This window comes from Beta vulgaris, chromosome 5 (genome assembly GCF_026745355.1).
Source record: "Beta vulgaris subsp. vulgaris cultivar EL10 chromosome 5, EL10.2, whole genome shotgun sequence".
Taxonomy (NCBI): Eukaryota; Viridiplantae; Streptophyta; class Magnoliopsida; order Caryophyllales; family Amaranthaceae; genus Beta; species Beta vulgaris.
In genome coordinates, this window is record NC_079206.1 from 33,106,358 (window position 1) to 33,171,652 (window position 65,295).

Consider the following 65,295-nt stretch of genomic DNA (forward strand, 5'->3'; position numbering starts at 1 on the left):
AAAAGTTAGGTCTAAAACCCTCAATCTTGTGTCAAACTTTCATAACAATACCTTCAGGAGAAGTAGTTCCTTGTAGTTCTCTATACCAAGACATACCCATTACCATATTAGGATCTGATTTGCCTGCTGATCTTATTCAGTTTGACCTACCCGACTTTGATGTAATATTGGGAATGGATTGGCTTGCTAAGTATAGAGCTAGGATAGAGTGTCATACTCAAAAGGTGTCTCTTAGGGGGCCAAAGGGAAATAGAATATCCTATCAAGGAATTGTTTCTAAACCTGGAGTCAGTATTGTGTCAGCCATGTCATTCAAAACCTATATTAGGAAGGGCTACCCCATATATTTGTGCCATGTGAAGGATGTGAGTGTGGAGGATGGAGAGATATCTCAAATACCTGTGGTGAGTGAGTTCCAAGATGTTTTCCAGAAGAAATTCCAGGGATGCCGCCAGTGAGAGAAATGGATTTTAAGATTGACCTAGTGCCTGGAACTGGAGCTATTTCTAAGGCACCATATAGGATGGCACCTGCAGAGATGCAAGAGTTGAAAGTGCAATTGGAGGAATTATTGGAGAAAGGGTACATTAGGCCAAGTGTTTCACCTTGGGGAGCACCAGTGTTATTTGTTCGAAAGAAGGATGGAACCTTGAGGTTGTGTATTGATTACAGAGAGTTGAATAATGTCACAATAAAGAATAAGTACCCATTGCCTAGGATTGAGGATTTATTTGATCAACTTAAGGGTGCTGGAATTTTCTCTAAGATTGATTTGAGGTCTGGGTATCACCAATTGAGAATTTCGGAGGAAGATATACCAAAACAGCGTTTCGTACGAGGTATGGGCATTATGAGTTCACAGTGATGCCATTTGGACTTACTAATGCACCTGCAGCATTTATGGATCTTATGAATAGAACATTTCAGCCGTATTTAGATAGATTTGTGGTGGTGTTCATAGATGATATATTGGTGTATTCGAAGGACAAAGAAGAGCATGAAGGTCATTTAAGGAAAGTTTTGGAGATACTTCGAGAGAAAAGGTTGTATGCTAAGTTATCAAAATGTGAGTTTTGGCTTGAGAAAGTTGCATTTTTAGGTCATGTGATTTCGAAGGAAGGTGTTGCTGTAGATCCATCAAAGATACAAGCAGTAACAGAATGGGTGAGACCTAGTAATGTGACTGAGATTAGAAGTTTCTTAGGACTTGCTGGCTACTATAGGAGGTTTGTGCAAGATTTCTCAAAAGTAGCTCAACCTTTGACAAATTTGATGAAGAAAACAACTCGATTTCAGTGGGATGAGAAGTGTGAGAAAGCTTTTCAGGAATTGAAGCAAAGACTTACTTCAGCACCAGTTTTGACGTTACCATCTGGATTAGAAGGTTTTGAGGTGTATAGTGACGCTTCTAAGAATGGGTTAGGATGTGTATTGATGCAACATGGTAAGGTGGTAGCATATGCTTCGAGACAACTTAAGCCTTATGAACAGAATTACCCTACTCATGATTTAGAGTTAGCTGCTGTAGTATTCGCATTGAAGATTTGGAGGCATTATTTGTATGGTGTGTCATGTAAGATTTTCACTGATCATAAAAGTCTGAAGTATATATTTACTCAGAAGGAGTTGAACATGAGACAGAGGAGATGGCTTGAACTCATTTAAGGATTATGATTTGGAGATATTGTATCATGAGGGTAAAGCGAATAAAGTTGCTGATGCATTGAGTAGGAAGACTAGTCATTCGATGAACATGATGGTGTTATCTGAGAGTTGTGTGAAGATTTCAGGAGCATGAGTTTAGAAGTCATGGAGCAAGGGCAAGTGGAAGCTCAATTGAATGCACTATGTGTGCAACCCACCTTATTCGAGGAGATTCGAGAGAAGCAAAGTAGTGATGAGTGGATGGTGAAGATAAAGAAAATGAAAGAAGATGGAGTTGTCATCGAGTTTGACATTGATGAGAATGGTGTTGTGAAGTACAAGGGAAGATGGTGTGTGCCTAAGGATGAGGAGTTAAAAAGAAAGATTTTGGAAGAAGCTCATAATACGCCATATTCTGTGCATCCTGGAGGAGATAAACTCTATAAGGATTTGAAGCAGCATTTTTGGTGGAAAAACATGAAACGTGAAGTGGCAGAGTTTGTTGCAAAGTGTTTGACGTGTCAGAAAGTGAAGATTCAGCATATGAGACCTGGTGGAATGATGCAACCTTTAGAAGTGCCGAGTTGGAAATGGGAGTCTATTTCAATGGATTTTGTGATGGGATTACCACTTACTAAGTCAGCTAAGAATGCCATATGGGTTATAGTGGATCGTTTGACAAAGTCGGCCAGTTTATAGCAATGAAGGATACTGGAGTATGCAACATTGGCTAGTGCATATGTGCGAGAGGTTGTTAGACTGCATGGAGTACCAAAGGATATCGTTTCAGATAGAGACTCAGAGATTTTTGTCCAAGTTTTGGGAGAGGTTACAACAAGCCTTTGGGACATTGCTCAAATTTAGTACAGCTTTCCACCCTGCAACAGATGGACAGACAGAGAGAACAATTCAAACATTGGAGGATATGTTGAGAGCATGTGTGATAGACTTTGGAGGATCTTGGGATGATTATTTGCCAACTATAGAGTTTTCGTATAACAACAGTTATCACTCAAGCATAAAGATGGCACCGTATGAAGCATTGTATGGGCGAAAATGTAGGAGTCCTTTGTGTTGGAGTGACATAAGTGAGACGATGACTTTAGGGCCTGAGATGATTGAAGAAACAACGAAACAAGTTAGGCTTATTCAGGAGCACATGAGGGCAGCTCAAGATAGACAAAAGGCTTACGCAGATCAGAATAGAAGGGAGATGGAATTTGAGGTTGGGGAGAAGGCTTTGCTAAAAGTGTCACCAACAAAGGGGTCATGAGATTTGGTAGGAAAGGAAAGTTGAGTCCACGTTACATTGGACCATATGAGATCTTGGAACGAATTGGGGAAGTAGCCTATAGATTAGCCTTACCAATGGAGTTAGCTAATGTCCATAACGTCTTTCATGTGTCTCAACTTCGAAAATATGTCCATGATCCTACCCATATCATTCAACCTGAAACCATTGAACTAGATGAGACCTTATCCTTTGAGCAACGCCCAGTTAGATCCTTGATACCAAAACGAGAAGTACCCGGAACAAGGCGGTAAAATAGTCAAGGTGTTATGGTCAAGTCAAACTTCTGAAGAGGCTACTTGGGAAGCCGAAGATGTATGAAAAATCGATATCCCGAACTTTTTCAGCAGGTACGCTTGAGTTTCGGGGACGAAACTCTTTAAGGGGGTAGAATGTGATACTAACTTTTTGTTTGCATATTAGTAGCGACGATAACGTTAAAGTTCGAGGACGAACTTTCTTTTAAGGGAGAGTAGATGTAATATCCCAAATTTTTGTAACTATTTTATAAAATTTATTTTGTTATAATAAGATTTTTATTCTGAAAAATAAAGAAAAATCTTTAAAAAAAAAAATCAGATTTTTTTTTGAAACTGTTTATGTATTAAATCAGATTTTTTTTATAAAGAAAATTTCGAAATCAAATTTTTGAAATTTAAATCAGATTTTTATCTTTTGAGGAAAAAAAAAAAAAAAAAAAAAAAAATTCGGAATCTGATTTTCTTAGTAAATCAGATTTTTCGTCAAAAAAAAAAAATAGAGAGAAAAGAAAATTCTGAAATTATAATTTGAGTTGGTTTTGGTAAAGGATTAGATTATTGTAAATACTTATCTTTTAGTGAAACCCTAGATTTACATATATATATATACCCCCAAAACCCCAAAAAAATTCTCACGTAATTCACTTTCTTCATCTCTTTGGTAAGTTCTAATTTCAGATCTAGAATCACCATTGTTGTGTTTCGAAGGTTTCAACCAGAGAAAAAAAAAATATATTTTTAAACCCGAGACCGAGACTCCGACGACTTGACTGGAGACCGGCACCGGTCTTCTTCTTTTTCTTCTTTCTTCTTCTTTCTCTTTCTTCCTTTCTCCTTCCCTTTCTCTGGTTTTCTTTTGCGTGCTGCAACATAAATGTCTAAGCTTGAATTTAATTTTTTTTTAAAACAAAAAAGAAAAGGTGTGCAGCAAAAGTCACTGATGAATTGTGACTTTGCTTCACACGTGATCTTGCAAATGTTTTGGTCCTTACCATGTACCACAGTGACATATTGTCACGTTTTATACAATATTTTTTTTTTAAAAAAATTTTCTTTCTTTCTTTTTACTTTCTAACTTTGATTATTTAACCTTGTTAATTATTTATTTTGTAACTTTGGTTAATTATTCTTCCGGGATATTATATCAGATATCTAACTTTAGGTAATATTATGTGTTGTAGACGGAAACTTCGTAGAAAGCGACTTTTAGTTGATATTGCTATACTTGGGAAGCGTTCGAGGTAATTCACAATGTCCATCAACAACTAGAATCCCGTTAGGAATTGTATGTGCTATGTGTAATACATGTGATTATATGATTTTATGTTTATATTAGATGTATATATGTGGCATAAATAGTATTAGTATGTGTTATGACTAAAATTATTATTATTATATTTATAGTGCCTATTATTCCTACGTATAATACATATGTATCTACAAGTGTTTTGTTATTACTTTTGGAATGTAGTGTACATATGTAATCACCATGTTTAAGAAATTATATTAACGTTAGTAATGTAACTTAATGGGTAAAATTAGTGAGTTAATGATGTTTCGAACGGTATAAGTTGATATGGTGACTCTTTGAGGCTCTAATGATGGATGTATTGGTTACTACAAATTATGGACGTTATTATCATGATTATATTAAGTGGTTAAGTTGTGAAAATTATTTATTGAACTGAAGATGTTCCTGCTAATGTTAATGTGATGTTTGATGTGTCACAACTTTTAAAAAAATCTATTAATCACGTAAAGTGGAAATTGAGGGAATTATCCTGTGGATTTGGATCCTCCATAGGTGATGAACAGTACTTGATTTTATTCTGTTACAACTCTTTATTGTCTTCCTCCTAATACTATTGGTGCGCATTGCGGATACCCATTAGATTAGTGAGGGGTGTGCACACTAGGGACGTTCTGCAAAACGATATTGGCCATTACTCTTAATTATCTGGGTGACGACCATGTTGAAGTAGGTGGTTACTGGGATTAGTCCCGGCCTACTGACGTTCAATTCCCTTCTAATAAATAAAATTGTTGTGTATAACTCATATAAACTTGAATAATTGAAATGGTTAATCATATTATATACTTGTCTGTATTATGTTATACTTGTCTGTATTGTATTATATTTGTATGTATGTTATAAAAATTATTTTTAAAATATAACTATTATTATTATTATTTTACGGGATGGAGTTGTAATTACTTAGCTTTCGCTAATTTTTGTGTTTTTGTTTTTCTTTGCTCTTTTCCTATTTATATTGTGCAGGTTGGTGAAAGGGACTACGTTGCAGGAATGAGTGAATTTATAGTTTTTAAGTTCACCTAGTTTAATAACCACTACAGTACTGCCATTTGAGATTGTTTAGTTTTGTTTTGGTATAAAGTAGACAACTTAGTTTGGTTTATTTTGATACTTTGGTTTGTGAGTAAAATTTTTATTTCTAATAATTAGCCTTGCATTTATTTTGAGCAATAGATGCGGCGGTAACACCCTAAAGGTTTGGTCAGATATTTTAATGAAAAGTGAATATTTTATAAAGTTTTAGAACCAAAGTTTTGGGGTGTTACAATCCAGACGTGGGCATAACGATTAGTCACAACCCAAATAAGGGCTCTTTGACAAGCAAGAGCCGTTGAAGATTCGAGGGAAGTCCATATCCAAAACAAACCTTCTCAAGTTCCAGACAACTCTTCGCCCCTTCTGACAACAAAAGCAAATACAGTCCTGTAGTCGTGGTTCGCCCAAACTCCAGCAATGTGAAGTATTATGTGGTTTATACATCCAGAACCCTGACCTATATTGGCCATCTGGAAACCAGGGGGGTACTCAGGGTTAGTAGCCCAAAAATGGTTCACCTGTCCTTGATCTTGTTGTTCAAAAATCGCATGTTGACGCAAGCTATCTTGAACCTGAAACAAGATCAATTGAGATGTCGGACTTTGCTGACGAAATACTCGTGCATTCCGCACGTTCCAGATGGCCCAAAGTGTCCCGACAAATAATGGCATGCGAGACTTCTGGGTTCTTGCTTCTAACAGAAAGTGATTTAACTCATTGCCAAGCCAGTCACGAAAGGAACCGAAAGCCGGGAATAAGGAGAAGATGTTGAGGGTACTGTGATTCCAAGCTTCGAGTGCTGCAGAGCAATCAAGGAATAAATGCTAAAGGTCTTCCTACTCATATAAACAGGTAGGGCAGTCGCTGATGTTTATGAGGCCCCTGCGGTACAGATTCTTAGAAGTGGCCAAACCATTATGCCATAGCTTCTAGAGAAATAGTTTCGATTTAGGCATGATGCGCGATCTCCAGATAATGCGAAAGAATTTTGCATTTATGGGAGATGTCATGTTGTAGATATCGTTTTGCTGGAGGATTAGAAACTCATAACCCAATTTGATAGTGTACTCGCCATTCCTAGTGATTGGCTAGTACTGTGAATCTTGGGCATGAGGGGAGGAGGGAAGTTCAATACTCTGAATGAGACGGGCTATTGGAGGATCAAACAAGGTGTTGATTTTGCGGGAATTCCATCCTTGGCCATTCGTGAGAATTAAATCAGCCACTTTCAAATGCAACGTAACGGCCAAGGGTGTGGTATATCCCAGAACATAGGTGGAACATCATTATATTCAACCATTTATGTGAGGAGACCCGAATAGTGGCACCATTCACAACCTTCCAAAGGCAGTGTTCGTTAAGAATACTATTAGCATGAGAAAGGCTCCGATATCCCCACGAAGGTTGCCCAATGTTGTTGACCGTGAATGAACACAGTGCTGCAAACGATGATAGACCTTGGAAAAAAGAAGGTGCGGATTGCCTTTAATACGCCAAGCCTTTTTCATAAGTAGAGCTACATTTATACAACCCATGTTGAGAATGCCCAGGCCTCCCAAACATCGTGGGGTTTGTATGATGTTGCACTTCTTCCAATTGTTACCCTTTCCCTGCGAGTCTTTCCAAAAGAACATTGCTATCAAACTGTCAATCTTATTGACAATCGATGTAGGTATCTGAAAAATCGAGAGACGGTGCATTATGGTACCAAGGATAATGGAATTAATAACAATCAACTTAGCCGATTGCGAAATATTGATGTTGTTCCAGCAGCCAATTGTCATGGAAACTTTATCAAATAAAGGTGTGAAATGGCTCGTTTTGGTCCCCTAAATATCAATAGGATTCCAGAGGTAAGTAACCATCGACGTCTTAACATCCATTTGTAACAATTCTTTAAACTATTGTTGTTTATCCTCTGGAATATTCGGGCTAAACTTGACAAAGGATTTGTTAAGGTTCAATAGCTGGCCGGATATAGCGCAAAGTTTGTGAATGACCTCGGAGATAGCGTAGCAAGAGCGATGGGATGCTTTGAAGAAAAATATAGAGTCATCTGCAAAAAACAAATAAGAGATCATCGGGGCCTTATTATTTCGCCAAATACCTTGAAAGAGCTGAATATCTGTTACCAAGGTTGTCATTCGAGACAGGATATCCATAGAAAAGAGGAACAAATATGGAGATAGAGGGTCGCCTTGGCGAAGTCCGCAAGCAGGATAAAATAAGGATGTAGCTTCACCATTTATTAGTATTTTATAGGAGATTGTCGAAATACATTCACGAATCAACTGAATCTAATGCGTCGGGAACCCAAAAGCAGTGAGTACTTTGAGAAGAAACAACCAATTTATCGTATCATATGCTTTGTTCATATCCAATTTCAGGGCCGCTAAAAATTTCCTGCCCCGCCGTTGTTTGTTGATACAATGGGTAAGCTCATGAGAGATTAAGATATTATCCTCCATTTGTCGTCCCGGAACGAAAGCATTTTGATAATCGGTGATTAATAAAGGTAACAACTGCTTTATTCTGTTAAACATGCATTTTGCAATACATTTATATAACACATTACATAAACTTATATGGCGCAAATGATTTACCTCTTCCAGTGGTCGAAATTTTGGAAGGAGGATAATGAGAGTACAATTCCATTCCTTCAAAAGGTGCCCAGTGGTGAAAAAACTTTGAACGGCCGCAATAATATTTTTCCCGTCAACACCTTCAGCTGAGGATATAGACCTTGCTCTTCGAGAATTAGACCTGCCAGTTATTTCGCAACAGGGGTGTCATTCTTTATTGCGGCCCATGTCTGCTGAAGAAATCCAGGACCCTCTCTTCTCGATCTAAAAGGATAAATCACCGGGACTGGATGGTTATAATGTTGAGTTCTTCATTAACTTAGTTTATGTGTTAAATAAATCATTGTTACATTGAGAATTGATTGATTATTTCATTTTGATGTAACACTTGATTGTATTTTGTGAATTGATTCATAAGATATTTGATTGAAGTAATATTCATTTTTACATTTCTGAGCATAAATGTACTAAATCTTATAGTCAATTTTTATTTTTTTTGATGGCTCAATTATAACTTGATTGCCTTCAACACGTAAGTTAATTATTTAATCCTATATATTTAATTTTGACTTTATTTTTCCCGTTTTTTTGTGGTAGTTGATTTATTAATGGGCAGTTAAGTAAATTTATAATGGGGGACATGGCTCCCCTCTTCCTTTATATAATCGAGATATGTGTATTAAAAATATAACAAATTAAAATACTCAATTTAATCCTTAATAGATTTATCATTTCTCTAATGTACGTCCGTAAATATCTTTAATTACAAATTAGTAAAAATTATAACAATTTTTTTCCAAATGTAAACAATGAGACAACGAATCAAACACGACCCCACGTGAATAATGTCCAGATTAGAAATGAGAAATCTATTAAGGAACGTAGGGAGTATATTGAAGATATATATATATGTGAAAAATATATGTGATATATTTTCTTTTATCTGTAACATTGTATGTATTGATGTCCATAGATATAAAATGAATTTGGGCACAGTAAACATCAAAGATAACAACCTTTGAACTAGGATGGAAATATGGAATCTAATTGTAGATCAATTACTATATCATCATTCAAACAAGAAGCAATTTCAAGCAGAACAAATTGATGTTAGAAACTCAAAGTGTGTCATGTATAGCATAATAAAAAAAATGAAAAATTAACTATGGTATTTGGCAAGACAACAAGCCTAACTCTTGCCTTTCGTATAATGCTTTTGTTGACTAAGTAGTATCAAGCGATCCATGGGTGTAGGATAACCTTAGCCATCATCTCTGAATTCCCAGATTACCGAAAAATCAACAATTTAAGATAAGCCTCACTAAACAGATTTGCCCAACTCAAACTAATATGTACACAAGTTATAACCAAATTTGGAACCGAATTAGAAGTGACCTTGTTTTTACCTAGAAACTAGTCAAAAGTAAATGTAGTGTTGAAAGTCTTGAAATCCCGAGAAGGTCTGAAAAGCCGAGGAGGAGGTCTCCGATACACCTGCAAAATACAATGAAAAACTGGCCCGGGGTGTTTCCAGGAAGGCCCCTCCGACGCTCAAGTCAGTGTTGAGATTGAGGTAGAGAGAGAAAGTGAATAGATGTAGAGAGCGACGTTGTGGTTTTGTTCGGTGAAAATTTCATACCTTTGTCTGATGAGACAATCCTTATTTATAGAGGATGAGACCTTGAGTAAATGAGGATATATTCCCTAGAGATAGGGGTATTTTAGAAATTTCATCATAGATGGGCCACTCCATGAAATGGCCCAAACAATTAGCCCCACGCCAAATAATCGGAGTAAAAATCTGCCATTCTTAGTGCGGTTGATTGGCGAAAGAATAATGTTCTTGCTGTGGTTGAATGATGCCTTGAGTTAGCTATTTGGCATTAGGATTAACCAAATATCGAGTTAGTAGCACATACCGACTCGGGAATCAACCCTCGGCCAAGCCGCAGTCGGCCAATGCAAAGGCGGTGTTTAAGAGATCCTGACAACGAAACTTGCGAGCCGCGGAAGGCCGCGCCAAGCACACCCGAGAGTGTCAGCCCGAGGGTGTCCGAGAGCGGCAGCGTCGAAGGAGCTAGGGAGGGTCAGCCCCGAGAGCGTCTGCTTCAGGGAGCCCGAGAAGGTCAGCCCGAGGGTGTTCGAGAGGGGTAGCGCCGAGGGAGCCCGAGGGGATCAGCCTTTAGGGAGACTGAGAGGGTCAGTCCCGAGGGTGTCCGAGAGGGGTAGCGCCGAGGGAGCCCGAAAGGGACACCCCGAGGGAGCCCGAGAGAGTGAGCCTCGAGGGAGCTTGAGAGGGTCATCCCCGTGGGACCCCGAGAGCGTCAGCCCCGTGGGACCCCGAGAGGGGTCAACCCCGAGGGTGTCCGAGAGGGGTAGCCCCGAGGGAACCCGAGGGGGACACCCCGAGGGAGCCCGAGGGGGACACCCTGACGGAGCCCGAGAGGGTCAGCCCCGTGGGAGCCCGAGAGGATCAGCCCCGTGGGAGCCTGATAGGGGTAGTGCCGAGGGAGCCCGAGTATTTATAGGTACAACGATACTCTACCTCATGCGCCAGCTGCATCTGACGCAACTGACATGTTAAGCGCATGACGCAACATGCCTAATAAAAAGCGTACATGTGCACGTGTTTTGAAAAAAGATAATAAAGAAACTTCGCGTCTCAAGCCGAGACCTGCGCTTAACGCATGACTCTGAAGGAGTCAGAAATCCATGTGTCAGGCGCAGATTAGTGCACCTGGCACAGGTGAACAAAGTTGCGCCAAACACAAGCCGTGTGCCAGGTGTAAGGCCTTGCACCATGTGTAGGTTTTGTGCGCTAGGCGCACCAACATGGCTCCAGGCGAGCCTTTACCAGCTTTCTTTGAAACACGTTTAAAAGATTTATTTTATCCTTTAATTATGGATATGTTATTTTACGGGATAAAATCTGATTTCAACTATATGAAAAATATCTTTTGAAAATATTTATTTATTAAAATAAATCAATTAATTATCGATTAATAGGGCTTTTTAAAGAATTGGGCTCAAATTCAATTAATTATCATGAATGATTAATTGGGCTTTAGAATATCATTTTGAAACAAAATTTTGGGGTGGTTATTTAGATTGCTCTTCCGTTGGGACGCGACAACTAATACCACGGTATATTTCACCATTGGAACCATAAATAGGGAGACAAGATTATATGTCTACAATTGGGTTAGTCGAGCATTCTCCCTTTCTCTTTTCCCATGGTGAGCCCTCGTCCTCTAAGGCAACAAGGGTGCTCGAGGACGGTGCACCAACTCCACAATCATCAGACGACATGGAAGATGATGTGTCCTCTGTGGACTCAAAAGAAGTGGACATCGTTCTGTGTGACATGATGTCAGACGTTGAGTCGACATATCTAGAGACCAACGACGATGAAGATCTGCCAAAGGTCATCCCAGAGGATGACGACGAGACTTTGGATGACTTGTACATGCCACCATATGAGGCAGACAGTCCTTCATTTGTACAAATCGACTTGATTTGGAGGAAAACGGCCTTAGGTAACATGTTCTGTAGTACAGGGGCCAAAGCATTTGCCTTCCCGGACGGATATGAGCTGTTGATGCCATCCGAAGGGTGTCGGGTTACCGATTGCCATCCTGGGCATGTAGCGGTATATAGGCACATGTTAGATTTCGGCCTCGGATTCCCTCTAGATCCATTTATTGTCAAGATTTTCAAAGTCTGTAACATATGTTTGTCCCAAATTACGCCGTTAGGGTGGCGTAATTTTATTGCTTATTCCTGGACATTCCGCTATAAGAGGTTCCCTGAGACCCTAAACCTCTTTTGGAAGCTCTATTGGATTAAAGAAGACGGTTCTGCGAAGGGTAAGGGAATGGGTAAAAGGAAAAGGTCCACGGCGACAAAGAACTTGGCCAAGGCGGTTGGATGTCCATGTATACCAAGGGTGGTAAGTTAAAGGTGTACCCTAAGCTCACATCCCTGAAGCAATGGAGGCCTCGTATTTTCTGGGTTAGGGTACTCGACGACTTTCCTTTCCACCGATATTGGACGAAACCATGTTCCAGGATGGAACACATTCCTGACAGGTGTTTGACACGTCGGGAGATGGAGGCCTTTAAGTTTTTTTAGGCATCTTTAAAATCGGATCCCCAAGGCGATAAGCCTGTTCCTACGTCGTTAACTTGGTTACCCCATGCCAAGTACATTTTGGGCAACACGGTTATTTTTGCTCTTAGCTTTTGCCAAGCTGAGCCCATGGTAGGCATTAAGGGTCATACCGTCTTCATGCGTTATCTTATACGCATACATACATATTTTATTATAATAATGATAGATTTTGTTTTAATTGTTGATATCGTTTTTTTATCTCAGGCCGGGAACATTTGATCGGGAAGCTCTCCACCTCATCAAAACTATAAACCTATCAGCAACATGCCTCCAAAGCCTGCCAGAAGATACACTTCCATTCCAACCAGCACTGGTAGCCGGGGAGGAAAACAAGATAGGGCAGCCGGACGCGGAGATGGCGGTGATTCCGCCTAAGCTGCTGGGAATACTCCTCAGCCATCCATAGGCAAGAAAGTTGTTCCTACTCCTCAAAAGAAGAAGGTTGAATAGCATGGAGACAAAGAGCCAGAGAGGCCCGCAACACAGGTGTCGCGTAAAGAGACAGTCACCTCGGTGATCCAAGATGTGGACAAGGATCACAAAAATTTGCTAAAGGGGCGGGTGGCTGAGGTGGATCTCCTCCTTGCGGCTTAAGATATATAAGCAATTGACGGCGTCGGCCATGATTCCGGAGTTGCAGTATTTTGTTCATCTCCGGAAGACCGCTTTTATTGAGCAGGCCAAGGTTGCCATACCGGAGATTCTTTCGAAAGATATGGGCCTGGTCGCATATCCGTGATGGCGAGCTCTTCCAGCCTAAGCTCAACGTCCTTGACGATGAGTCTTTTTTGCTGGACCTCCCTCTGGAAGGTAGCAATCTCGGCTACCAACTTTTGAAGGGCCTGTAGCTGAAATACGACATGCAGACGGAAAAGATGTCACTGCCACACATGCCAACAACCTGGTTGTGGTGAGTTCTTTTTCCCTTCTCACCAAGTGCTCTATCGGCTTTCTCTTTTATTTTATGTCATTTAACTCTGGTTTCTTTTCGTCCATTTTAGTAATCGGCGCATTCTAGTAAAGAACTTTTTGATCTTTACTGGTATTCTTAAGGTGCCTACTTCAGTGAGGTAGAGGGCTACACCAATACCAAGGAAACGCTGGCCGCCAAGAGTGCGGAGCTGAAGACGGTCACTGATGAGCAGGATAAGCTGAAGAACGTGAAGGCCAATCTGTAAAAGACCCAAGTTGAACTCTCTTAGTTTGAAGAACAAGGACGCTCAGTTGCAGAAGCTTAGAGATGAGCTCCAGCAAGCCAAAGACCGAGAGGCCGATGTAGTGACTGAATACCAGAGGACTATGGACTTTGTCCACCGTCTGGCCAATCGGTACAACTGGGGTTGGTCTGCTGCCATGAGGTGTGCTAAACACTGCTCTCCCTGGTAATGAGTGGGGGAAACTGGAGGATGCTCATGGTCGTCGAGAATTCGAGATCCCAGTTGAAGGCGAGGAACTCGACTGACCTGAGTTCTGCAGCGAACCTTACTTTCGACAAGAGATCAATATCTTCCCTATGCAGCTTATCATTTAGCTCAAGGTCGTAGTTCAGGATCCTCGAGTTCGGAAGCTCGAGTTTGGAAGCTCGACTTCGACTGGTAACACAGCTTCAGCGCCGAATGCCAGCCTACATGGAGTTTCCATGGTTGCATCCTTCTAGGTGGTCTTGTTGGATCATAGTACAGTTGGGACCATATCGGCCCATGCACCTTTTAAGTCATGTAGCGTCTTCTTGAGTGTGTCCGGGATTTGCTTGTTAGCAGCCTCAGCTTGGTCGTTACTTTAGGGGTGCCATATTGATGAGTATGCGAGCTTGATGCCAGCATTAGGGAAGTACTATCAAATTGCACGCCATAATCCATAACTATCCCCATGGGAATTCCGAACCTGGTAATAAGATTCTGCTAGATAAACTTTTTCACCTTATTAACCGTGATTTTTGCAGTTGGCTCTGCTTCAATCCATTTCGTGAAGTAGTTTATTCCTGCTATTAGGAACTTTCTTGCGATGGATGCCGGTGTAAATGAACCTATTATGTCCACCCCCACTAAGCGAAAGGGATTGAATTCAGAATATGTTATAGATCATTTGCCAGTTGATAGATGAATAGAGCGAACCTTTGGCACTTATCATATTTTCTCACATAGTCTTGCGCATCTGCCAGCATGGTCGGCCAATAGAAACAAGCTCTCATAGATTTTAGCGATAGTGTCTTTCCACTGATATGATTTCTACACCTCTTTGTGTATTTCTTCGATTATTTTTGTGGCCTCATGTGCAATTACGCACCTTAGCTGTCCTTGAAAGATGCAGAACCACATGGCCTCCCTCTTTATCTTCTTCGCCGCAATCTTGTCATCGGGTAAATTACCTGTCGGTTTGTATGCTATTCTCTCATCATACCATTCTTTCCCCTGACTTGTTGTGTTAACCTCTGTCTGGTCCTTTCCGGCAATATCTCGATCACAACGTTACGCTTCAAATCGGTTGTGCTTGAGCTTACCCGTTTGGACAAGGCATCCGCAGCCATATTTTCAGTTCGTGGAACTAAGACTACCTCGAAACTCTGCAATCCTGCCATTAACTGATTCACCTTGCTAAGGTATTTTTGCATTATCGGCTCTCTGGCTTTGTAGGTGCCCTCTATCTAACTTGATATAAGTTGGGAGTCTGTTGTCATTCTTATTTTCTTGGCCCCTGCTGTAATCCCCCATACTTTTAAAGGAATTTATAAATATATTTTAGCATTTATATATTTATATTTAAACAGAATTTAGTTTTTAAAATGATTTGATTATTTAAAAGGGTTGACTATTTTAAAAGTCAAACGAAATTATTTTAAGGATTTAAGAAAGTTAAAAATATTTTAATTAAGCATGCTTTAATAAAAGTTTTAAATACTAATTTATATTGAAAAAGAAGTCTAATGGACTTGAGAAACCCAAAATCCTAAATGAATAAGGAAAGGAGTCATATTGGTGATAGAAGTTCTAAATTATTTATCCTATTCATCATCAAGTTTAATTGAGCCCAATCTCTTTTTCCTAAGCCCAAAAGGAAGCCTCCTTATAAATATCCTAATACCCAATTATTTTACCCACACAAAGAATATTTTTCTCTCTCCTCTTCTTCAAAACACACGGCCATCTCTCTCTCCTTTTCTCACGTTCTTTTCGATTTTCTCCTTCTTTCAAGTTTCTTCTTCTTCAAGTAGCGTTTCTTCTTCAGCAAGAAACGTCACAAAGCCTTCAAATTTTCTAGGAACCGTGCGCCACTGCTGCTGTCGTGGGTCCTCTGTTTCATCGCCTCTCTTTGTTCTCTTCTTGTTGGTTAATTTCTTTTCTTCTTCCTCAAGATTCCATTAAAGACTATGTTTTTATGATTTCTTTTAATGTTAATCATGATTATTGGTTTTAATTTACTGTTTAAATAAATAATATTGATTCGTATATATTATATATTATAAGAATAAAAATTCAGATTTGTTATTATTGTTAGATTGATGTTTTAAGCATTAATGCATGGATTTTTAGGGTGTTAATTACTAGAAAACCATAGTAGCATGTTGTATACTATGAGATTTGTTTAGATTATGAATTTAATCATGTCTACATATGTTTAAAGAGGGTTTTATGATTTTTAAAGTTGCTGGAATTTCATAAAGGATTTTATTTATGGAGTTTTAGGAATTTTAATTACTGGTATGGTAGTACTATGCTAGGAATTAAAAGTAATTGAAGTTTTTATATTAAAAATCAACTTTTGAGTATATTTAAAGGGTATTTTAAATATTTTAGAGTTGTTGTATTTTTATTTTAGAATATTGATTTTAGTTTATATTGATTTCTAGGCGGAGAATACTCTGTAGGAGACTTTTAAAGAATTAAAATTGGTTTGTCGACTAGTTTACACAAGGTACGTACATACCTATGTGCTATGTGATTAGTATCATGATTTAAGGAGAAAGAAATTTTAGTATCATGTATAGGAACTTTATATGTTCATATATGATTTCTAGTATTGGATTGTTACATGTTTTATGCCCGTGTGCAAGCATGTGATTTGAGATTTATTATGAGAAATAGATTTTATGTTTGTATGAAATTGTTGATGCAAGCATGTGAAAGGGAATTGTATTTATTAATTCGCATGAGGAATTAATATATGTTATAGAGATTGAATCATGTTATTCATGTATTCCCTTACAAGTATTATTTTCACTATCTTATGAGGATTGTGGGCCTTATTTGGTAAGTTGATAAGTTATGTTGTTTTTTTAAAGGTAAGTTTGATTGTTGGCTAGGTTCAACAAATAAGAAAGTTGAGATTATAATAAAGTAAGTGTTGGATTGTAAGTTGTGATCACTTATGAAATCCTATAAGATAAAAGAAGTTCAGTTGTTCATGTTTGCTTTGAATTATGTGTAGCTTTTATGTGTGTCATAACAAGTAATAATTTGTAAAGAACGTAAAGTGTAACAAGGATAGTTATAGACTTTAGACTGGTGCACGTCTAGAGTTAGACATTAAGAGTTGGAGTACGTGGTGGTAGCCCGTGGCTTTTTACAGGAGATGGATTGATCACCATTCCTTTTTTTAGTTAGCAAAAGTTCCTCGATATCGTAGGTCAATCTGAAATGCGTTGTAGTGCCTAGTAGCACCCGTATTTCGTCTTCGTAGGTGAAAGCATTAGTAGATAAGACAACTCAGTTCCAATAACTATTTCACTAAAGTAATAAAAAGGTTTTTAGAGTTTAGTTCAGTTAAAGTTATCTGCAGAATATTGTATGATTATATTATTATTTATCCCTGTATGTTATTTATGTAGTATCGTGTTAGGAATGCTTATGTTTTAGTATGTAGTACTCAGCTTTGCTGATTACGTGCTTTGTTTGTGTTTGTGATCATGGCTTTTGCCTTATTGATCCTGTGATAACCCATTTTGGTGAGCAGATTCATTAAAGCATTGACATTACATGTTCGTAGATGTGCATCATTAGGAATCTGGAATGGAGAGAATGTGTAACTAGTATATTTTAATTTTCTGCTTTAGTAGGAACATTAATTATTAAGTTTGTTTGAATAAGACTCATTTAGAGTGTTGATTTCTAAATACTTATTTATTTACTTATTTATAATAAAAGGTTAAACTTATATGTTTTCCGCTGCAAAATTATGAATAAGCTGATACGTTATCACACGGGCGATAACACTTGGGTAATTCTCTACTTGTATATTATAAAGGTATTTCTGAAAAGAGAGAATTATCGGGGTGTTACACCTGCCGCGATTCTCATATTGATTCCGGCGATAGCCGCCTCATATTCAGCTTCATTGTTTGACTCTTTGAACCCAAATCAGATGGCATATTCAAAGGTGTCTGCTACTGCGGATGTCATGACTACAGCGACTCCGGCTCTTGTTTGGGACGCGGAGCCGTCCACAGATTTATGTAAGGTATCAGCAGGCTCCTTAGTATCTTCATAAGTTGTCTCTACTATGAAGTCGGCCAGAGCTTGGGGCTTGATGGTTGTACGTGGTCGGTATTCTATGTTAAACTCAGACAATTCTATTACCCACTTCAGTAACCTACCAGTTGTGTCCAAGTTATGAAGTGGTTTATCTAATTGTTAACTAGTGAGTACCTGGATAGTGTGAGAGTCGAAGTAACACCAGAGCTTTCTTGCCACTATCAGCACGGTATATGAAATCTTCTCCAACAACCCATACCTTTGCTCTTCCCCTGCTAGCACATGGCTCACAAAATAAATGGGGTGATGCTGCTTGTCCTTTCCACCAACAAGACTGCTGCTACCGTCTTCACCCGATACCGATACATACAGCTGGAGCTTATCCTCCATTTCGATTCGGGTGATGGTCGGTAACTTCTTGAAATGCTCTTTGACGGCTTGAAATGCTTGTCTCTATTCTTCCCCCATTGAAACTTCTTATTCCCCCTAAGTACTTTGAAGAACGTTAGGGCTTTTTCAGCCGACTTGGAGACGAACCTGGTTAGTGATGTCGGTAAGTTTCTGCATATTCCGGATACGCTTTGGTTCCGGTAGCTCACTTATCGCCCTGATCTTGTCACGGTATGCATCAATACCTCTTTCACTACATGAAGCCTAGGAACTTGCCTGATCTTACCCCAAATACAAACTTCTTGGTGTTCAGCTTCATCTGGTATTTGCGGAGAGTTGCAAAGGTCTCCTTCAGGTCAGTTATGTGAGCCTCCTCTGTAATTCTTTTGACGATGCTATCGGTAACATACACTTCTACATTCCGGTCCTTCTGAGCTACGAATATCTTATCTGCGACATCCTGATAAGTAGCTCCAGCATTCTTCAAATCGAACGATAGCTTTATATGCATAAACCCGGCATCTGTGATAAATGCCCTTTGTTTTGCTCGGACTCTATGAGGCTGATCTGATGATACGGAGAAGGCGTCCATAACCTGAGTAGTGTGTGGCCACTAGTGAAGTCTACCAATTGATCGATTCTAGGCAGTGGGTAGCAATCCTTGGGGCATGCCTTGTTCAAGTCTGTGAAATCAACGCACATTCGCCATGGCCCATTGACCTTCTTAACCATCACCACGTTCGCCAACCATTTCGGATAATCACATGGTTCAATGAAATCTGCTGCTAGTAGTTTATCCACGTCTTCCTTAATTGATGCATTCTTCTCAGTTGAGAAGTTCTCTTCTTTTGTTTTACTGACCGCACATCCTTGTTGACATTCAATCGGTTGACTATATATGCGGGATCGATTCCTGACATCTCATCTGCCGAGAACGCAAAGACATCAACAATGCTTCGTAGCAAACTTATCAAGTTTACTTTAACATGTTCTCCCATGTCGGCCCCAATTTTAACTGTTCTTTCCGGTCTGTCCGCTTCCGGGCTGATCTCCTCAGTTTCTCCTTTAGGACTAGCTCTCGACAGGTCTGTTGGCCTTCCCTCAAAATTTTCAATGGACACATCTTTTCAGGCACTATTTTCTGTTCTTCGCCTTTTTCTTTCTGATGGCAGAGTTTCTGCCAGTCGCTTGTCGTTTGAGGACTTGAGAGCTTTCAAGTAGCATGCTCAGACTGACTCTTAATTTCCCTTTAGCCAATCCGGCTTTCCCTTGTTCAATGTATAAATCATTGTTAGGTGGTATATATCCACCACAACCTGAGCATCATGAATCACTGGTCGCCCTATGATAGCGTTATAAGTTGTCGGTACATCGACAACCAAGAATTCCACCATGAGATCCCTAGATTGGGACCCCACTCCAATCTTAACCGGTAACCTAATGGTGCCTTCAGGGACGATAGATTCCCCTGTGAATCTTATTACTGCATATGAGACTGTCATCAAGCATGACCTTCCCAAGCCTATCTTTTCAAATGTCGACATAAACAGATTATTGGCAGAACTATTGCCATCCAAAAGGATGTGATGCACCATTGCAGTAGATATTTGCAGAGATACCAAAGGGTCATCATGAGGGTAAATAATCCCCTTAGCATCCTCTACCGTGAAAGCTACGGATAACATTATAGGTGGTGCCTGCCGCTGTCCAGTATTGTGGTAGTTTACCTGATGCCTTACTTCTTTTAAACTAGCTTAAGCACCGTGTAGACTTCTGCCATGAGCAGGTCCTCCCGAGATTACATGTATCTCAGTGATTCTCTCTTTCATTGACTTTCTCTTACCGTCATCCTCTATGGGTGAGACCCCTCTCGTTGAGTTCTACCTTCATACTCCTTGAAATAACCTCTCTGTATCAGATCTTTGATCTCGTCTTTCAGGTCCTTGCAGTCGTTCGTGACATGGTTGTAATCTATATGGAAGTCACACCCTTCGACTTGTCACGGCCTTTGTACAATATTTTTCTAGGCCGCTGCCATTTATCGTCCTTCTCGTGCATCTCATGGATCTCGGCTCTAGATATAATTAGGGGGGTATAATATGATAGTGACCCGGCCGTCTTTCCTGGCCCTTGTTCACCGACTTACTCTCTTCCCACCTTCCAAAACTGTCATACTTTCTGTCTTTCCGGTCTTGTCTTTGTCCTTCTCTTTCTCTTTGCCCTCTCCTTCAGACCTTTTGGTAGTTGCCGCCTTGTCGAATTCTTCTCATCTGATGAATTTATTGGCTTTACCCAGAACTTCAGTTAGGTTGGTTAACTTCTTGCGGCCCAAATAACTCCTAAAAGCATTGTCTTCTTTCAACCCGGTCATCAGTGCAAGAACTACAACCTCTTGCTACAAACTGGGTTGGTAACGGCTTCAGAGTTAAAGCAGCTGATATAATCCCTCGGGATTTCCTTCTCTCCCTTGGACATCAATTGACCAGTAGCTTTTCCCTTCGCTTGTTGCTGACGAAGTGCATGGTAAACATGGTTGTGAGTAGGGGTGAGCAGAAAAATTGGGCACCCAATTCCAGACCCAGAACCGGTTGGACCCGGTGGGTCCGGAACCGAAACTGGTCATGCTGGAAACGTGTCTGGGTCCAAATTTGAGGACCCGGTTGCAAGTGTTTCAAGTTCTGGGTAGTAAAAATTTTGACCCGGTACCCACTAGGTACCCGGTAAATCTAGATACATGATGAAACCAGGTCTCATACTAAGTACCTAGTGAAATTTTTTTATGTACGATGAATTATTTAGTCTTAAAACTTATTAGATCGTCAATGGAAGTTTGGGCGAAATTATATCAAGGGATACTAATACATATATGCTATGGCTCTTATTTTAGTCTTAATTAAGCTAAACAATAAAACAATTTACATTTTGAATGTCATTGGGTACTGGATACCCAATACTAAAATCGGCTCCTACCGATTTCAAGACCAATTCTAGAAAGTCGCCTCGAGTTAAAATCGACATTACATCACACTTCCAGAGAACCGGGTACCCGTGTTGGAACTGGTCCCAACTGGTTCCAAGACCAAATCCAGAAAATGAGGACCTGGTCCAACCAATTCCAATCCCAATTCCAAATTTTAGGGACCGATTCTTACTTAATCCATGTCCAATTCTCGAAATTTTGATCGGGTACCCAATTGTGCTCACCCCTAGTTGTGAGTTGCCTGAACTGATATATGGTTGTCGGTGGAATCCTTTGGAACCAAGTCTGCGCCAGGCTAGACATAGTGGGAGGAAACACTTTGCACCAAATAGAATTAGTGTCAGTATAGAGTAGCATGTGTCCTTCATAAGCAGATATGTGATTAGGGGTGCACTAATCCAAGACCAGATCAGACCAGAACCGGCTGGACTGGTCGACTGAAATCTGCCTTTTTTTTTGGACCGGGACCGGACTAGAAAATTTTTGGTCCGGTCTTGGACCGGACTCTATATTTAAAAAATAAATATTTTTATTTTATTTCAATATATTTATAAATTAGATGTATCAAAAATTAATATTTTTAACAACGATAATCCTAAAGTAATAAATAGTAGGTTTTTAAATTTCTAACTTTGTACCCTTTTTAACTTTTTTAACATATAAACTTTTTTTATTAAATTAATAAAAATCCCGGTTCAACTGATCCGGGCCAAAATTTTCCAGGTTTGGAAAGGGCGGAAAATTCAAAATCGAAATTTTTTGTGGATCGAGGACCGGAACGGAATCTCCGGTCCAGTCCGGTCCAACTTCTGGACTGGTTTATGCACACCCGTATATGTGATCATCAGGGTCTGTTTTGCCGTCATATTTGCATGTCGGCATTTTGATCTTCTACATAGGCTCCTGGAGTATGGTAGTCGAGAAAGGAGAACTACGGAGAGATACTGGCGCTCGACGCCGGGCATACTCACTTTCTCTCCTAGGCTGGGATGATTGTTGGATCTTTGTATCCTATTGATCTCCTTCGGCTTCATACCCCATAGGCTCTGTGGCGGTTTTAGAGCTCTCCTCCTGATCATGTCATGCCGGCTTTGGTCACTATGTCGGCCACTTAAGAGAGATCAAATCTTCCTAACAGTGTTGTGTGGCTTATTCAGGGGACGCTTGCTACCACAACTGGCATGTAGAGTATGACCCGTCGTGGCTTGATTCACTTTAGTAACGCTCTTAAGCTATTCAGGGCTGAACATGTGTTGCAACGTTTTACCCTTATCAGTATGTGGCTTGGAAGATCCAACCATCGGCTGGGGAGTTATGAACCCGGGTGGTGCATCATTTAGAGTGGTATTGTTCTCATCCGTTCTTGGCATCCCAAAAGTCTACTTAGGATCCATAGGGTAAGTGGGATGATATGTTCGTGGCTTAAGACTAAAGGTATAGTTCTCCCCTCTTTCGAGCGTCAATTGTTCCGGTATGGAATAAATGTTGTTGGGGTGAATCGGTATCCTCCAATCACGTATGTCGGTTTGTTGTCCTGCAAGACAAAACACGTAAACTAACCTCGAGTGTTGATCCGAGTAACGTCTCTCTGATTATAAGTAGTAAAGGGTAATGATCGATACATCTCAAGTAGAGTATGTTAGTATATGTGAATGTACCTTATAACTCAAATTATGGGTATTAATAGGAGCCGATAGTGTTCCAAGCTAGGTAGGACACTGCTCCCATTGGTTGGACATAGTTTTATCCTCTTGTGATACTTATCTTTAGGCCTATAGATGTGTTGGGTAAGTAATGGATCGAACCCATGCCCAATTAACGATAGCCCAAGTGATGAATACCGATAAGTATTCGTATGAAGTCGGCATGACATGGATGTCGGTACCGTAATTGATTCATTCGTAGTCAATAGTAAATCCTTAGATGAGTTGACCATGACGGTCAATAGCGATCTAGATGGACCAGTATGTAATGAACTTTGACATGCAGTAGTCATCTTTGAATTTCTTGATTAGCGAAAAATCAATTATTTAAGATAAACCTCACTAAACAGATTTATCCAACTCAAACTAATATGTAGACCAAGTTATATAAGTTATAACGATATTTGGAACCAAATTGGAATTGACCTCATTGGAAATGAGGTGGATTAATTCTGATCCATTTGTCATGATAATTTAACTCACATTAGAGCAAGATATGACACGATTCAAATCGACACGAATTGAACTAAATAACTCACCACCCGAATTCACCCTAAACTGAAGTTAACCGAACCCGAAGACAATATTGGCAACCCAAAATCTTATTTTGTTCAATCTAAAATCTATAATAAGATGTACTTTGTGAATTGATTGAATTTTACGTTTTGATGTAATACTAGATTGTGTTTTGTGAATTGATAGATAAGATATTTGATTGATGTAATATTCATTTTTACTTTGTTTAGCATAATTGTGTTAGATCTTATAGTCAATGTTTTTTTTTTAATGGGTTAATTAGAACTTGATTGCCTTCAACATTTAAGTTAATTTTTTAATGTTATATATTTGATTTTGACTATTTTTTTCTGGTAGCAGTTGATTTACTAATGGGAAAATAAGTAAATTTGTAAGGGGGACACATGCATCACCTCTTCCCTTATATAATCGAGATATGTGTATTAAAAATATAAGAAAATACTCCCCTTGTTCCTTAATAGATTTATCATTTCTCTAATGTACGTTTGTAAATATCTTTAATTAAATATTAGTAAAAATTATAGCAATTTATTTTCCAAATGTACACAATGAAACGACGAATCAAACAACACCCCACATGATTATATTTTATCTTATATATCGGAAAAAAATTGAGGATCTTTTTACCTATAAATATTAGATTAGAAATGAGAAATCTATTAAGGAACAAAGGTAGTATATGGAAGATATATTTATGTGAATAATGTGATATATTTTCTTATATCTCTAATATTGTATGTACTGATGTACATAGATATAAAATGAATTTGGGCACAGTAAACATGAAAGATAACAACCTTTGAACTAGAATAGAAATATGAAATCTAATTGCTGATCAATTACTATATCATCATTCAAAGAAGAAGCAATTTCGAGCTGAAGAAATTTATGTTAGAAACTCAATGTGTATCATGTATAGCATATTACAAAAAAATAAAAAATGGCATTTGGCAAGACAAGAAGCCTAACTCTTGACTTTGGTACAATGCTTTTGCTGAATAAGTAGTATCAAGCGATCCACAGGTGTAAGCTGACCTTAGTCGTCATCTTTGAATTCCCTGATTACCGAAAAGTCAACAATTTAAGATAAACCTCAGATTTTCCCAACTCAACTCATCTGTACACCAAGTTATAACCAAATTTGGTATTAAATTGAAATTGAGCTCATTGAAAATGAGGTGGGTTAAGGGTGTATTCTCTTCACCTTATTGGCCCTGAACTTATCTGAACTGAATTGATTGGAACTGATTAAACCTGATTGGACCTGATTCAACTTATTGGACCTTATTGAACCTGATTGGAACTTATTGGACCTGATTGAAACTTATTGACCTGATTGAAACTTATTAGACCTTATTGTCCATGATTGAAACTTATTAGACCTTATTAGACCTGATTGAAACTTACTAGATCTTATTAAGCCTGTTTTAAACTTATTTGACCTTATTAGACAAAAAAATTTATGAGTAATAACATAAATATTTTCCCTAACGTATATACTACCCCTCAAAATTTATCATGAAGTAATAATTATTAAAATTGATCCTTTAGAAAAATAAGTATTATTAATTATCTCTTATGATAAATAATTTAACAAAAAATTACTATTTTATTATTTGCTTATACATAACTTTCACCACTAATATATCTAATAGTCTTGTTTTGATTTCATAAAACACTAGTAGAAAATCAAAAGTTGATTAACATTTATTGCTAACAAGTGAGAAATTGGCACATATGAAGAATTTATGACTAAAAAGTAGTAGAACTCATTAATTCTTACTCCAGTTTCATTTACTTAAAGGTAGTCAAATGCATTAACTCCTTATCTCTCACTCTATTTTCATCTCTCACTTGTTACTTGTATTAACTACCCAATTACACATTGTGTATTATTATAATGAAGCAATCAATTGATAACATTTATATCTTTCATTGTTATTATTAACGAAAACGTGTTATCTCTGGTCACTTAAAGACGAATTGCAAAATATTGCAATTATAATGCTTATTATTGTTAACCTTATTTGACCATGATTATAATATTTTTTAATAATAATATAATAGCTAATAGTAATATGAATAATCAAATAATAGACAATAATACAAGTATAATACTATACATTGTAGTAATTTAATAAAAAAATTCTAATAATAACATAATCAGCTAATAGTAATATGAATAATAAAATAATAGACAATAATACATATATTTAATAAAATAATAAACAGTAATACAAGTATAATACTATATAATCATTGTGGTACTTTGATTAAAATTCTAATAATAACATAATCAGCTAATAGTGATATGAATAATAAAATAATGGACAATAATACAAATATTTATTGAACATTAATTATTTGGACCTTATTGGACCTGATTAGACCTGATTGAAACTTATTGCACCTAATTAGAACTTATTGGACTTTATTAGACTTGATTGAAACTTATTGCACCTGATTGAAACTTATTGGACCTTGTTAGACCTGATTGGAACTTATTGTCCTGATTGGACCTGATTGCAACTTATCTGAACTTATCTGAACTTATCCTTAAAGTTAATTTTTTAGGTTGAAGAGAACGCACCCTAATTCTGATTCATTTGCCATGATAATTTAACTCACAGTAGAGCAAGATATGCCGCGACTCAAACCAACACGAATTGAACTGAATAACTCGCCATCCGAATTCACCCTAAACTGAAGTTAACCGAACCTATTGGCAACCCAAAATCTTACTTTGTTCAATCTAAAAGCTAATAAGATGTGCTTTCAGGGGGGAACACCCCCCCCCCCCCCCCCCCCCAAAAAAAAAAAAAAAAACTTTATGTATACTGGTATTGTGGCTGATGTATGCTGATAGCAATATATGCTACCAAGTAAAGTTTAGCCAAATAGTAAAGCTTTGGCCTCCAGACTTTAACCTCTCTAGAGGTTTTATGAGGTGGGGATTTCCCTTATTTTACCCCACCGCCAAGCATTTTTTACGCAAGCAACTCATGGTTACATCTTACATATTACATTAAATATACTTGATATTTGAACTTTCTCCTAGTTAAATTACTACCATTCGTGATAATTTGTAATTTTAATTGAAACTTTCACTTTTATATCCATTTTCGTGTAGTATGAAAGGTGTCTAGCCCACTAAGAGCTGCGACGGGGGGATAAACATGGATCATTATTTACCTAACTTACAGAACCAATAGCAACATATGCTGTGATCACAGATCAAATATATGCTTACAAAATCTGAACTGGAGTAGCACACTGGGACCAAAGACACTAGAAATTATTAGTCATAACCATCATATTTACTCATAAGTTTCAGTATACAGGAGAAAAGGCACATGAAGCATACCTTCGATCAAGATACCTAGGTTGAATTCCTGAGCCTTGACATGTGGTGCATGTCAGGGTACCAAGGCCATCACAATTGATGCATTTAGATACTTCCTTCTCATCCCCACCAAGTTCTACTGTCACATTGCCTGTCCCTAAGCAAAACCTACATCTTTCTAGGAAGAGAAAAACATTGTTAGGTCCAACAACCAATACATATTATCAAAATCTCAATTTTGAACAACTTTACTGACGGGGACAACGATTTCCAACTAATATATGCATTACAGCTTTAGTCTCTGGTTCCAATAGCACATAGCCATAACCAACAACATACAGCACCATACATAAGTTGCAGCGGAAAATTGTTGATTAAGAAGCAATTGACAACAACAAATAGTAATGATAGACTGACAGTGTTGGATAAAAGAGCATTTATATTTTCTTTTTGTTATTGTCAGTTGTGATTTTAATCTTCTGACTTGCCAAATACAATGATAATGTTGAACTCCAATTTTGACTTTTTTTACATGGAGTCTAATAGACGATAATGGACCTACACATAAAGGGCAGCTCTTTGAACACAAATTTCAACAACTTTCAAGAACATGGAGATGAAAGTAGAAACTTACGAGCCCCAGAGCCAGTGCAGGGAAAGCAAGGCTGTGTATTATCTCGCTTTGCCTACAACAACCAAGCAAATTCAGTCTCAAGCAACCTTTATGCTAGATTTGGGAAAACTCCTCAATCTTGGAGTATTCCGATTGATCAATATATATAGTGTTTACAAAATAAATTGTAATAATCCTAACCTAGGAATCCAAACTATATAGGGATTATACAAATATATCCTAAGCAATGAAAAAATATTGTCTTAAATATATTCTCTATCACTTTATAATGTCAAAAGAACACGCCACATTTCTAGTTTGAACATTACAAAAAACAAAACAGGGGCCAGGCTCACTTATTTCATAGATTTTTTGAAAAGAATCTCAAATTCTTTCTCCCTTTAAATTCCCCCACTAACAATTTTGTGTTCTTTTTTAATTTTGACCCCTATTTTTGCTGGAAAAAAAAATTGACAAGAAACATTGTAATAAGCATCAATTCACCACATATAAGCTTGGCAAGATTCCATCATAAAACCAATAGACTTAATAACTTCTCAAGGTTATTAAGTTGTTTATTTCTGTCATGTTCAATGTGAGACAGTGATTACACTCACATTTCGTGAGTTTTTCAAATCTCAACCAAAATACTTGTCCCTCTAAATAAACACCCCATAGAGTAAACATCCACTGAAATACAGAATGGCAGTACGATATGTGAAAATCAACAAAAAATATCGCAAGGAAAATGAAAATGATCGAGTCACTACTCACTAGTCAGAGTAAGAATGGCGCTAAATTCCACATTATGCAAGTCCAAAAGATAAATAAGGCCCATGTTTCTCGGCTTAGGTACCATGTTAGACACGGCCACACGGGTATACTATCAAGTATCCGCAACGCTCAATTCATGAATATTTTCCATAATTTTGTCCCAAATCAAAGTGTAGAAGATTTGACATGGATACTGAAACATTTCTAACACGCACAATTTCTTTTTGACAGTAAAAAACTTACAGCACTGTCAATTTGGGTTTCATAAAAGACAGGAATGCCAATCCCAATAGCAACGCTGACAAAACCTACTGAAATTGCTACTATCTGCAATAAAAATCAAAAGCTGCTATAGTCAGAATTATGAGTCAAATATGTAAGAAAATTGATGAAATGGGGAGAAGTTTATATACTGTGTTTTGATCAAGATCAATAGCTCGAATGCATGGATAAGTAGTAGTGGGTGAGCGTGGATTTCTGAGCAATGTAGCGTGTGACAGGGAAGAAGAAGAGTTGAAAGCAGAAAGTTTGCGAGTGGAACATACAAATGGAGATTGAAGAGCAGGAATAGCTGCTGTTGTTGCTGCTGCTATTACCATTTCTTCTGCAATTTTTGTACCTCACTTGGGTTGGGTTAACTTCCTAGCCAAAGGAGAGAGATGAGTGGATGAGCCAAACATTATTGCCTTTCTTTTCTCATCTTTTTTTTTTTTTTTTTTTTTGTTGTGGAGGTCGTTCATCCAACAAATCGAAATCAATAGTAGCATCAAAGTGGGGTCAATCATTAGAATTTACTAAAATTTTATCTACTTCCTCCGTTTCTAAATAAGTGCAACATTTGCATAGTGTTTACTATTCACAGTTTAAACTTTAATTAGCTTTGGTGATTTACATTTTAGGAAAAACATACTCATGTGGGATCTTGTTAGATTCGTTTGGATGTGAATTTTTTTAATATCAACTTTTTATAATTTTTACTTATTGATAATTGAAGATATTAATGGTTAAAATAATGCATTGGCAAACGTGCAAACAAGAAATGTTGCACTTATTTAGAAACGGAGGAAGTATATATTTGCCTTGTTTCAAAATCCTTATGTTTTAAATTTTATATTACTAGTTGGTGCACCGCACGCTACGCCTACGCGCGACCTCAAAGTATCGTATTTAGAAGGTTTAAATGACGTTTATGTATCTAGTAGAGAGCAAATATCCTATTATTAAAATATAATCTAGTAAAATGAGAGGTATATTGAAAGAAATTATACTATCTACATCATAATTTGACAATAATTTTTAGGTCGTGATCGTGGGAGTCATATAAATGAATTAGTAAATTAATAGATAAACTTTATTTTCTTATAAAATTACATATATCTCGAAAAACAAAATATAATTCAACAATGAGAGCTTCCAAAATGACCAAACACGAGACCAATGACATGGGAGCAATATGTACGATCTTCCAGATTAGTGAATCTAGTATAGTATTACTTCAAATTATTCGACGTCATAATGAGCTAATGATTTACTTTTCATGAGAAATTTTCGACAATAATTTTCAGCATTTATTTTAATTAGATATGAGTGCTAGAGATTTTAATCGACTTCAATTTTATGAGTAAGATATTCAAAATCAAAGAAAAATACACGTTTTCCCAAATAGTTAAATTGTTAAATACGAAATAGAAATTTTGAGTGATACAAGCCAAAGTCACTCTAGAAAATATTGTCCTTTTCATAAAAGTATTGTAGCTCTACCTCTTTCGTAATTGTATGTATTTTCCTAATCTTCTGCTTTTTGAAGTTGGAAATTTGGGTGAAGACTCTTGAGCAATCCAAAATTTAAGTTAAATAATGATTCTACAATAATAAAAAACTATTTAAGCATAAACATTATTATCATCATTTAGCTTAAGGCATGATAAGTTTTAGCTAGTACACACTTATAAAGTTGTAATTATAAAGGAAAAGGTTTTCATATCATAATTTTTGTATTTATAGACAAAAACATATAGCTCATGACTTCATATTGCTTGCAACGAACATATTTTATCTTGAATTGTTATTGTTTGATTATTGTTAGTTTGTAGAACTAAATATATCGTTATTTCATGTTGTTGGTAGTGTAAATCGTAATTTCTTAAGCACTAAATTTGTGAAATATTGATATGTATCAATCGTAGCTGTAACGCCCCGACCTCTAATCGTCGTTGTTAAGTTAATTAATCGATTATTAGCAGCGGAACCTAGATAGTCGGCGCGTTACCGCCGTACTTTCCATAAGGAAAATACAAGGCGACATAAAATCATAAACTTAAACATTTTATAACATGAAGCATAATATGGATCCAACATTAGTCTTGATTAATAGAAACTTAGTTACTCGTCAGAGTTTTGACATAAACTTAAATTAAAACCATGATAGTCTATATAATCTAGATATTAATTAAATCCTCACTGCTACGCCATCCCGTTGTCACCATCGGTACCTAAAACATAAAACAAAACGTCGTGAGCCGAGGCTCAGTAACATACTACTCTAACATCGTAAATTCATTTCACATCATTTTATTTATAGACAGGGAGAAGAGAATAAGTAAAACCATTTCACAAACATATCATATCATATTACATTATCTTCTTTATCATGTTCATCATCATATATCTTTTACTTTAGTAACTTGGCTAGTACAACGGAAGGAACGTCTCCCCAAAACATAGTAACATCATAAACGGAAGGCAGCCACCCGAGGACAAAAGCCCTCACTAAACGAAAGGTGACGTTATTTGCCCAGAATGCGCGGTGCCACCCGATGACAATAACCCTCACTACACGGAAGGTGATTAACCGGCCGGAAGGTACGTGCACGACCCGGGATAACATAATACTGCCAAGAACCGTCTTTTACTTGAATTTATCATGTTTCATTGCTTTTAAGCATATCATAATCATCATGAATAATTATATTCTTTCATTTCATCATAACATCATCATCATCATTTCATAGCATCGTATCATCATAACCATCATAAAACATTTCATTTCCCGCAATCCATATATAAAACATAATATTAATCATGATCATAAAACATACTTCGAAGGGGAATGCGGGTGTTATCAGTAGACGTTACCTGAATTCCTGCTTAATAACCTTGATAGCCGGGGGAGGCTTGTAATATCCTTTATCTTCCTTAATCTATTCAAGAATAGTTTTATTAATGAATGTTTCGTTATTTAGCTTTTAAGTCTAAATATTAGTTTGCGCTTATTAAGGTTATAGCAGCCATTATAACGTCGTAAAGGTCTCCTTAAAGGTCATTATTTCTTAATTGTTAATAACTTTTTAATTAAAGTGACTCTTTAACCAGTAACTAGGTGAAATAACTCGTTCAGTTACACTTTTAGAATTATCGAAACATTAAAGTTATATTACTACATATTATATAACCTTTCGAAAACATAACATTATTCTAGTTCATAGTTAACAACTAATTAGTCGTCCATTAATAAATTAATTATGTTTAAAGTTATAATAGATCCATTAACATTATTATCATAAAACTTAATCATTTAAAACCTAATAAGTCAAGTAACTAGTGATTATAAGTAAACTTAAGGATTAGTGAAGTACTCATAACTTAAACTCAATTATAAACAACAAGCTTAACGAATTAGTTTTAATTAGTTTTAGTTAACTCAAACGACATATATAGTAATTAGGAATTATAGCCCAAACATAGTTTTAGTAAATAAGTTAGGTGGTTTAAAAAAAAATAACTAAATCAGTCCATGAATATAACATGACAAGTCCATACAACAAGTTTAAACTATCTTTTTAGCCCAACATAGTAAAATTCAGATTTATAAACACCTAAGTTCTGGTCCAAAAGTATTCTCTTAGGCCCAAACTAAATAACTAACTAAAGAATTAAACTTGGGCTTGAATTATAAACTAAGGAAATCGGAAATTAAAAGGAGAAAACAAAACGTCACCTCTGCTACTAGGAGCAGGGAGAACGACAATCACGATTGAGGAACGGACGCCGGCTTCGGTGGTCGGCGGCGAGCAATGGCGGTCAGCGACGTCAGTCTCCGGCAGTGTGGCGCGGGTCGCGGGTGGTGAGCGCGGTACAGCAGTACGCGACGAAGAAGAGGAGCGAGAGGTAGTGCGACGGAAGATAGAGAGAGAAAACGCGAGGGTGCTGGTGGTCGGCGGAGCTCCAGCGAGCGACGGCCGAGGCAAGGGGGCGCAACGCAGGTGTTGTGCGAGGTGGCAATTGGTGGTGGTGGTGTTTGAAATCCCGAACAGAGGAGAGAGAGAGAATATGGGGTTTTCTTTTTGGGTTCCTTTAGTCACCCTTTTTTTTCCGGCGATTATTGACTGAAATTCTGATTAGTGAGAGAAGAGAGGATGAAGGTTTTTGTTGGTGTGTTCTTGGTGTTGAATCTCCATGGCTATTTATAGGGAAGTTGGGAGCCTAAAATCAGTGGTTGGGAGGGAGAAGTTGGAGTAAATAATCTGAAATTCTAGCTTGAAGAAGCAATGGTGAGGGATTGGTGACAGATTTTGACTGGAGAAGAAGAAGAGAGTGAAGGCATGAGTGCCAAATGGCCATGGGAGGGTGAGGAAGAAGGCACCATTAATGGGGGTGTTGACCATGGCTTTCTTTTCCTCCCTTTTTGTTTCCCAATCCAAAAATCAGAAATATTTCCACACTAACACTTTTAAACGTGGCTTAGTAAAATTTTGATGCAATGTTGACATTTTGTACTTTAGTGAATTAACAACTACATTAGCCTTCTTGTTTAACTCATGAAATCGTAAATTATAAATTATCGTCATAATTTAAGTTGGTAAACTTTTATGTTAAAATTCTATAATCATTTTATCATACGTTGCTTAATTAGTGGAACGAATAAAATAAAATATGTTCTAACTACATTATTATTGTTGTGCATGTACATGTTATGTTTTATGCACATGTTATGTTTTGATGATGAAAATTAATATAATATGTTGTAGCATGAAAGTATGTAACAGTTGCAACAGATGCATGAAGAAAGAAATTGACAAACGAAGACTTTGAAGAAAAGAAGAATCAAAAATGAAGTTCGAGTTTATAATTTCTTAGAATAGTAACTTTAGATTAAAATGTAATATGCTTAGTATTATGCAATGTGCTTAATATAGAAATATAAAGTTAATGTAATTATTATCTTCTTTGAGTTAAGAAAGTAAATAATTATATTAAAATTATATTTCTATATAAAAAGGAAATAAGTTTTCAAAATCAGAAAATCAAAAGGGATTAGGAAAACGAGTTTTTAAAGAAAAAGATTTTCTAAAAATTGCGTTTTAATAAAAACAAGTTTTGAAAAAGATTTTATAAAAACCGTGTTTTTATAAAACGAGTTTTAGAAAAGATTGTGATAAAAACAAGTTTTGGAAAAGATTTTATAAAAACCGTGTTTTTATAAAACGAGTTTTAGAAAAGATTTTGAGAAAAACAAGTTTTGAAAAAAGATTTGTTGTAAAACATGTTTTTATATAAAACGAGTTTTAAAAAGATTTTGAAATAAAATTATGTTTTGATAAAATCGAAGATTTGGAAAAAGATTTATTCAAAACGTGTTTACAAAATCAGATTTTGTTTGAAAAATATTAGTGAGTTGAAAAAGAAAATCTAAGAAAACTTATCTTTTGTGTTTAAAAGATAAAGATAGAAAAAGATAAAGTTTTATCCCTTAAATCAAGGATTAAAAGATAAAGATATTTTTAAGTGATTTTCGTCCTAAAAAGTCTTATAAAAGGGAATCAGAATTCACTTTTAAATCTCACGTTTTCAGAGAGAAAAATCGAGTCTAATTAAAAGCTGAAAACTATTCCTTGGCACTGAGCATAGCACTGAGCTAGTTAGGTTTAAGTTACTATTTCTAATTGTAATTGTCCTCTATTTGCTTGACTAAGAAGCACATCATTGAGGATCGTTCTTTTTGTAACTTTTACATATAGAGAGTGTCAACACTTAGAGTTAAGTGTTGGGAGTCATACTAGGGTTAGTAGTGAGGGGAATCGTATTGTATCAAGAGTTTGATATTTTAGGATTCAAAGAAATAAAAGAGTTTTTGTTTCTTGTGGACGTAGATCTCAGAGGTGAGATTAAACCACGTTATATCTTGTGTCAAATCTAATATCTTTTAAGTTTATTATTCGCAAAAACGTAAATTAGCGATTTTCGAGTGTTTGGCTCAGAGCCTGGCACTGAGCCGTAAAAGGATTTTTGCGAAAAACGATTAGATTTCACCACTCAATTCAACCCCCCCTTCTTGAGTGTTCCCTTGGGTTCCAACAAGTGGTATCGGAGCAGGCTATTCTCGTAAGACTAACATCTAGAGAATAGAAATCATGAACACACAAGATGACTATCGTGACAAGTATTCCAAGTGTCCAGTTTTCAACGGGAATGATTATGGATGGTGGAAGACTAGGATGAGGATCTACATTCAAGGTTCTGATTTTCAATGCTGGAGAATCATAAAGACTGGACCTCTTCCTATTCAAAACAAAGATGATGAAGGAAACCTGTCGACAAGGAGGAAGATGAGTACAATTCTGTTGACTAGGAAAGCCGAAAAGAATTACAAAGCTATGAGTATTCTCCAATCTGGAATTGGACCTGATGAATATTCAAGAATCTCGGCGTTACTACTGCTAAGGAAATCTAGGACACACTGGAATTGGCCCATGAAGGTACAAACGAGGTAAAACAGTCTAGGATCGATTTACTAGTCCATGAATATGAATTGTTACAATGAATAAGGACGAATCTATTAAAGATATGTTTACCAGATTCACACTAATAACTAATGAACTAAGATCCTTAGGAAAAATCTATTCTTCTGAAGATTTAGTTAGAAAAGTGTTAAGAAGTTTGACTAATAAATGGCTTCCCAAAATCACTGCTATTCAAGAGGCTAAAGATCTAACAAAACTCTCACTAGAACAACTAATTGGTTTTTAATGACCCATGAACTTGTTTTAGATCTTAAATCAAATGAACCAAAGAATAAAGGGTTGGCCTTAAAAACTGAAGTAGAAACGGATGATAGTGAAAGTGATAAGAAGTAGCGTCTCTAACTAGAAAGTTTCAAAATTTCTTAAAAGAGAACAGGAGCAACAACTTCAGGAGAAGTGGAAACTTCAAAGGTAAAGGCACTACTTCTAACCCTAAGAAAAGTGCTACTAACTCTGGTTGTTTCAAGTGTGGTGAGTTCGATCACAGGATTAAAGAATGTCCTTTGTGGATTGAAGAAAAGCCTAAGGAAAAACGAGAGCAGTCGAAGAAAGAGTACAAGAAAGCTATGATTGCGGCAGTCTGGGGAGACTCGGATTCTGACGAGGATCAGTGCCGGCTCAGAGCCACGAAGCAAAATTATGTCTGAATGCTGTACAGACAACTCTGAAGACGGCACTGAGCCATGACGACTCGCATCTATGCTTGATGGCTAAAAGTTCGAACCCTCTTGAAGAGGAAGAAGACAGTGAGGTAAGTCTAACTTCTTTAAAACCTTCAATTCATCTTCTTTCCAAAAGTAAGCTTGTACATGCTTGAAAACGTAATTGATGATTGTCAAAACATGAATGATAATTTTGATACATGAAAAGGAAATAAAAAATTTGACCAGGCTAAAAATTGGATTAGAAACAGAATATAAGGAATTACTGAAAGAAAACAAAACTCTATGAAAAGGATTGACGAGAAAGACTTAGAGATAAACACACTAAAACAAGAAAAGACTCTAGTTGATAATCTCGTAAATAGCTCAGTGCCAGTCACTGAGTTCGAAGCTGAAAAATCTAGTCTTGAGGAACAAATTGAAAAATTAAATCACGAGTTGAATGATCTTAAGAACTCAAGACAACAATCTAGAATTGTTCCACTAATGCTGCCTAGTGATGCAAAGATAAGAGAAGAGTTGGATAAAGTTAAAAGAGACTTAGAGACTTCCCGAAAAAGAAGTAGTGATTTAAATACCTCAGTTGAATTTTTGGAATCACAACTTTCTATTGCTCGAAAGATGCACGAAAAATGGACTAATGGGATGAATGCTCTAAATTACTTAACTTGCACCACAAACAACATGAACAAAACTGGATTAGGATATACTGACCAGCAACCCAGTGCCAGGCTCAGTGCCAGAACCTTCGAAAGAGACTTTCGAAAGAGAAAATACGTGGGCCTTCCTGAATATCTAATTTGCAATTTTTGTGGAAATAATGGTCATCTAATTGACGACTGCAACAAAAAGAAAAATCGAATTGCAAAGAATGTCAAACATGTTACTCAAATCTGGGTTAGGAAAGACATACTAGATGCTCAACGTAAGAAAAAAGGACCCAAGCAAATATGGGTTCCTAAAACAACAAGTAATCTTGTAGAAAAAGGTAGCCCTTGAATTTATTTGTACTGAAGACCAAATGGCTGATATTTTCACTAAACCACTTGTTCGTGAAAGATTTGAAAAAACTTAGATTAGCTTTGGGTTTGATTTCTGGTACTTAGTTGATTTATGTGCTTATTTGACCCTTTACATGCTCAAGAGTTCGAAAGATTATATCTACACTAAGTCAGATTTTTGATTTAATCCAAGACTCCTGAAAAGGCTATTGATGTTGTCCTGATAATTGACACCTAAGTTGCTTTAAGAAAATTCCATGAAAAACTCCAATAAAAGTATCATGTTTATAAAAATATACATTGATGTTGCTTTGATAAAACTAAAATAATTTCAAAAATTGGTTTTCAAAATTTTTTTTTAAAAATGTATGCAAGGTTGTTAGAGGTGCATAGTGAACTCAAAGCCCAAACACAATCTCACCACCAACTTAAACCAAACAAGTAAACCCATCCCCCATTAACTCTGACACCCCCGTCAAAACCTTCGCCTCAAAACGCTGGCCACGAAAAAAAAAAAAAAAAACCCGTAACAAACCCACCACTCGAACATCCAACCGGAAAATTCCGATGACTTCCGCTGCTACCACCTCACAAATACGAACGACCCTCCCTCCTCCTCTAAACGCCCACGAGTTTCGGCGTCTGTTAGAGTGTTATCCGGTCGGATCTTTCCCACCGAGTGGCTAGGTAATTAAGCCTTCTAGTATTCTTCTAGAATCTATTCAAAATCATGGGTGGGAAAAATTACTCGTTTTTAATGATGCTTTATATGAAGAGGAGGTTTGTCAATTCTATAACAACCTAGAAATTTCCAAAAATTTTCTTCTCTCCTCCACTGTGAACGAAATCGTGATAACTTTGTCTGTGGAAAATCCTGCTGAAATTTTGGAGTGCTAGTGATACACTTGCGGCACAGCGACATCGCCAGCTTATGTCTAAACCATAAACACCTTTCCTTTGATCCCAGTTCTACTCTGTATCTTTGCATATTCCTTGTAGTTTTTGGACAAATTTTTTGTTAAAACTGTTTTCGATACTTTTGGATGTTATTTTGGATTATTCTGAAGATTGTGAATTGGTGTTGGTTGTAGCACCAGCATCACTAGCTTATTTAGTTGAGCTATTGGATTATTTTAAACTTTTTGATTGTGTGAATGTTTTTTTGTCTTTATGACTTTTTGAGAATGACAAAAGGGGGAAAAGAAGGTATATAATATTGACTTTGTGTCTTGATGATATCCTAGGTTGAGCTAATGTGAATTGAATATAAATGAGCATGTGGGACAAAAGTGAATAATTGAATGCTATTAATCTGATGTACGGATAGATTCTATAAAGGGTGAATAATCCATGCATTTTTAGGGGGAACAAAAGTCAATATGCATACTTTCAGGGGGAACAAATGTTTATTTAACAATATTATATTTATGGTTTGTCATCATCAAAAAGGGGGAATTTGTTGTGCATGTACATGTTATGTTTTATGCACATGTTATGTTTTGATGATGAAAATTAATATAATATGTTGTAGCATGAAAGTATGTAACAGTTGCAACAGATGCATGAAGAAAGAAATTGAAACGAAGACTTTGAAGAAAAGAAGAATCAAAATGAAGTTCGAGTTTATAATTTCTTAGAATAGTAACTTTAGATTAAAATGTAATATGCTTAGTATATGCAATGTGCTTAATATAGAAATATAAAGTTAATGTAATTATATCTTCTTTGAGTTAAGAAAGTAAATAATTATATTAAAATTATATTTCTATATAAAAAAGGAAATAAGTTTTCAAAATCATAAATCAAAAGGGATTAGGAAAACGAGTTTTTAAAGAAAAGATTTTTAAATTCGTTTATAAAACAAGTTTTAAAAAGATTTTATAAAAACTGTTTTATAAAAGAGTTTAGAAAAGATTTTGATAAAAACAAGTTTTGAAAAAGATTTTATAAAAACCGTGTTTTTATAAAACGAGTTTTAGAAAAGATTTTGATAAAAACAGTTTGAAAAAGATTTTGTAAAAACATGTTTTTATATAAAACGAGTTTTAAAAGATTTGAATAAAATTTGTTTTGATAAAATCCGCAAGATTTGGAAAGATTTTATTTTCAAAACTGTTTACAAATAGATTTTGGTTTGAAAAATATTAGTGAGTTGAAAAACAGAATCTATAAGAAAACTTATCTTTTCTGTTTAAAAGATAAAGATAGAAAAAAGATAATGTTTTATCCCTTAAATCAAGGATTAAAAGATAAAGATATTTTTAAGTGATTTTCGTCCTAAACAAGTCTTATAAAAGGGAATCAGAATTCACTTTTAAATCTCACGTTTTCAGAGAGAAAAATCGAGTCTAATTAAAAGCTGAAAACTAATTCCTTGGCACTGAGCATAGCACTGAGCTAGTTAGGTTTAAGTTACTATTTCTTAATTGTAATTGTCCTCTATTTGCTTGACTAAGAAGCACATCATTGAGGATCATTCTTTCTTGTAACTTTTACATTATAGAGAGTGTCAACACTTAGAGTTAAGTGTTGGGAGTCATTACTAGGGTTAGTAGTGAGGGGAATCGTATTGTATCAAGAGTTTGATATTTTAGGATTCAAAGAAATAAAAGAGTTTTTGTTTCTTGTGGACGTAGATCTCAGAGGTGAGATTAAACCATGTTATATCTTGTGTCAAATCTAATATCTTTTAAGTTTATTATTCGCAAAAACGTAAATTAGCGATTTTCGAGTGTTTGGCTCAGAGCCTGGCACTGAGCCGTAAAAGGATTTTTGCGAAAAACGATTAGATTTCACCACTCAATTCAACCCCCCCCCCCTTCTTGAGTGTTCCCTTGGGTTCCAACAATTATGTTAATTATTCACTTAAATATGTTTAAGAGGTTTGAGAAATATTAGAGGTGGAACTTTGATTTTGCTACAACAGATTGTCTCCTATCCTTAAACCCTTTTTTATTTCATGTTCATTAACAGTCTAACTTATCAAAGTAAAGAGTAAGATTTTAACTTCACAAACCTCTTACTTGAGGAAATTGGAAATTACATGAAATATAATATTGTTAGGCAAATACATCCTAATATTATAAGGCATAATAAAATGGCATAATATAAGTTCTTAACACACTAAGATGACTACATGACTGTGAATACTACTACTAATCATAAACTTTCCGATAAAAAAACGAAGCCAAAACCATAAAAAAAATCACCCAGAAGCATATATTGTTTTAGATGATAAATTAGTGAGCTCAAATCCCCCAAACTCCCGCGCACATTTCTGCACCTGTAGAATAAACGTTCTAAGAGCTGAAAAATAGTTAGAGAACAGAAGATAAAAAGTAGATTGCTTTAGATCATATCAGCATTCAGCAACACACAACACACACAAACAAAACCTTACAAAAATTAAGATCTAATCGAAGGAATGAGAATGAAGTTATTACCCTGACACTATGTAGCTGCGAAATTGAAACAGAAGGAAGAAAAGTTTAGTTTGCGAGTGACAATAACAATTAAGCAACGCAAAGAAAAAGAAAATGATAAATTAAAGGAAAGAGAAAGATAAATGTTGATGAACAATTGAAACTAACCCATATCATTACATAGTTCGAACATTATTATACCTAAAAAATAACCACAAAAATTAAAAGGAATTATGACAAAAATTCAGTGCAAATGGGGGGGGGGGATTCTTCATGCTATTTGCCAATGCAATCGTTCCTCCAACCTTGCTTTCAGCAAGGTTCGATATAAATCATAAGGATAAATTTCATCATTAAATAATTTGTTGTATTAAAGACGGGTGTGGCAAATGTGATGACTATTCTAAACCTACGTACCCTAATCGCCATCAAATGTACTTTCATTGTTATAGAGTTTCTTGTTATGCTAATCATTAAAACATGGCCTTTATCAAAAAGTCAGTGTTGAATAATTGTAGTCAGATCTAGTTGCTTCTGAGATTCAATGTGCATGCTAAGGCCACAAATATGAGAATTATATATTGACATAATAACCCATCAATGTCCTCTAAAGCTACCTACAAACTGTAACACTATACATACCAAAAAGGTTTATTAGGTTTAAGATTATATCACTTTTCATCTCTTACATTAAAAAAGAGGCACCAGAAGAAAGCTCCAAGTGCAAGATGCCCATTTAAACACGTGAAGATATCCATATATCACAATATCATATATAAGAAACTCGATTATCTATAAGGCTATTCAAAATAAAATAACAACAAATAGTACACATAAAGATGCTACTATAATAATAATAATAATAATAATAATAATAATAATAATAATAATAATAATAATAATAATAATAACAATAATAATAATAATAATAATAATAATAATAATAATAATAATAATAATAATAATAATAATAATAATAATAAACATTAATACGTGCTTATTATGTATTGAAATTTTAAAAAAGATCTTCTGAAATATTCTACCAAGAAAGAAGGTTCAATAACTCATCCTCCCTGAATCTACCGGCATCACATATTCATTCAAAGAGCTCTCCATCTGCAGCGTAATCCATGACCATTGCAAGATGAATAAGAGTCGGCAAAACCTGCAAGAGAAGTTCAGACCATGGTGTAACATGGGGAAAAAAGAGTTTCTATTACATAACCAAAGGATACAAAAAATGAAAATGAGTATCCATGTCCATCCTTGAGATAAAAGGTAAAAAAAAAAAGCTAACAACTTTCAGAGTTGCGAAGCTGTTTAAGTTGTTCAAAGAAATTATAGTAAGAGATATGAGAAAAATATACATGTTTGTTTCACCTTCAGTCCCGTACAACTTTCACATCTAGTCGTATAAAGTTTACCTGAGTACCAACAGAAACAGTAGATCCAAGAATAGAAATAGGCTTCAGACCATCCCAAGCCTTATAACCAGGCTCTACTATTGCTCGTCCAGGCAAAACAAGAGGTGGTTCCTCAGCCAATTGAGCTAAACAAGATATCTTCCTTCGGCTAAACGTTTGTATGTCCTTCCTTTGACGAGAGAATTTACCTAAAAGTACGTAGAGTTAAAACTCAAGTATGCAGTTAGGACAACAATACTGAACTGGTCTATATGGTGTTACGATCACTTCACTAAAAGATTCCTGATGTATGAACAAAAATTAATTACTAATATGGCACTTGAAAGGAGATTAGGATATTAGCAGAATGGTCCTAGATTTTCATTCTCTACCAATAATCTAGTGAGCTATTAGTGTTACTTTGCTAATATTCGAAGTCGACAAACAAAAAAAATATGCCCACAACTTACGGAGAGTTCCTGGAATTAGAGTGATATGGAAAACAAAAAAGAAAAAAAACTGTCACAAACTCATCGTTGACAAAAGAAATTTTGCACATTACATTAAAAATTCAATTGTACAACTTCTTAAGGATAATTTTGCCCATCTATCAACTCTCATAGAATTCTTGTCAGCAAATATAATTGCCTTCCACAGGTATATCTTTAAAAATGTGCTTATCGTCGGCGAGCATTAGGTTTTTGTGATGCTGTTGAGAGTAATATCTTGCAGACTCCTTAATGTTTTCCCCTAACTAATCTAAAAGCACACCTTTGGAATACTTGTAAGTCAATGATATGGATGCAAAGGCACTTGTTAACCATGAGCCTATTGACTTGACCATGGACACTTTAGGGTTCCAAATCAAGAACAAGAACCAAGTCTTAGCTTGTGTGCTAACATGGGACTTGGATGATGGCATGGATGGTGGCGTGGAAAGGGGTGAAGAGGAATCCTAGTTCAAGTAGGATTACTCCTTGCTTGCTACATAGAATCCTAGTTCTATTAGGATTGCTATGTTTATCTTTATGTTTTATGTTTTAATGTTTTAAAAAGATAAACATGTGACCTGTACATGTTATCTTTAGGAGTCTAATTAGGAGTCTAAAGTAAAGTAGGAGTAGGATAAGTTTATGTTTTCCTAGTTAGAATAGCATAAGTTGTACCCTATATAAGGGAGGCGTTTCTTTCAATAAAAAGTAGAGTTTATTTTGTGTTTATACATCTTCTTGATTGTTTGTGTTAAAGCTTACAATTGAAACCATTAATAACTTTTCAGGAGTGATAAGTTCTTAGTGTTAAACATCTTAATTTTCAGGAGTGATTTTAAGAGTGTTTAGAGTTTTTATTCAAGGTTTAGGAGTGTTCTTGAATAAATCCATATCCTTGTTCGAGTTCTTTACTTGTTTGTTCGAAGTTCTTGGAGTTTATATCTTCAAGATTCATATTTATACTTGATTATTAGACTTCTTGGTTTAGTAATCATATCAAGTGGTATCAGTTTTCCAGGGAGGAGAGGATAGAAAGGATTCTCATAACAAGAAAGATCCAAAGACAACGAAAGAAAGAAAGGTTTGAACATTACAAGATTTGATCTTTGGTTACCAAGAACCTATCTTGACACTTCAAGATTGTCACGACAAGGTTCAAGAAGGGGTAAACCATTCAAGATTCCACTTTGTACATCCAAGATTACATCAAGATCCAATCTTTAGGATCAAGAAAGGTGTGGGAGGTACTTGGAGACACATTAAACATGACGTCCGAGATGGACAAGCTTTCGATGGCTATGAGTGACTTGGCTCCTGCTTCAACTGAGTCACGCACACACATAAGTGAACTAGCAAAAACAACAAATGAGACACGCACACAGATGAGTGAGTTAGCAAAATCACAAGCTGAATCACGGCATCACATGGGAAGGATGGAGACAAGACTCGATGCTATTGCGGACATAATAACCAAGAAACTCAATCCTAATAGTGCGTCCTACATAGGCATACATTCGGAGGATGAAGGGGATGAAGGTGACTCAAAACCAACCAAGAACGCCTATCCAGATGATAAAGGATTGAAACTTGATGACTACACTGGTGAAGGCAAGCCTAAGGACTTGTTAGAGTGGATTCGCCAACTAGAAAAGGTGAGTGAGTATAGGGGTTTCGATGATCGAAAGAAATTCAAGGTGGCTGCAATAAGACTCACGAAATATGCTGGGATTTAGCTTGAAGGATTGCAACAAAGAGCCAAGAAAAACAAAACCAAACTATGTAGTTGGGAGAAATTGAATGGGAGGCTTAAAGATAAGTTTTTGCCGGATGATTATGAACAAAGGCAGTTCATAAAGCTTACGTCAATAAGCCAAAGTGATCTAAGTGTACATGAATACACTATGGAGTTTGAGAAGCTAGGCCTTATATGTGATATAGAAGAGAAAGAGAAGCACAAAACAGCAAGGTACATTAAAGGTTTGAATAGAAACATAGCTAGGAGGGTTGAAGTTTCTACTTACCATTCTTTCGAGGATGTGACTAAGTTAGCTATGAAGTTTGAAGAGCATGACAAAGAGGAGAAACCTAAGGGCATCTACACACCTAGGTATGATCCTAACACAAAAGGGAAGGCTACTACTTCCTATACAAGGTGGTCCGAAGGTCCTAAAACTAACACTACACCTAAGGAGGACACTACTATGGAGAAAACTAAAGTGGTCGTGCCTAAGGAGAAGTTTGAGGAGTTGAGAAAATGCTTCAAGTGTCAAGGAAGAGGACACATAGCAAGTAATTGCCCTACCAAGAAAGCACTTACCATGAGGCAATACTTAGCCTTACAAGAGGAAGAAAGCATGTATGAATTCATCCCTGAAGAGGAGCAAAGCATGGGAGAAGATGATGAAGAAGAGGATGCTTTTGCAGAAGATGATTCAAGGATTCTTGGAGTGGTTAGGCGCACCTTACATGTGGATCATACACCTAACATGGCACAAAGGGAGAATCTTTTCCATACCAGATGCAAGGTAGGTGAGTATACATGTAATGTAATAATAGATAGTGGTTCTTGCACTAATGTTATTGCAGCTGAAGTGGTGTCCAAACTCAATCTCATCACAAGGGCACACCCTAAACCCTACAAATTGAGTTGGTTAGATGATAGCACTGGCATGAGGGTGAAGAAACAAGCACTTATTTCATTCTCTATTGGAAGTTATAAAGATGAGCTATGGTGTGATATATTACCTATGAGTGCATGCCATCTTCTACTTGGAAGACCATGGCAATTTGATAGGAAGGTTATTCATGAAGGGGACACCAATGTCTATTCTGTATTAGTTGGTTCAAAAAGGGTTAGATTACATCCTCTAAACCCTACTCAAGTGGCGCCTAAACAACAACCCAAGACACCAAGTTATTTCCTAAATGCAAAAGAATTCGAGCATGAAGTAGAGAAGAGGTATGCTTATGCTTTGGTGTGAGGCAAGTGACTACAAGTATCAAGGTACATAACAATGATCAACTTGAAACTTTGATGCATGAATTCAAAGATGTTTTTCCGGAGGAGTTACCACAAGGACTTCCACCTTTAAGAGGAATAGAACATGCTATTGATCTTGTTCCTGGCGCACCATTACCTAACAAACCTGCTTATAGATGTGATCCAGTGGCTTCTAAGGAGTTACAACGCCAAATAGAAGAGCTAATTGAAAGAGGTTATGTAAGGGAAAGTATGAGTCCATGTGCTGTGCCAGCTTTTTAGTTCCTAAGAAAGATGGAACATGGAGGATGTGCATAGATAGTAGAGCAGTAAACAACATCACAGTGAAGTATAGGTTTCCTTGCCTAGATTAGGAGGATATGTTGGATGAATTACATGGTGCTTCAATCTTTTCTAAGATTGATCTTCGAAGTGGTTATCATCAAATGAGGATTAGGGAAGGAGATGAGTGGAAAACAACCTTCAAGACAAGCAAGGGTTTATGAGTGGATGGTCATGCCCTTTGGCTTATGCAATGCGCCTAGTTCCTTTATGAGGCTAATGAATGAGGTACTTCGTCCTTTCCTTAACAAATTTGTGGTTGTTTATTTGGATGATATACTAATCTATAGCAAGAGTGTGGAAGAACATTTGGCTCACTTGCGCCAACTCTTCATGAAATTAAGAGAACAAAAACTTTATGGAAAGTTAGAAAAGTGTGAGTTCCTTTTAAACAAAGTGGCGTTTTTGGGGTACATTGTGTCACAAGAAGGAGTACATGTTGATCCTGATAAAGTGAAGGCAATTTCAACTTGGATAGCACCCAAGAATGTATCTGAATGTAGAAGCTTTCATGGTTTGGCATCCTTTTATAGAAGGTTCATTCGAAACTTTTCTTCTATCATGGCACCTATCACAGAATTGATGAAGAAAGGAGAGTTTACTTGGACTTCCTTAGCACAACAAGCATTTGAAGATATAAAAGGTAAACTATGTTGTGCACCTGTTTTAGCATTACCTAATTTCCATAAACTGTTTGAAGTGGAATGTGATGCAAGTGGAGTAGGGATTGGAGCTGTTCTATTGCAAGAAAAGAGGTCAATTTCATACTTTAGTGAGAAATTGAGTGGAGCTAAACTCAATTATTCTAACTATGATAGAGAATTCTATGCCATTGTTCGTGCATTAGATCATTGGTCACATTATCTTAGACCAAAACCTTTCATCTTCATTCTGATCATGAAGCATTAAAGTACATTCATGGCCAACAAAAGCTCAATCATAGACATGCTAAGTGGGTGGAGTTTCTTCAATCATTCACATTTTCTTCAAAGTATAAAGAAGGTAAGACAAACATAGTAGCAGATGCATTGTCTAGGCGTTCCTATTTGTTAACTATTGTGGATGCACAAGTCCTAGGGTTCGAACATCTAAAGGAGTTATACAATGAAGATGTGGATTTCAAGGAGAAAATGGTTCGACAAGAAGGTCCTTATGTGTTACATGAAGGTTTTCTTTTCAAAGGAAATAAATTATGTGTGCCTAAGTGTGGTGTGAGGAGACTTCTAGTGAGAGAGGTTCATAGTGGAGGAGTTGCTGGACATTTTGGAGTGAAAAGACTCTTGATACATTACAAGAAAACTTCTATTGGCCACACATGGTAAAAGATGTTCACTTGGTGGTTACACATTGTGCTACTTGCAAAAGTCTAAGAGTACATTCCATAAAGGCTCTATACCCTTTGCCAGTTCCTCATCAACCATGGGATAGTGTGAGCATGGATTTTATAGTAGGGTTGCCTCGAACTCAAAGAGGGAAAGATGCATTATGGTGGTGTGGATCGTTTCTCTAAGATGGCTCACTTTGTTCCTATGCATAAAACTGATGATGCCTCACATGTAGCTGATTTATACTTTAGAGAGATCATTAAACTACATGGAATACCAAGGAGCATTGTATCTGATAGGGATTCTAAATTCCTAAGTCATTTTTGGAGGTGTTGTGGCGCATGCTAGGTACTAAGTTACTCTTTAGTACAAGTCATCATCCTCAAACAGATGGCAAACTGAGGTAACAAATCGCACTTGGGACTTTGCTAAGGGGATTGGTGAGTAAGACTCAAAAGGATTGGGATATCAAGCTTGCTCATGCAGAATTTGCTTATAATAGAGCACATTCTCTACTACATCTCATTCACCATTTGAGGTAGTTATGGTATTAATCCTTTACTTCCTATTGATTTTGTTGCAATGCCTAAACATGAGATACACATGGATGCAAAGAAGATGTTAGAAGCATTCAACAAAACGTGTGAACAAGTAAAGACAAGGATTGAAAAGATGAACATCCAATACAAGACAAGAGCTAACAAGGGGCGCAAACAACATAGGTTCAAGGTTGGTGATCTTGTATGGATACATTTGAGGAAGAGAGGTTTCCTAGCAAAAGGAAGAACAAGCTTATGCCTCGAGCTGATGGACCATTTGAGGTGTTGGAGTCATTGGAGATAGTGCTTACAAAATTGATTTACCAGATGAGTATGGAATGTAAGTGCTACTTTCAATGGGTGATCTATCTCCTTACTATGATGATGAGAATTTGAGGGCAAATTCTTTTGTGGAGGGGGAGAATGATATGGATGCAAAGGCACTTGTTAACCATGAGCCTATTAACTTGACCATGGACACTTTAGGGTTCCAAATCAAGAACAAGAACCAAGTCTTAGCTTGTGTGCTAACATGGGACTTGGATGATGGCATGGATGGTGGCGTGGAAAGGGGTGAAGAGGATCCTAGTTCAAGTAGGATTACTCCTTGCTTGCTACATAGAATCCTAGTTCTATTAGGATTGCTATGTTTATCTTTATGTTTTATGTTTTAATGTTTTAAAAAGATAAACATGTGACTTGTACATGTTATCTTTAGGAGTCTAATTAGGAGTCTAAAGTAAAGTAGGAGTAGTATAAGTTTATGTTTTCCTAGTTAGAATAGCATAAGTTGTACCCTATATAGGGAGGCGTTTCTTTCAATAAAAAGTAGAGTTTATTTTGTGTTTATACATCTTCTTGATTGTTTGTGTTAAAGCTTACAATTGAAACCATTAATAACTTTTCAGGAGTGATAAGTTCTTAGTGTTAAACATCTTAATTTTCAGGAGTGATTTTAAGAGTGTAGAGTTTTTATTCAAGGTTCAGGAGTGTTCTTGAATAAATCCATATCCTTGTTCGAGTTCTTTACTTGTTTGTTCGAAGTTCTTGGAGTTCATATCTTCAAGATTCATATTCATACTTGATTATTAGACTTCTTGGTTTAGTAATCATATCAGTCAATCACTAGTACCATGAGCTAAAACTCAAGAAAACATAGAGAAAGACAAAATGCATTAGATTGTATATCATGTGTACCATTTAACCACCAAACAAACACATATTGCTTACCCTGGCATACCCTATAAACTTTACCTACATAGGAAAGAATAAGATAATCAAAGTATAAATTGTATAAAGCACTAATAAATTATTAGCAAAATAAAAACAATTCAACGAACAGAATTACAACAAATTAAACTGAAAAGCCAACACTGAGTGAATAAAGAAAGTAAAAGAACTAAAATTGGATATATAAGAAAGAAAGAAATAGTAGAAAGAAGGGAATGTAGAGATTATCCGGGAATCCGCGATCGGAATTGAAGAGCTTCTCACTTTTTTTAGCCTCTTATTTCTGCCTCTGTTGCTGCAAATTGTATGAAAATATGAAAACATGAAAACTAAGCAAATCAATCAAAGACAAGCACGTAATCAAATATGAAATTATGACAAAAATTCAAAAAGCAAAGAATGAATGAGAGGAATCAGACCGAACCCTAAATTCCACTGGCATGAATAGGGACTTTGCAGTGTGCTCTGATTTCACGACTCCTAGTCCCACCACTTGAATTGCTTTTTGAACCAAAGCCTAAAACGAAAAAGAAAAGAGGAAAACGGTGAAAAACTGGAAAAAAGAGGAGAGAGACGAAGAAGATTGAGAATGAAGGGGATAGTATGAGGCACTTCCCTCCCCTTCCTTTCAAATTCCATCATCCAGACCACTTAGTCACCAATTTATTACTAAAACCATGTCTTCCTCAATAAAATATCATGCACTTTAAACGTGATAGGCCACATATGACTTAAGGAGTCAAAGCTTACTAATTTTCACCATTAATTTAGTGATGCAATAAGTAACAATATAAATATATAATTTTTAGATTATCTTTCAAAGTACTCTTTCCTTCTACCATATCCTCCCTCTATACCTATCTTTTTCTCTAATTTTTTTTAGATAGTTTAAGAAAGCCAAACTATTTTTATTTTCTCACGTTTCCCCTTTCCTTCCTAGCTCACTTTTCCTAGTTCTATCCTAACTTCTGCAATTTAGATATGAGTTTCTATCACGTGTAATTTAGATATGAGCAAACATTGATAAAAGTAGATAATCAAGAGATTCATTGAAGGAGAGATGGATAACTTGACAGAAATGGTAAAACTGTATTCATGGGTTATGCTAAAATTAAAGCTTCAACTATGGAAGAATAAATAATTTCCCTATTTGAACCAAACAAGTTTTCCACTATTCCTTTATTATGAACCGCAAAAGCACTGAATATCTGATAAATATCTCAAAATCACACATTAAACAAAACCCATCAAAGAAGAAAAAAAAGACCACAAGGGTAACCGAAGTACTTACTTTGATCAAATTGAAGGAAAGGGAGAAGTAGCCCGAATTGATCAAAATGAAGAATATACAAGTAAGAAACCCTACACAAAAGAAATGTATGAGTTTTCTAGATGTGACAGGCATTGATTAAGTTTTAACAAATAACCCATGCCTAAAGGACTATTTTTCCTAACCAACTATAAGAAAATTACTAACGTACCCACGAGTTAAACAAATTCCTTGAAAATCTAATGCATTGCTGAAGTTGTGCTCGAATATTATCAAATCTCTTTGCATGTACCATTGAACTAAGTCTATATTACTAATAATGGTCGTGCCAAACTCCCACTCTAGCTAATTAAAGCAACATTCCTGGGCTCCTCCCAAGTCTTCCCCTCCAAAGCATACACATATGATATGAAGTCATCTTTAGCAGAAGTTTTCCAAACTCCAAGTTTCATGTAATTTGTTGGAAGTATTTGTCACACTGTCTATGACAATCTTTTTAATTCTAATTTTCCTACAGTTTCTTGCATCAGAATATGAACCCTCAAATTTTCGCTCCTTTTCAATTTGCTCCAGGATTTGAACCTTCAAAATTTCCCACTTGCTCCTGAATATGACCCTAAAATTTTCGACCCAATTAAATTTTGCTAAAGATATCTAAACCAGATATTAGTTTCTTAAATTTACTCCCAACTTTTTTCTGATATTTGGGAAAACGTTATTAGAATAAGACTTGTCATGGCAAGACAAAAGGATTACAAGTCTAGCAAAAGGTTTTGGTGACAATTAAAAGATCAAGCTAGCTCTTTCAACATAAAAGGAATTGGGGGAGGGAAACGAAGGAAGAAGGGAATTTTGATCAAATAGGGAAGTTAGTAAAACACATAGGGATTTTTTAGGGTGCATTAATTGAATGTTAGATTAGCAAAATTAATCATGTAAGTACGGATTAGCTGTTAAAAATAAAATTGGTGCATGTTGACATTTATCAAACCATAAGGTCACTTTAAAAAGTAAAAATATCATATTTCCACCATGTAGAAAAAACAATACCATAGGGTCACCATTTAGAATTTCCCTTTATAGATTTATTGTCATTTTAGATAGTTTTCTCATGTCTGAGAATTAATGGATTTGTCTGTTTTTTGTCCCTAGTGCTGATATGCTTCTTAAACTCAAGAAAGTTTCGTAAGTAGAAGGTGAATTAGAAGGCAAATTATCTCTACTGAACTTTCCCATTTTTCCTGCTATACAAGGAAGCAAAAATATAGCCAACAAGAATTAAAAAAAGAAACATGTTATGACGGTAAAACATTAAGAAACAAGTTTATTTTGTGATCAATTGATAATTTATTGTACCAACTTGGAGTCCAAATCTGTTTAGCTTACTTATGAATGATAAATTAATGATGTTGAAATCTAATTTTTAAAATTGTTGTTGCTTGAATATTAATTGCCTTTCTAACAACAACGAGATATATGTAATAAGCCTTCAATTAGATGAAATAATCTCCATCAGAAGTGAATTGTGTACCTCTATTGCAAAGTATCAAAGAAAAATTAACAATATATATACTGGAGGTAATAATCCTGTTTCTGAGGGAGGGCCGGGGGTATGCAGAGGAAAACCAGAAATCAATTGACCTTCTTCGGGTTGATGAGGAAAGTTGAGCAAAGCTCTAATTATTGCAAAGTATCAAAGAAAGTTAAGCAAAGTTGATGAGGAAAGTTGAGCAAAGCTCTAATTATCTAGCTGCCGCCGGAGCCATTAAATCCTCTTATAAAAAACGCCAATACTCTAAATTTCACTATACTTTTCTTTCCAGCAGCTTATAATTTATTAAAACTTCCTTTTAACATACTTAAACATGCTTAAAATTCATAAGTTTAATCAATTTCATAGTTTATACCATGCTACTATGATTTTCCAATCTTCAACACCCTAAAAATCAATGCTTTGATGATTAAAATTTCAATTTAAACATAATAATCAAATCTGAATTTTTATTCTTCCAATACATAATTTCTATAATCATAGATTCATCATTAAAACATTAAATTAAAACTTCTAATCATAATTAGTACTAAAATAAATCATAAAAACATAATCTTTAATTAAAACTTGAGGAAGAAGAAAAGTAATCAAACCAACACAAGAAGAAGAACAAGGGCAGGATCTCCGGTTACAAGACAGCAGCACGCAGACAGCCAGTGGTGGTCGGCGGTGGTGGAGTTGTGTAATTTCTTGTGGAGGAAGAAAATATTTCTTGGAAAAGAAGAAAAGAAGAAGAAGAGGAAAAACGTGAAGAGAGAAAGAAACTAAGGTGGTCGGCTTTGTTGTGAGGGAGGAGAGAGAAAAAGTTTTGTGTGGGTAAAATATTTGGGTTCAAGGTATTTTAGGTATGTTTTCCTTTTGGATTTAGGAAAAGGCAATTGGGTTTTAAGTAGGATTGAATGATGAATAGGGTTGATGATTTAATACTCCTAACATCACTAGAAGTTTTTTTCCTGGTCCAATTAGTATTTGGATTCCTCAAGCCCATTAAAAATCCTTTTTCGAATCCAAATAGCATTTTAAATATTTTTCAAAGCATGCCTTAATAAAATATTTTAACTTCCTTAAATCCTTAAAATAATTCCTTTCACTTTCAAAATAGTTAACCTTCTAAATAAATAAGTTATTTTAAACTAAATTATATGTAAATATAAATATATATATATACTAAAATATATTTATAAAATCTATAAATTTACGGGGAATTACACACAATATGCCAAAATTTATGATAAAAAAAAGCACATAACGTCAATTTCGGGAGTTTTGTTCGGGTGCATTCGGAAAAGAGCATCTCGTATCTCTTCGGCATTTGCCTCGGCAGTATGTCTCACATTTGCCACATCATTGACCTTCACCGAAATCCTAGTAAGCGCATCATCAAAATTGTGGGGGCGAGATGATGAGAATATTCTGCCAAAGTAGTCCGACATTATTTTTCCCACCTCCTGTTCATTCGAACTCCACCTCCCTACATCATCTTTTAGCTTCAAAATCATATTGCGACGTTTCCGCTGACTAGATTTATGATGAACTTAAAAGGTGTTCTTATCTCCATCCTTCATCTCATTTGATCTAGCTCTAGCGTGCCAATACGAGTCATGGAGGCGGTGCAACTCATCCAATTCCAACACAATCTCCTTTCACTTTGCAATCATAATCCCATCTGGCGCTTTGCTTTGCCACAACTCTAACTCTTCCTCTTTCAGTTTTATTCGTTTTTTCACATCTCCAAAAGTAGATGACGCTCACCCACTTAATGTCGTTGCAAAACTCTCCACCTTTTTCCCCACACTCGCAATACTCATGTAACACCCCCGTCGACTCGAACCCTTCTTCATCTAGTAAAAAAACTTGATATGGGGGAAAAATCCACGATAGTTCGACTCGACTCGAGATGCTACCGCCGCACTTGTCTCCTTGAAAATTAATGCAAGGCTAGATTGAAGCATACTAATATCAAATTAATTCAACCTTACAACCAAGTAAGTTGTTCACTAAATATTACTAATACTTAAGTGTTTCAGAGTTCCAACGAAAGCTAAATCATAAACTAAGTGGATGACAACTCTAAATGATCTCCCATTGGTTCCCCTGTCGATCACCACCTGCACAAATACATTGAGAAGAAACAAGAGAGACAAGCTTCCAAAAATCAGAAAAACTGAGTAATTCCAACTCCATCCCGTAAAATACTTAAGTTGAAAAGACTTTGTAAAATAGTAGGTTAATAGGTTTAGAAGTCATAATACATATACACATATATACACACTTAATAGTTAATTCAATTAATCCAGTTATTCAATAAGAGAAAAGAGAACGCCAGTAAGTCAGGGTCAATCCCCTATAACCACTTACTTCAACATTGTAGGTTGGGGTCAATCTGCTGTAACCACCTACGGATAACATAATGGCCATAATAACAGAGTCCCTAGTGTGCACACTTCTACTACTTGGATCACAACAAGATAGAAGGAAGACAAGTAATAGAAAATCAGCTTTTAACAAGATAAACCTGTAGGGGGCGCTGAACCTCCCATACAGGGCAACCTATTCATCATTTCCCTCCGATATTTCACTTTGAGTGATTAACAACTTTTAATTCAAGTCATCACATAAAACATATATGCATTCCCTCATAGCAGGAGTAGTAGTAGTAGTAGTAGTAGTAGTAGTAGTAGTAGTAGTAGTAGTAGTAGTAGTAGTAGTAGTAGCAGCAGCAGTAGTAGTAATAGTAGCAGTAGTAGTAGCAGTAGCAGTAGCAGTAGCAGTAGCAGCAGCAGCAGCAGCAGCAGCAGCATTAGCAGTAGAAGTAGCAGCAGCAGTAGCAGCAGCAGCACAGTAGCAGCAGCTAGCAACAGTAGCAGCATCAGTAGTAGTAGCAGCAGCAGTAGCAGCAGCAGCAGTAGCAGCAGCAGCAGTAGTAGCAGTAGTAGCAGCAGTAGCAGTAGTAGTAGCAGTAGTAGTAGCAGTAGCAGTAGTAGTAGTAGCAGTAGCAGTAGTAGTGATGAGTCATATTAATATAGGCATTTCATGATGCATTTAGGTTGCATTTTAGGATCATTTAGTTGCATTCTTAGTCCATAATTGCATATAGTTACTTAACTTGAGAAGATATTACTCTTGTGTGTGTTTTCGGTGTTTTTGATAGTTTTCAGGTATTGAGAACACAATTGGAGTATTATTGGACAAGCTTAAGCATGAGAAGCATCTAGGAAGGAGCTAAGTCAAATGAGAAGTCCAAAGGGCATCTTCAAGTCGGATTGCAACTCAAACATAGCGGAAACGTATTAAAAGAAGTATGAAATTGAGTCATGTGCACTCTTTTGATCATAACTTATTATCCAGAGATCGGAATTCAGTGATTCCAGTGGGGTTGGAAACTAGACTTGAAGAGCTTTCCAACGGTATATTACACGCCCCGATACGACTTCTAGTTTGGGAGATATGGTCTTTGCAGGCCGAAAACCCGCGGCCGCGGGTTATTCCGGGTTTCCTAGTCGAATAAGGCTTTATCTTTTGACGAATTGACTCTATTTTTCAGTTGTTTTAGGAAATAGAAAGGTATAAAGACTCAAGGGAATATTATTATTTCCTACTTATTTTCTATTTTGTTTTTCCATAATTAATTCATTAAAGATTGAACTCTTTTTCTCTCAATTATTGAAGAACCCTAGTTTTGCTTTTTCCCCAATTACATTGAATTTTCAATAGAAGCTTTGATTTTTGCAAGATTGGTTCTACAATTGGTATTATTTCTTTCCTCTTTTTATTCCTATTCAATCCTTTATTATTAATTCATGTTTGCTTATTTAATTATGAATATGTTTTCCCCAATTATGATTGAGTAGTCTATTTCTAGGGTTTAGGGGGATCCATGATCAATTAGGAAGGGATGTTTATTAAAGTATTGATTTTTATTGATGCATGTTGATTCCTATTGAATGTTTTTATGTCTTATTCAATCCAATTTGGCCAGATTTGATTGTTATAGTGTTGCAATATTAGGTTATGCGCCGAGAGGTATAAACTTGATATTAAGGCTAGTTTCAATAGGTAGAATTGGTGTTAATAAATTGCGAGAGCCTGTTAATATCGTTCTATGCTTGATTTAGACTTGAGAGAGCGAATCAATCTGTTAACTGCATTATTAATTGTTGATTTTGTATGTTTCATCCGAAAGATTGATCATTGGTGAACCTATGCCCTAGACTTTTTATTTTTGATAATTCTTGATATAGTTATAGTCTAGTTTAGTATAATTACTCACAAACACTCGTTCCTATACTCTAGATTTGACTGACAATTAGGAAAAGAACACTGTTTCTCTGTGGATTCGACCCTACTTCCCTGACTACTATTTGTTAGAGGACTTTAGGATTACTTTTGATAAGGTGATACGACTTTAGCCTGTCAAAATTTGGCGTTGTTGCCGGGGAAACGGTTTTGTTCCATTTTCTTTAATTGTTTTAGAGTCTAGATTATATACTCTCGTCTCAGAGAACACTTGTTCTTTGGGACAAAATCTCTTAATTGTTTGTTCTTTAGTTCTTCTATGCGCAGGAGTTTGAGTTCAGATTGCCTACAATTTGATCCTGAAATCGAAAGATCCTTTCATAGACAAAGAACTTTTCCAGACAGTTGCGAGATAATCCAAGGGAAGATAATCCTTTGGATTCTGACTCTGATTCTACCAGCATTGTCTCTATTGCTCCACCAGAATCAGAGATGGCTCGGAGGCTTACTGATTTTTCCCAACCCTCTTTGGCTGAACTTCCCAAGAGCAATCAAATGCCTGAAATCGAAGCTGTAAATTTCGAGATCAAACCTGCATTGCTAAACATGATCGAAAGAAAACAATTTGGTGGTGGACCTAATGAAGACCCCAATCTTCATTATCAAGATTTCTGCCAATATTGCTCTACCATTAAGCAGCAGGGAGTGACACAAGATCAGATTCGGGAGATTCTTTTCCCATTTTCACTTCGAGACAAGGCAAAGATGTGGTACAATGGGATTAATCGAGCCACTCTTGGGATCACTGATTGGAATACCTTGGCTCTAGCTTTCTACAGAAAGTACTACCCTCCAGAGAAGACTGCTAGGTTGCGTAGTCAGATTACAAACTTCACCCAAGGGACTGATGAGTCTTTACATGAGGCATGGGAAAGATTTAAAGATCTTCAGAGAGAATGTCCCCATCATGGTCTACAAAAATGGTTCCTAGTTCAGGGATTCTACAATGGTTTGGGGAACAACTCGAGACTTATCCTTGACTCTGCAGCAAATGGGAGATTCATGAAACTAGAAATTGATGCTGCACATGATTTGATCGAGGAGTGGCTATCCACAACTCTCAATATGGTAATCCTCGAGGACTAGCTAACAAGGGTGGAAAGCATGAGATAGATTCTATATCCCTATTAGCTGCACAGATGAATGCCATCAGCAATAAACTTGACAATATGCAGCTCTCCTCTCCTGCAAGTGTTGCTGCTTTGGGTACTACCTCCGAGATTATGTGTGATAATTGTGGCATAGTTGGACATTGGGCACAAGAGTGTCGGAGTTCTCTCGAACAAGTTAATGCTTTTCAAGCATATCGGCCGAACAACCCATACTCCAACACATACAATCCAGGGTTGAGAAATCATCCTAACTTGTCTTACAAGAGCACTAATGTCCTGAATCCTCCTGCACCACAACCACAAGCACAACAATTGAACCAGAGGTACTACCAACAACCTTCCCAACACCTCCTGGTTTCTCTAGACCACCTTTCAATCCATCTCAACAAGCACCTCCTGCCGATCCAATGATGGTTGAGATGAGAAACATGATGCTACAAATGCAAAAGGATCGACAAGCTGACAAGGCACAAATTGAGTCCATTCTTGCTCACAATAAGATGTTGGAGAATCAGTTGGCACAATTGGCTACTTCGAACTCTACTCGACAACAAGGTGCTCTTCCAGCACAACCTGTTCAGCCTACAGATTCGGCAAATGCCATCACTCTCCGAAGTGGTTCTCACTACAATGGACCACCCATGCCTATTGATGATACTTTGAGTGTGAAAATGATAAGGAACAGGTCCCAGCTGAAGCTAAAAATGATAAGGAGAACTTTAAGCAAGCCACTGAACATGAAGAGACCAATGAAGCCAAAAAGCCTGCTATTGAGGTTCCTCCTATCAAACTTCCTTTCCCCAATCGTCACCTCAAGAGTAAGCTGGACAAGCAATTTGGTAAGTTTTTGGAAGTCGTCAAGAATCTTCAGGTAACAGTTCCTTTCACGGAATTAATTACTCAAGTGCCTGCTTATGCTAAATTTATGAAAGATATCTTGACTAGGAAAAGGGCTTTTAACGAGGTGGAGACAGTTGCTTTTACTGAAGAATGTAGTGCCATTTTACAAAATAAATCTCCACCAAAATTAAAAGACCTGGTAGTTTCTCTATACCTTGTCACATTGGTAGTTTGTTCATTGATAAAGCTTTATGTGATTTGGGGGCTAGTGTGAGTGTTATGCCATTGTCTGTTTCCTCAAAATTGAATATGGGAAGTTTGAAAGTTACCAATATTACTCTACAAATGGCCGACCGTTCTGTTAAATACCCCCTAGGTATTTTAGAGGATGTACCTGTTAGAGTAGGTAAATTTTTTATTCCCGTGGACTTTGTTGTACTTGATATGGAGGAAGATAGGCAAATTCCAATCATTTTGGGTAGGCCATTCCTTCATACTGCTGGTGCCGTCATTGATGTGAAAAATGGTAAGCTTACACTATCTGTTGGAGATGATGAGGTCACTTTTAATCTGAGCACTGCTTTGAAAAGTCCTATGCTAGAGGAAAAGTGCTATAGTATTGATGTGGTTGATGTAATTTGCCATGATAACATGCCCCAAGCTCTCTATGGAGATCCCTTGGAGGCGGTACTTTGTCTTGATTCTTCCACAGGTGATGGCAGTATATGGAGCAATGAAGTAGATGCTATTGAGAGGATGCTAGCAAGTGAAGAATCTGACCTTGATGGATGCCAACAGGTAAAGAGGTTCGATCGATCTGTGTTAATGTTGAGGTAAAGAAACCCGACCTTAAACCTCTCCCCTCTCACTTGAAGTATGTCTTTTAGATGAGCAAGAGTTAGATCCTGTAATTGTCAGTGCTGCACTCGATGATAGCCAACTTTCCAAACTTCTAGTTGTTCTGAAAAATCACAAGAAGGCTATAGGGTACAGTATTGATGATTTGAAGGGTATTAGCCCCGATTTTTGTATGCACAGGATACACCTCGAGGATGACCATAAGCCATGCATTCAACCACAAAGGAGATTGAACCCAAACATGCAGGAAGTGGTCAAGAAAGAGGTGATGAAACTACTCGATGCAGGTATTATCTACCCTATTGCTGACTCTAAGTGGGTAAGTCCTGTCCAAGTAGTACCAAAAAAGGTGGCATGACTGTTGTGAAAAATGAAAAGAATGAGTTAATCCCTACTAGAACTGTGACTGGATGGCGTATGTGTATAGACTATAGGAGACTCAACATGGCCACTAAAAAGGACCACTTCCCTCTACCTTTTATTGACCAAATGCTTGAACGGTTGGCTTGTCATAAATATTTTGCTATTTGGATGGGTATTCAGGTTTCTTCCAAATTCCCATTCATCCTGATGATCAAGAAAAGACCACATTCACATGCCCTTATGGCACTTTTGCATATCGTAGAATGCCCTTTGGTTTGTGTAATGCCCCTGCCACCTTTCAACGCTGCATGATGAGTATTTTTCTGAGTTCATCGAGTCTATCATGGAAGTCTTTATGGATGATTTTAGTGTGTATGGTTCCACGTTCGATACATGCTTAGTTAATCTCACTAAAGTCCTGAAAAGATGTGAAGAGTGTCATTTGGTCTTAAACTGGGAAAAGTGTCATTTCATGGTGACTGAAGGAGTCGTCTTAGGCCATATTGTTTCGATAGGGGCATCCAAGTTGATCGAGCTAAGGTCCAAGTGATTGAGCAATTACCCCCACCAGCTAATGTTAAAGGGGTACGAAGCTTCCTTGGTCATGCGGGATTTTATCGCCGTTTTATCAAGGATTTTTCGAAAATTGCTAAACCACTGACCCAACTCCTTCTTAAGGATGCTCCATTTGTTTTTACTGATGAGTGTCTTGAGTCTTTTGACAGGATCAAGCAAGCTTTAATAACTGCACCTATTATCCGCTCTCCGATTGGGAACTCCCTTTCGAGATAATGTGTGACGCCAGTGATTATGCGGTTGGAGCAGTACTTGGTCAACGTAAGGATAAGGTCTTGCATGCAATCTACTACGCTAGCAAGACATTGGACGAGGCTCAAGTCAACTATGCTACTACAGAAAAGGAGCTTTTGGCTATTGTCAATGCTTTAGAGAAGTTCAGATCTTATCTGATTGGCTCTAAATTATTATCTACACTGATCATGCTGCTTTGAAGTACCTTCTCTCTAAGAAGGAAGCTAAGCCTCGGCTCATTCGATGGATTCTCTTACTCCAAGAGTTCGACATAGAAATTCGTGATAAGAAGGGCGCAGAGAACGTAGTTGCAGACCACCTGTCAAGGATCAGGCATGAAGATGGTATGAACTCAACTCCTATAGATGATTCTTTTCCTGACGATCATTTATATGCAGTCACAGCAAGATTCCTTGGTTTGCCGACTACGCAATTACTTGGTAGGCGGTGTGATACCTCCTGATATGTCCTACCAACAGAAGAAAAGGTTCCTCCATGATGTTAAATTCTACTTTTGGGATGATCCTCACTTGTTTCGTGAATGTTCAGATGGTCTTTTTCGAAAATGTGTACCTGAATGGGAGGTCAATGGAGTCCTGAATCGCTGCCATAACTCACCTTATGGAGGGCATCATGGCCCTTCCAGGACTGTTGCAAAGCTCCATGAGTCGGGTTTCTTTTGGCCGACAATGTTCAAGGATGCACAGTCTTTCATCATGTCATGTGACGCTTGCCAGAGGACCGGCAATATTTCGAGAAGGCATGAGATGCCCCAAACGGTATTCTAGAAGTTGAAATCTTCGATGTTTGGGGTATTGACTTTATGGGACCGTTCCCCTCCTCAATGGAAATTGCTACATATTGGTTGCTGTGGATTATGTCTCTAAGTGGGTTGAAGCCGTGGCATCTCCTACTAAGGTTCTAAGGTAGTCATAGCTTTGTTCAAGAAGATCATATTTCCGAGGTTTGGGGTCCCACGAGCTGTGATTAGTGATGGAGGCTCCCATTTTCATGAACGACATTTAGACACCCTTTTGAAGAAATATGGAGTCTACCATCGTACTGGATTAGCATACCATCCTCAAACAAGTGGGCAAGTAGAGGTTTCAAACCGCGAAATTAAGTCCATTCTTGAGAAGGTAGTTGCAAGGTCTAGGAAGGATTGGAGCACGAAATTAGATGACACACTCTGGGCTTACAGAACTGCATTCAAGACGCCCATTGGTACTTCACCGTATAGGCTTGTGTATGGGAAAGCGTGTCACCTCCCCGTTGAATTAGAATATAAAGCTTTTTGGGCGATCAAGGAGCTTAATATGGATCAAAAGCTTGCGGGGGAGAAACGTCTTCTACAAATCAATGAGGCTTGATGAGTTTCGGTTGCTAGCGTATGATAGTGCACGAGTATACAAGGAGAAAACCAAGAAGTGGCATGACAAAAAGATCCTCCCTCGGGAGTTCAAGATTGGAGATAAGGTTTTACTCTATAACTCTAGGCTAAAAATCTTTCCTGGAAAGTTAAAGTCTAGATGGTCAGGCCCTTTCACAGTTACCAGAGTGAACATGTTCGGTTCTGTCGAGATTATGAACGAAAAAGGTGAAAGTTTCAAGGTGAATGGTCAACGTCTGAAGTTGTACTATGAAGGCGCTCCTGTGGGTCTAGTTGAGGTACTCTACCTCCAAACACCTACCTCTACTAGTCATTGAAAATAGGTAAACGGTCGTGCGGGACCTGCATAAACCAGCGCTATTCGGGAGGCAACCCGAATCTCTAACTCTTCTTTTTCCTTTTACTCTTCATTGATCTAAACAAAAAGAAAAGAACAAAAATATTTGCCTATTGAATTCAATTTATTTTTAATTTTTTGTGTGTTTTTTGAATTCACTTGAATTCGTTTCTTAATTTTTAGTTCAGTTAGTTTCTTTTAGTTTTTGAATTCACTTGAATTCCATCTGCATTTTTTTATTTTTATTAGACTAACCATGCTAACAAGTGTTGTTTAGTGGTTTTGGTGTGCTAGTTTTGAACCAGGTGAAAGCACGAGCTCCAACATGCACCCGCGGGAATTCACGACCACTCTCCTCCATTTTCCTCCAGCCCGCGGGGTCTAACCTGCGCCCGCGGCCAGCCACATCCCCTCCCTAACCCTTGTTCTGTCAGCCCGCGGGTTTTAGCCTGCGCCCGCGGGGTCCTCTCGACATCGCAGCTACCCACGCCCCCCAAATCCACATATAACCCGCGCCCGCAGACCCACACCTCCCCCCATTCGTAAAGCTGCTGTCCGCCCACGGGATATACCCCGCGCCCGCGGGTCTTCGAACTCCCCTACACCCAACCAACGACACCCAACCCAACATCATAAAAAATTAATAAAAAAAAAACGGCCACCAAACAACCTCTCCACCCTCCAACACCCTCGACCCCACACCCTCTCTCACCAGCCTCCGACGACCGGCAACCCTCCGACCACCCCCGACCGCGCCGGCGCACCGACGCCCCGTTCTCGGCCCTCTACACCTTTCGAACTCCTCACAAAGAAACCCCCCCCCACTCGACCCTCGCCACTCACCCTACCCCCTCTCGACCGCCGGGCGTCGCGACTCCTCCCGACCCGCCGGCGACGCAAACCTCCGCACCCCCCACACAGCCACTTTCCCCCTTTTCTTTTTCCATTCACATCATCTCCAAACCCTAACCTTTCTCATTGAATTGGGGTTTCTTCTTGAAGGTGCTTTGAAATTTCAATTGGGACTCTTGGACACATACTTGGATTTCCTCAATCAAGTCTCCTACATCAATCAATCGTGTACTTCACGTGGTAGTAAGTTTTCGATTTGTTCACTTTCGTTCCGAATTTTGAACCATTATTGTTTGTGCTTACTACTCATTTTTGATCCTTGGTTGCTATTCAAGTTGTTTATTGTTGATCAATCTTGATTGTGGTTTCGATTGTGTTGAATTTCTAATTGCAATTACCAATATATTGGGTCCCTTGGTGGCGAAGTTTAGTTGAGATTGGATTGATGGGTATTACATCAGTTGTGTGGTGATTCTTGTGAAGTTGTGATTGTTTTGTGGTGATTGGTCTTGGTTGTATGTTCAAAAGCGTCATGAGATCCTCCACGAGAGTCTTGTCTAAGCCAAAACCCATCTACAATCCCAATGAACACTCACACAAAATACAAAAGAAAACCCCCTCCAAACCACCTTCAAAGGCTTCCACAACTTCAAAATCCAAAGCATCTAAAGCCACAACTTCTAAATCCACCACTTCTAAAGCCACCACATCCATTCCACCCCCTCCACCTTCACCCCCACTCTCACCCTCCACTTCCCAAACGCGCCTTGCTACACTCCAAAAGCGCACCATCGCCCCAACCCTCTATTTCTCTCTGAATGCCGTGACTAAGATGGCTTTGATTGGGCTTTTGAGTACATTGAGCAGACACATCATTGGGGCCGAGTATTCCGATTGAACGAGCGGATTTATCCTGAGCTCGTAGTTGAATTTCTGGATTCCCTTGCAGTGGGAACGTCGAAAGGTGATGTCGTATTCACCCTTGAGGGTACCGAGCATATCATGTCCTGGGATGAGATAAATATTCTGTTTGGTTGGCCTACAGGGGGGCATGTTGGTCCATCTACCTTCATGCAATTCCAAGATGGCTCCAGTTGTGATAAATTTGATCCCATCTCCTTTTGGAAGCAGATTACTGGGCGTTCTGATTGGGCATCGGGTTCTAGCAAGTCCTCATCTATTGGTTGTCCTGCTCTTCGCATTCTTCACCGCTTTATACTTCAACTTTTCCGTCCCAAAGCGGAATCAGGGCAAGTTACTCTACAAGATTTGAAACTTCTGTGGTTTCTTTCTATGTCTCCCGCGACTGTGCACGGCAAAGTGAACTTTGCCAAGTTTCTTATGGGTGGATTCCTTTGGGAGTGGGATGTTAAAAAGGGTGATATCTCCATGGGTGGATTTGTTTCTGTGTTTGCTCTGGATAGAGGCATCGATTTAGCCTCTAAAGTGACTTCTTCCTCCACCAACCTCCTTAACACCACCGCTATGGATCGATATGGATGGCTCGTCCACCAAGCTAAGAACAGGTATTTATGGTTCGTTAAGCCTTGTCATTCCATAGAAAAGTGCATCGTCTACGATATTCTACCTAATGCTCATCCTCAGGATTCTAGTGTTTGGTTGTGGAATCCCCGTGCTATCTCTGAAACTATAGAGGTAGGCGGCAAGGTTCAGGGGACGTTCCCGTGCCCTCAGTGTGTTGCATTATCAGCCCCAGCAGCTGTCATCTCCGAGGACCCCTTGTCCAGCACTACTGTGTCTCCTGAGAGCATGGAAGCCTGTTTCAGTCGCTTCATGAGTTCTTTTGCATCATTTCAGACGACGATATTATCTCGTCTCGAGACTGTTGAGCGTCATATGGAGGACCTTCGTGCCGAGGTCCGTGATCTACGTCGGCCGCTAGACGCTTCTGGCCCCATCGCTTCTGGCGTCGACTCTACTCCTGAGCCATCCTCGATGGACGAAGCTCCCGTTGTGTGAGATTTCCTTTTTCCCTTTCCTTACTTTCTACACAGTGAGACACTGTGCTGTATTTAGCTTGGGGGAGGGATATTCTATCCTTTATTGCTTTCTAGTGTAGTTTTTATTACTTTGTAGTTGTTACACGCTTTTGCCTGTTCATTAGGAATAGGATTTTACATGTAACCAAAAAAAAATGTACTGCTTTCTTAGTTGCATCATAGTTGCATTTTAGCTAGCTCATTTCATTTTAGTTTTCATCTATGGGACTATTGTTGGCACACCTTCGAGAACTTTGTGGATATCTCTACTACAGCTCTTCAGCTTTGTTGTATAGTGGTTTCATGATTCTTCATAGCATAATTGTGATACGATTGATTGGCTGTGGTAAGACTGTTTGATCTCTCTGGCTGGCTTTAACTTTACTATGCAGACAAAATTGACCCATGTGAGCTTCTGTGCCTAATAAACTAACGAATCTGTGTCAGTTATGTTCTTTCATGAGTGATTAGTTCCTCAGTTGATGTATTGATCTTGATTTTGACCTGGTACATCCTTGATACTTGATTGTGTACACTATTTGATATGATTGAGGCGTTCATTTCATGATTTTAGCTCCAGAGTTCTAGTTTACATATTTCCCGTCTCTAGCCCCGCTGAGCTTTCATGACCTTTGCTTGCTACTTTCACCCATATTACAACCCTTAACCTCATTTGATTATTGTCCCAAGCCTAGCTTGGGGGAGCAAGTGTTAGTTTTGGTCATACTGTATTACATGGATGTAGTAAATGCGTGGTTTTGTTGAAGGAAAGTGTTATTAATGAGCTTTATCATCGAATTCGAATTTGGTTCAAAGAGATTTTGGCAATATGAAAAGAATGAAGAAAAAGAAATGAAAGAACAAAGAAAGTGAACATATTTTGAAAGAAAAGTGAAAAGGTTAACAATGGGTTACTATGCATGAAAGATATTGTGGTGATATTTTGGTAATGATGGTGTTATATGAAGTTATGAATGCCTTGTTAGGCCGTTTTACATTGATATTTGCCCCCCTTCTTGGCTTTTCCACCACATTTCCCAAAATATGATCCATACCCTTAACCCTAGCCTCATTACAACCCTTGAAAGTCCTCTTGATCTTTGTGTGTTACATTTTTCGTGTTGAAAGTGAGTCAAAAGGTCAAAGTTAAAGAGTACTGCTTCTTCTGAGTTGATATATATAGGTTGAGATCGTTGAGTGTCATTGATTTATGCCCTAAACACAAGAGAGTATTAGTTCACATACCTATAGTGAGGTCTGTCAAGTTTTGTTAAGTCCGGCTTGGGGGAAAGGGTTGTGGTAAGATTGTTGAGTT

At 37.3% G+C, this 65,295-nt stretch overlaps 2 protein-coding genes and 1 non-coding gene across 3 annotated transcripts; 1 reads left to right on the plus strand and 2 right to left on the minus strand.

Moving 5' to 3' along the window:
- Positions 1-24,193: 24,193 nt before the first annotated feature.
- On the minus strand, positions 24,194-28,843 carry LOC104893767 (protein SPA, chloroplastic). Its single transcript, XM_010679903.4, has 5 exons — positions 28,519-28,843; positions 28,349-28,432; positions 27,353-27,404; positions 26,740-26,896; positions 24,194-24,433 (listed from the first exon to the last, which is right to left on the minus strand). The coding sequence occupies exons 1-5, from the start codon at positions 28,702-28,704 to the stop codon at positions 24,412-24,414; spliced, it is 501 nt and encodes a 166-aa protein (XP_010678205.1). The 5' UTR covers positions 28,705-28,843; the 3' UTR covers positions 24,194-24,411.
- Positions 28,844-43,149: 14,306 nt separating this feature from the next.
- LOC130591394 (uncharacterized) lies at positions 43,150-44,865 on the plus strand. Its single transcript, XM_057394698.1, has 2 exons — positions 43,150-43,536; positions 43,618-44,865. Exons 1-2 carry the CDS (start codon positions 43,150-43,152, stop codon positions 44,863-44,865), a joined length of 1,635 nt encoding a protein of 544 aa, XP_057250681.1.
- Positions 44,866-56,225: 11,360 nt separating this feature from the next.
- On the minus strand, positions 56,226-56,332 carry LOC125498017 (small nucleolar RNA R71). The gene has a single exon (XR_007274789.2). It is a non-coding gene; the product is annotated as a small nucleolar RNA R71 (small nucleolar RNA).
- Positions 56,333-65,295: the final 8,963 nt, after the last annotated feature.

Coding starts and splice junctions, on each gene's coding strand:
- LOC104893767 (XM_010679903.4), bottom strand. CDS start 28,704: ATGGTAATAGCAGCAGCAACAACAGCAGCTATTCCTGCTCTTCAATCT. Junction 26,897..27,352: donor CTGCACTGGCTCTGGGGCTC/GTAAGTTTCTAC, acceptor TTCTCTTCCTAG/AAAGATGTAGGTTTTGCTTA. Junction 24,434..26,739: donor CCTAGGTATCTTGATCGAAG/GTATGCTTCATG, acceptor TTCGGTAATCAG/GGAATTCAAAGATGACGACT.
- LOC130591394 (XM_057394698.1), top strand. CDS start 43,150: ATGACGTCCGAGATGGACAAGCTTTCGATGGCTATGAGTGACTTGGCT. Junction 43,537..43,617: donor GGATTCGCCAACTAGAAAAG/GTGAGTGAGTAT, acceptor GCTGGGATTTAG/CTTGAAGGATTGCAACAAAG.